The 72,089-nt window shown below is 42.2% G+C and overlaps 1 protein-coding gene, 2 non-coding genes and 1 pseudogene across 3 annotated transcripts; 1 reads left to right on the top strand and 3 right to left on the bottom strand.

The window, feature by feature from the left end:
* Positions 1-299: 299 nt before the first annotated feature.
* On the bottom strand, positions 300-418 carry LOC134617705 (5S ribosomal RNA). Its single transcript, XR_010091594.1, has one exon. It is a non-coding gene; the product is annotated as a 5S ribosomal RNA (ribosomal RNA).
* A 3,948-nt stretch (positions 419-4,366) lies between these two features.
* On the bottom strand, positions 4,367-4,485 carry LOC134617878 (5S ribosomal RNA). The gene has a single exon (XR_010091748.1). It is a non-coding gene; the product is annotated as a 5S ribosomal RNA (ribosomal RNA).
* A 2,288-nt stretch (positions 4,486-6,773) lies between these two features.
* Positions 6,774-6,892, bottom strand: LOC134617752 (5S ribosomal RNA; annotated as a pseudogene).
* An 8,459-nt stretch (positions 6,893-15,351) lies between these two features.
* gad3 (glutamate decarboxylase 3) lies at positions 15,352-47,374 on the top strand. The gene is made up of 15 exons (XM_063462375.1): positions 15,352-15,430; positions 21,079-21,185; positions 23,277-23,412; positions 25,871-25,961; positions 27,330-27,442; positions 28,149-28,264; positions 28,664-28,743; positions 29,098-29,152; positions 29,228-29,344; positions 35,015-35,079; positions 35,673-35,751; positions 43,878-44,027; positions 44,350-44,457; positions 46,774-46,863; positions 47,201-47,374. The coding sequence occupies exons 1-15, from the start codon at positions 15,352-15,354 to the stop codon at positions 47,372-47,374; spliced, it is 1,560 nt and encodes a 519-aa protein (XP_063318445.1).
* The last annotated feature ends 24,715 nt before the right edge of the window (positions 47,375-72,089 follow it).

Below are 72,089 nucleotides of genomic sequence, written 5' to 3' on the forward strand. Positions count from 1 at the left end.
AGGTGTGGTGTAGTTTGCCAAAGCCAGGAGCACAGGACCTGGTGGGGTGTTGATGGCCTAAGCCAGAAACAGAGGAGCTGGTGGGGTGGAGGTGGCCTCATTCAGAAGCGCAAGCCCTGGTGTGTTGCAGTCAGCCTCAGCCAGCAGCACAGGACCTGGTGTGGTGTAGCTGGCCTCAGCCAGAAGCACAGGTCCTCAGCCAGAAGCACATGCCCTGGTGTAATTTAGATGACCTATGTTAGCAGCACAGGCACCCTCCATCTCTGGATCAAAAGCAATTCAATGACAATAAAAGGAAAAGCTTACAGCACCTGGTATTCCCAGGAAGTCTCCCATCCAAGTACTAACCAAGCCCAACCCTGCTTAGCTTCCGAGATCAGACGAGCTTGGGCGTGCTCAGGGTGGTATGGCCGTAAGCTGCAAGCCCCAGCACAAAGTGTCAATTTATGGAATCAAGTGGTGAGGTGGGCAGTACTTGAAGTTACGAACACAACCCTCCAATTTAACTACAGTGTTAATGGTAACTGCATGCTTGCCTAATACCCTACACCAAGGATTCAATTTAGCATTTAAACAGCAGCACAGGCCCTGGTATTGGTGTAGATGGCCGCAGCTAGCAGCACAGGCCCTGGTGAGGTGGAGGTGGCCTCATCCTGCAACTCAGGCCCTGGTGTGTTGGAGATGGCCTCAGCCGGAAGCACAGGTCCTCAGCCAGAAGCACAGGCCCTGGTGTGATTAACATGGCCTCAAACAGCAACACAGGCCCTGGTGTGGTGTAGATGGCCTCAACCAGAAACACAGGCCCTGGTGTGGTGTAGCTGGCCTCAGCCAGTAGCACAAAACGTGGTGAGGTGTAGTTGGCCTCAGCCAGAGCCACAGGCCCTGGTGTGGTGTAGTTGGCCTCAGCCAGCAGCACAGGACCTGGTGTGATTCACATGGCCTCAACCAGCAACACAGGCCCTGGTGTGGTGTAGATGGCCTCAGCCAGAGCCACAGGACCTGGTGGAGTGTAAATGGCCTCAGCCAGAGCCACAGACCCTGGTGGGGTGTAGATAACCCTGGTGTGGTGTAGTTGGCCTCAGCCAGAGCCACAGGCCCTGGTGTGGTGTAGTTGGCCAAAGCCAGGAGCACAAGCCCTGGTGTGGTGTAGCTGGTCTCAGCCAGAAGCACAAAACGTGGTGAGGTGTAGTTGGCCTCAGCCAGAGCCACAGGCCCTGGTGTGGTGTAGTTGGCCTCAGCCAGAGCCACAGCCCATGGTGTGATCAACATGGCCTCAACCAGCAATACAGGCCCTGGTGAGGTGTAGATGGCGTCAGCCAGCAGCACAAGCCCTGATGTGTTGTAGGTGGTGTCAGCCAGCAGCACAGGCCCTGATGGGTTGAATATAGCCTAAGCCAGAGCCACAGGCCCTGGTGTGGTGTAGTTTGCCAAAGCCAGGAGCACAGGCCCTGGTGGGGTGTAGATGGCCTCAGCCAGAGCCACAGACCCCGTTGTGGTGCAATTGGCGTCAGCCAGAGCCACAGGACCTGGTGTGGTGTAACTGGCCTCAGCTTGAAGCACAGGTCCTCATCCAGCAGCACAGGCCCAGGTGTGGTGTAGTTGGCCTCAGCCAGAAGCACATGCCCTGGTGTGTTGAAGGTGGTCTCAACCAGCAACAGAGGCCATGGTGTGGTGTATATGGCCCTGGTGTGGTGTAGATGGCCTCAGCCAAAGCCAAAGGCCCTGGTGTGGTGTAGTTGGCCTCAGCCAGCAGCACAGGCCCTGGTGTTATTAACATGGCCTCAACAAGCAACACAGGCCCTCGTGTGGTGTAGATGGCCCTGGTGTGGTGTAGATGGCCTCAGCCTGCAGCACAGGCCCTGATGCGTTGTAGGTGGTCTCAGCCAGCAGCACAGGCCCTGGTGGGGTGTAGTTTGCCTCAGCCAGAGCCACAGGTCCTGGTGTGGTGTATTTGGCCTCCGCCAGCAGCACAGGCCCTGGTGTGATTAACATGGCCTCAACCAGCAACACAGGCCCTGGTGGGTTGAATATAGCCTAAGCCAGAGCCACAGGCCCTGGTGTGGTGTAGTTTGCCAAAGCCAGGAGCACAGGCCCTGGTGGGGTGTAGATGGCCTCAGCCAGAGCCACAGACCCTGTTGTGGTGCAGTTGGCGTCAGCCAGAGCCACAGGACCTGGTGTGGTGTAGCTGGCCTCAGCTTGAAGCAAAGGTCCTCATCCAGCAGCACAGGCCCAGGTGTGGTGTAGATGGCCTCATCCAGAAGCACATGCCCTGGTGTGTTGAAGGTTGCCTCAACCAGCAGCACAGGCCCTGGTGGGGTGTAGATGGCCCTGGTGTGGTGTAGTTGGCCTCAGCAAAAGCCACAGGCCCTGGTGTGGTGTAGTTGGCCTCAGCCAGCAGCACAGGCCCTGGTGTGATTCACATGGCCTCAACCAGCAACACAGGCCCTGGTGTGGTGTAGATGGCCTCAGCCAGAGCCACAGGACCTGGTGGAGTGTAAATGGCCTCAGCCAGAGCCACAGACCCTGGTGGGGTGTAGATAGCCTTGGTGTGGTGTAGTTGGCCTCAGCCAGAGCCACAGGCCCTGGTGTGGTGTAGTTGGCCAAAGCCAGGAGCACAAGCCCTGGTGTGGTGTAGCTGGTCTCAGCCAGAAGCACAAAACGTGGTGAGGTGTAGTTGGCCTCAGCCAGAGCCACAGGCCCTGGTGTGGTGTAGTTGGCCTCAGCCAGAGCCACAGCCCATGGTGTGATCAACATGGCCTCAACCAGCAATACAGGCCCTGGTGTGGTGTAGATGGCCTCAGCCAGCAGCACAGGCCCTGATGTGTTGTAGGTGGTCTCAGCCAGCAGCACAGGCCCTGGTGGGGTGTAGTGGGCCTCAGCCAGAGCCACTGGTCCCGGTGTGGTGTAGTTGGCCTCAGCCAGCAGCACAGGCCCTGGTGTGATTAACATGGCCTAAACCAGCAATACAGGCCCTGGTGGGTTGAACGTAGCCTAAGCCAGAGCCACAGGCCCTGGTGTGGTGTAGTTTGCCAAAGCCAGGAGCACAGGCCCTGGTGGGGTATAGATGGCCTCAGCCAGAGCCACAGACCCCGTTGTGGTGCAGTTGGCGTCAGCCAGAGCCACAGGACCTGGTGTGGTGTAGCTGGCCTCAGCTAGAAGCACAGGTCCTCATCCAGCAGCACAGGCCCAGGTGTGGTGTTGTTGGCCTCAGCCAGAAGCACATGCCCTGGTGTGTTGAAGGTGGCCTCACCCAGCAGCAAAGGCCCTGGTGGGGTGTAGATGGCCCTGGTGTGGTATAATTGGCCTCAGCAAAAGCCACAGGGCCTGGTGTGGTGTAGTTGGCCTCAGCCAGTAGCACAGGCCCTGGTGTGATCAACATGGCCTCAACCAGCAACACAGGCCTTGGTGTGGTGTATATGGCCCTGGTGTGGTGCAGATGGCCTCAGCCAGAGCCACAGGACCTGGTGGAGTGTAAATGGCCTCAGCCAGAGCCACAGACCCTGGTGTGGTGTAGATAGCCCTCGTGTGGTGTAGTTGGCCTCAGCCAGAGCTACAGGCCCTGGTGTGGTGTAGTTGGCCAAAGCCAGGAGTACAAGACCTGGTGTGGTGTAGTTGGTTTCAGCCAGAAGCACAAAACGTGGTGAGGTGTAGTTGGCCTCAGCCAGAGCCACAGGCCCTGGTGTGGTGTAGTTGGCCCTTGTGTGGTGTAGATGGCCTCAGCCAGAGCAAAGGCCCTGGTGTGTTGCAGTCAGCGTCAACCAGCAACACAGGCCCTGGTGTGGTGTAGATGGCCCTGGTGTTGTGTAGGTGGTCTCAACCATACACACATGCCCTGGTGTGTTGTCGGTGACCAAAGCCAGGAGCACAGGCCCTGATGGGGTGTAGTTGGCCTCAGCCAGAGCCACAGGCCCTGGTGTGGTGTAGTTGGTGTCAGTCAGCAGCACAAGCCCTGGTGTGATTAACATGGCCTCAACCAGCAACACAGGCCCTGGTGTGGTGTAGATGGCCTCAGCCAGAGCCACAGGCCCTGGTGTGGTGTAGTTTGCCAAAGCCAGGAGCACAGGCCCTGGTGTGTTGCAGTCAGCCTCAGCCAGCAGCACAGGACCTGGTGGGGTGTAGATGGCCTCAGCCAGAGACAGAGGAGCTGGTGGGGTGGAGGTGGCCTCAGTCAGAAGCGCAAGCCCTGGTGTGTTGCAGTCAGCCTCAGCCAGCAGCACAGGACCTGGTGTGGTGTAGCTGGCCTCAGCCGGAAGCACAGGTCCTCAGCCAGAAGCACATGCCCTGGTGTAATTTAGATGACCTATGTTAGCAGCACAGGCACCCTCCATCTCTGGATCAAAAGCAATTCAATGACATGAAAAGGAAAAGCTTACAGCACCTGGTATTCCCAGGTAGTCACCCATCCAAGTACTAACCAAGCCCAACCCTGCTTAGCTTCCGAGATCAGACGAGCTTGGGCGTGCTCAGGGTGGTATGGCCGTAAGCTGCAAGCCCCAGCACAAAGTGTCAATTTATGGAATCAGGTGGTGAGGTGGGCAGTACTTGAAGTTACGAACACAACCCTCCAATTTAACTACAGTGTTAATGGTAACTGCATGCTTGCCTAATACCCTACACCAAGGATTCAATTTAGCATTTAAACAGCAGCACAGGCCCTGGTATTGGTGTAGATGGCCTCAGCTAGCAGCACAGGCCCTGGTGAGGTGGAGGTGGCCTCATCCTGCAACTCAGGCCCTGGTGTGTTGGAGATGGCCTCAGCCGGAAGCACAGGTCCTCAGCCAGAAGCACAGGCCCTGGTGTGATTAACATGGCCTCAACCAGCAACACAGGCCCTGGTGTGGTGTAGATGGCCTCAACCAGAAACACAGGCCCTGGTGTGGTGTAGCTGGCCTCAGCCAAAAGCACAGGCCCTGGTGGGGTGTAGATGGCATCAGCCAGATCCACAGGCCGTGGTTAGGTGGAGGTGGCCTCAGACAGAAGCGCAAGCCCTGGTGTGTTGCCGTCAGCCTCATCCAGCAGCACAGGACCTGGTGTGGTGTGGCTGGCCTCAGCCAGAAGCACAGGTCCTCATCCAGCAGCACAGGCCCTGGTGTGATTAACATGGCCTCAACCAGAAACACAGGCCCTGGTGTGGTGTAGCTGGCCTCAGCCAGTAGCACAAAACGTGGTGAGGTGTAGTTGGCCTCAGCCAGAGCCACAGGCCCTGGTGTGGTGTAGTTGGCCTCAGCCAGCAGCACAGGCCCTGGTGTGATTCACATGGCCTCAACCAGCAACACAGGCCCTGGTGTGGTGTAGATGGCCTCAGCCAGAGCCACAGGACCTGGTGGAGTGTAAATGGCCTCAACCAGAGCCACAGACCCTGGTGGGGTGTAGATAGCCCTGGTGTGGTGTAGTTGGCCTCAGCCAGAGCCACAGGCCCTGGTGTGGTGTAGTTGGCCAAAGCCAGGAGCACAAGCCCTGGTGTGGTGTAGCTGGTCTCAGCCAGAAGCACAAAACGTGGTGAGGTGTAGTTGGCCTCAGCCAGAGCCACAGGCCCTGGTGTGGTGTAGTTGGCCTCAGCCAGAGCCACAGCCCATGGTGTGATCAACATGGCCTCAACCAGCAATACAGGCCCTGGTGTGGTGTAGATGGCCTCAGGCAGCAGCACAGGCCCTGATGTGTTGTAGGTGGTCTCAGCCAGCAGCACAGGCCCTGATGGGGTGTAGTTGGCGTCAGCCAGAGCGACAGGTCCTGGTGTGGTGTAGTTGGCCTCAGCTAGAAGCACAGGTCCTCATCCAGCAGCATAGGCCCAGGTGTGGTGTAGTTGGCCTCAGTCAGAAGCACATGCCCTGGTGTGTTGAAGGTGGCCTCAACCAGCAACACAGGCCCTGGTGGGTTGAATATAGCCTAAGCCAGAGCCACAGGCCCTGGTGTGGTGTAGTTTGCCAAAGCCAGGAGCACAGGCCCTGGTGGGGTGTAGATGGCCTCAGCCAGAGCCACAGACCCTGTTGTGGTGCAATTGGCGTCAGCCAGAGCCACAGGACCTGGTGTGGTGTAACTGGCCTCAGCTTGAAGCACAGGTCCTCGTCCAGCAGCACAGGCCCAGGTGTGGTGTAGTTGGCCTCAGCCAGAAGCACATGCCCTGGTGTGTTTAAGGTGGCCTCAACCAGCAACAGAGGCCATGGTGTGGTGTATATGGCCCTGGTGTGGTGTAGATGGCCTCAGCCAGAGCCAAAGGCCCTGGTGTGGTGTAGTTGGCCTCAGCCAGCAGCACAGGCCCTGGTGTGATTCACATGGCCTCAACCAGCAACACAGGCCCTGGTGTGGTGTAGATGGCCTCAGCCAGAGCCACAGGACCTGGTGGAGTGTAAATGGCCTCAACCAGAGCCACAGACCCTGGTGGGGTGTAGATAGCCCTGGTGTGGTGTAGTTGGCCTCAGCCAGAGCCACAGTCCCTGGTGTGGTGTAGTTTGCCAAAGCCAGGAGCACAGGCCCTGGTGTGTTGCAGTCAGCCTCAGCCAGCAGCACAGGACCTGGTGGGGTGTAGATGGCCTAAGACAGAGACAGAGGAGCTGGTGGGGTGGAGGTGGCCTCAGTCAGAAGCGCAAGCCCTGGTGTGTTGCAGTCAGCCTCAGCCAGCAGCACAGGACCTGGTGTGGTGTAGCTGGCCTCAGCCGGAAGCACAGGTCCTCAGCCAGAAGCACAGGCCCTGGTGTAATTTAGATGCCCTATGTTAGCAGCACAGGCACGCTCCATCTCTGGATCAACAGCAATTCAATGACATGAAAAGGAAGAGCTTACAGCACCTGGTACTCCCAGGAAGTCTCCCATCCAAGTACTAACCAAGCCCAACCCTGCTTAGCGTCCGAGATCAGACGAGCTTGGGCGTGCTCAGGGTGGTATGGCCGTAAGCTGCAAGCCCCAGCACAAAGTGTCAATTTATGGAATCAAGTGGTGAGGTGGGCAGTACTTGAAGTTACGAACACAACCCTCCAATTTAACTACAGTGTTAATGGTAACTGCATGCTTGCCTAATACCCTACACCAAGGATTCAATTTAGCATTTAAACAGCAGCACAGGCCCTGGTATTGGTGTAGATGGCCTCAGCTAGCAGCACAGGCCCTGGTGAGGTGGAGGTGGCCTCATCCTGCAACTCAGGCCCTGGTGTGTTGGAGATGGCCTCAGCCGGAAGCACAGGTCCTCAGCCAGAAGCACAGGTCCTGGTGTGATTAACATGGCCTCAACCAGCAACACAGGCCCTGGTGTGGTGTAGATGGCCTCAACCAGAAACACAGGCCCTGGTGTGGTGTAGCTGGCCTCAGCCAGTAGCATAAAACGTGGTGAGGTGTAGTTGGCCTCAGCCAGAGCCACAGGCCCTGGTGTGGTGTAGTTGGCCTCAGCCAGCAACACAGGCCCTGGTGTGGTGTAGATGGCCTCAGCCAGAGCCACAGGAACTGGTGGAGTGTAAATGGCCTCAGCCAGAGCCACAGGCCCTGGTGTGGTGTAGTTGGCCTCAGCTAGAAGCACAGGTCCTCATCCAGCAGCATAGGCCCAGGTGTGGTGTAGTTGGCCTCAGTCAGAAGCACATACCCTGGTGTGTTGAAGGTGGCCTCAACCAGCAACACAGGCCCTGGTGGGTTGAATATAGCCTAAGCCAGAGCCACAGGCCCTGGTGTGGTGTAGTTTGCCAAAGCCAGGAGCACAGGCCCTGGTGGGGTGTAGATGGCCTCAGACAGAGCCACAGACCCCGTTGTGGTGCAATTGGCGTCAGCCAGAGCCACAGGACCTGGTGTGGTGTAACTGGCCTCAGCTTGAAGCACAGGTCCTCATCCAGCAACACTGGCCCAGGTGTGGTGTAGTTGGCCTCAGCCAGAAGCACATGCCCTGGTGTGTTGAAGGTGGCCTCAACCAGCAACAGAGGCCATGGTGTGGTGTATATGGCCCTGGTGTGGTGTAGATGGCCTCAGCCAGAGCCAAAGGCCCTGGTGTGGTGTAGTTGGCCTCAGCCAGCAACACAGGCCCTGGTGTTATTAACATGGCCTCAACAAGCAACACAGGCCCTGGTGTGGTGTAGATGGCCCTGGTGTGGTGTAGATGGCCTCAGCCTGTAGCACAGGCCCTGATGCGTTGTAGGTGGTCTCAGCCAGCAGCACAGGCCCTGGTGGGGTGTAGTTTGCCTCAGCCAGAGCCACAGGTCCTGGTGTGGTGTAGTTGGCCTCAGCCAGCAGCACAGGCCCTGGTGTGATTAACATGGCCTCAACCAGCAACACAGGCCCTGGTGGGTTGAATATAGCCTAAGCCAGAACCACAGGCCCTGGTGTGGTGTAGTTTGCCAAAGCCAGGAGCACAGGCCCTGGTGGGGTGTAGATGGCCTCAGCCAGAGCCACAGACCCTGTTGTGGTGCAGTTGGCATCAGCCAGAGCCACAGGACCTGGTGTGGTGTAGCTGGCCTCAGCTAGAAGCACAGGTCCTCATCCAGCAGCACAGGCCCAGGTGTGGTGTAGGTGGCCTCATCCAGAAGCACATGCCCTGGTGTGTTGAAGGTTGGCTCAACCAGCAGCACAGGCCCTGGTGGGGTGTAGATGGCCCTGGTGTGGTGTAGTTGGCCTCAGCAAAAGCCACAGGCCCTGGTGTGATTCACATGGCCTCAACCAGCAACACAGGCCCTGGTGTGGTGTAGATGGCCTCAGCCAGAGCCAAAGGACCTGGTGGAGTGTAAATGGCCTCAGCCAGAGCCACAGACCCTGGTGGGGTGTAGATAGCCTTGGTGTGGTTTAGTTGGTCTCAGCCAGAGCCACAGGCCCTGGTGTGGTGTAGTTGGCCAAAGCCAGGAGCACAAGCCCTGGTGTGGTGTAGCTGGTCTCAGCCAGAAGCACAAAACGTGGTGAGGTGTAGTTGGCCTCAGCCAGAGCCACAGGCCCTGGTGTGGTGTAGTTGGCCTCAGCCAGAGCCACAGCCCATGGTGTGATCAACATGGCCTCAACCAGCAATACAGGCCCTGGTGTGGTGTAGATGGCCTCAGGCAGCAGCACAGGCCCTGGTGGGGTGTAGTTGGCCTCAGCCAGAGCCACAGGTCCTGGTGTGGTGTAGTTGGCCTCAGCGAGCAGCACAGGCCCTGGTGTGATTAACATGGCCTCAACCAGCAACACAGGCCCTGGTGGGTTGAAAATAGCCTAAGCCAGAGCCACAGGCCCTGGTGTGGTGTAGTTTGCGAAAGCCAGGAGCACAGGCCCTGGTGGGGTGTAGATGGCCTCAGCCAGAGCCACAGACCCTGTTGTGGTGCAGTTGGCGTCAGCCAGAGCCACAGGACCTGGTGTGGTGTAGCTGGCCTCAGCTAGAAGCACAGGTCCTCATCCAGCAGCACAGGCCCTGGTGTGATTAACATGGCCTCAACCAGCAACACAGGCCCTGGTGTGGTGTAGATGGCCTCAGCCGGAAGCACAGGTCCTCAGCCAGAAGCACAGGCCCTGGTGTGATTAACATGGCCTCAACCAGCAACACAGGCCCTGGTGTGGTGTAGATGGCCTCAGGCAGAGTCACAGGACCTGGTGGGGTGGAGGTGGCCTCAGCTAGCAGCACAGGCCCTGGTGGGGTGTAGATGGCATCAGCCAGATCCACAGGCCGTGGTTAGGTGGAGGTGGCCTCAGACAGAAGCGCAAGCCCTGGTGTGTTGCAGTCAGCCTCATCCAGCAGCACAGGACCTGGTGTGGTGTGGCTGGCCTCAGCCAGAAGCATAGGTCCTCATCCAGCAGCACAGGCCCTGGTGTGATTAACATGGCCTCAACCAGAAACACAGGCCCTGGTGAGGTGTAGTTGGCCTCAGCCAGAGCCACAGGCCCTGGTGTGGTGTAGTTGGCCTCAGCCAGCAGCACAGGCCCTGGTGTGATTCACATGGCCTCAACCAGCAACACAGGCCCTGGTGTGGTGTAGATGGCCTCAGCCAGAGCCACAGGACCTGGTGGAGTCTAAATGGCCTCAGCCAGAGCCACAGACCCTGGTGGGGTGTAGATAGCCCTGGTGTGGCGTAGTTGGCCTCAGCCAGAGCCACAGGCCCTGGTGTGGTGTAGTTGGCCAAAGCCAGGAGCACAAGCCCTGGTGTAGTGTAGCTGGTCTCAGCCAGAAGCACAAAACGTGGTGAGGTGTAGTTGGCCTCAGCCAGAGCCACAGCCCATGGTGTGATCAACATGGCCTCAACCAGCAATACAGGCCCTGGTGTGGTGTAGATGGCCTCAGCCAGCAGCACAGGCCCTGATGTGTTGTAGGTGGTCTCAGCCAGCAGCACAGGCCCTGGTGGGGTGTAGTTGGCCTCAGCCAGAGCCACAGGTCCTGGTGTGGTGTAGTTGGCCTCAGCCAGCAGCACAGGCCCTGGTGTGGTGTAGCTGGCCTCAGCTAGAAGCACAGGTTCTCATCCAGCAGCACAGGCCCAGGTGTGGTGTAGTTGGCCTCAGCCAGAAGCACATGCCCTGTTGTGTTGAAGGTGGCCTCAACCAGCAACACAGGACGTGGTGTGGTGTATATGGCCCTGGTGTGGTGTAGGTGGTCTCAACCATACACACATGCCCTGGTGTGTTGTCGGTGACCAAAGCCAGGAGCACAGGCCCTGATGGGGTGTAGTTGGCCTCAGCCAGAGCCACAGGCCCTGGTGTGGTGTAGTTGGTGTCAGTCAGCAGCACAAGCCCTGGTGTGATTAACATGGCCTCAACCAGCAACACAGGCCCTGGTGTGGTGTAGATGGCCTCAGCCAGAAGCACAGGCCCTGGTGTGTTGTAGGTAGGGTTGCAAAGGGGCGGAAAACTTCCGGTAAATTTCCGAAAAGTTTCCGGTAAATTTCCATGGTAAGTTAAGCTTGGGAATTTTGGAAATACTCCATATTGGAAACTTTCCATGGAAATAATGAGAATTATGGAAATTAATGGGAATTTAGGAGAACTAACTGGCAATATATTATTTCCAAGCATTAATATAAACAGAAATCATAAGAAAACCTCCATGCAAAATGTTTTCAACAGATATTTCAACAGATTTATTTGTAAGTACAGTAGAATAGAACACGTTTCAATAACTTGTTTCATGGATGAATAAAAACAGAAATGTTGAGTTCAATATTACCATCCCCTAACCCCGCTCATTCAAAAATGCCCCCTGTCCAAAAATCTCCACAAAGTCCCATTCAAAAGGTTAAATGAAAATGCCACTTATCCTCCAAAACGTCCCATTAAACATGCAAATCTTCCTTCAAGCAATCCTCTTTTCTCATTTTTGCTCAGTCAATAGACTCTTCCTGGACCTCATCATCATCCAACAACATGTCCACTTCCTCAGCATCCAACTCTGAGTCTTCCTCTTCAGTGTCACTTTCCAGCCTTGTTGAGGATGGCTCTGTGTCAGGCTCAAAGAGCCGTAGGTTTGCCCAAATGCCGACCAGCTTTTCCACTCTCACATTTGTGAGCCTGTTGCGAACCTTTGTGTGGGTGTTCCCAAACAGTGACCAGTTGCGCTCGGAGGCGGCTGATGATGGTGGGATTTGGAGGAGGATGGAGGCTACAGGTGCAAGGGCCTCAGATTCACATAGTCCCTTCCACCAGGTGGCTGCAGATATGTGTTGGCATGACTGCCATATTCCATCCCCTTTCCAAAGGCCTTGCTTTGTTCGATACTTTGCCAAACTGCCTAGAACTTTGCCTTTATCGAGACCCAGGTGGTCAGACATGGCTGTAATGACCGCATAGGCACCGTTGATCTCTTCCCCAGAAAGTATGCCCTTGTCATATTTGGGGTCCAGCATGTATGCTGCTGCATGCACTGGCTTCATGCAGAACTCCCTCCGCTGTTCCAATGACTTGTATTTAGTGTATGGGCAGCACAGCCAATAGTAGTTATATGAGGGTAGGTCTCCTCCACATGTGCCCAGGCAACCTTCATGTTGGCTGCGTTGTCAGTGACCAGTGCAAAAACCTTATCTGGTCCAAGGTCATTGATGATCACTTTTAGCTCATCTGCAATGTATTGGCCTGTGTGTCTGTTTTCCTTTGTGTCTACACTCTTGTAGAACACAGGCTGAGGTGTGGTGATTATGTAGTTAATAATTCCTTGTCCCCTGATATTGGACCATCCATCAGAGATGACTGAAATACAGTCAGCTTGGTCAATGGTCTGTTTCACCTTTGCTTGAACTCGACTGAACTCTTCATCCAGTAGATGAGTAGACAATGCATGTCTGGTTGGGGGAATGTATGCTGGTCGGAGAACATTCAAAAATCTCTTCCAGTACACATTGGATGTCAGCATCAGGGGTGAGCCAGTTGCATAGATTGCACGAGCGAAACACTCATCTGCGTTTTTCTGGCTAGTGTCATCCATAAAATCAAAGAATCCTCTGATGCCAGAGGGACCGGGAGCTGATGAGTGGGTATCTGACTCTGATACAGCTGAAACAGATTCATTTTACCCCTTGAGTGGAACTCCTGGCTGCTGCATGTGTTGGGCCTTGAGGAATTTTTTTTGCACTTTGCAATGTGCTGCTGCATTTTTGTGGCATTCTTCACGTACGTCTTATCACAATACTTACACATATATACAGATTTCCCTTGTACATTAGCTGGTGTAAAATGTCTCCACACATCAGATAGCGCACGTGGCATTTTTCTGTAAAATAAAACGAGAGCTTGTAAAAATGCTAATGCAATGCAAGAGATCGTAATAATACAATTGCAATATGATAATAAACAGATATAAATAGTAAGGCTAGCTAAACAACTGGAATGATCTTCAAAACAAAACAGCCAAATGAGGAAGCTAGCATCTTCTTTATGTTATACTAGCTATGGCTTATTTAGCATCTAACAGATGCTAGCGTTTTATTTAGCATCTTATCAGATTGCTATCTACCAGATTAATACATTTTATGTGATATTCACAATTTAAACATTTAATGAATATATTTTCCCATAATATCATCAAAACTTACCTCACTTGTTAAGTCCACAGGCTCAAATGTGTGCCTTCAATACTCTTTGTCCTTCAGGCTCAAAAGTGTGGTCCATGTGTACATGTGATGGAGGCATGCACAGTGCCAGTAGGTGATCTCAATAGCCATGCAGAAAGCATGTGCTCTGTACATGTGATTAAGGAATGGCATGGATATTCAAGTGTATTTGAATTGCATTTGTTTGTTTTTGTCAATATTATGCTAAAAATATACTTTGATCAACTATATTTAAGTTCCCTAAGAAGAGCCAACCTTCAATTTCGAAAATTCCCAGTTTATTCCCATAAATTCCCGTTTATTCCCATGGAAAGTTTCCATCTTTGAAAATTCCAGGAATTTTGCAACCCTATTTATGCACAATAAACAAAGGAGCATAGCACGACCATTTCTGTTCAGCGCCAGACTTGCTTGTAACCTATATCACCAATTATGTTATGAAAAATGACGTATTAACTACTACAAAACACTGACCTTTGTGGGAATGCTTGGAGCAGACTAACATGTGAGCTGGAGTGTTCTGGGACGTTGTATTTGGTATATCCAGGCCATCCGTCGGCTCTTTGTTACTTCAGAAACATGGCTTAAACAATTCCTCTTCCACGACGTAATCCGATAACAACCGATCTCTTTACCCGTCGGCTTCCCGTGGCTGTCATGCGACCGGCTATTGCAGTTAATAATACAACAGCTTCTTGCCATTTTTTGTGTTTCTTTTTATCGCTGTGTAACTGATTTCAATTGAAAGCCTGCGTGCGCTAGTACCGCTTTCCACGAGTTCCCAGAATCCTTTGCGGTTTTACCCCTGAATGACCTCACATTTTCAATCTCTATTCAATTCAGTTTAATTCAGTTCAGTTCAGTTCAGTTCAATTTTATTTCTATTTCGCCATATCACTACCACAGTTGCCTCAAGAGTCTTTATTTTGTAAGGTAAAGACCCTACAATAATCTGCAAGCTCCTCTTTACTTCACATTCCACCTCTATAGGACTATGAACATGTGTAAATGTTGGATAGATAGCACTTACTTAGAAAAAACATTTTTAAAAAGTGCTTGGGCAGATTGTATAAAGTGCTTTGTGAAGAGAAAAGCGTTTTTAAGAGCCAGTACATTAATCACCTGATTGCACAGTGAATCTACCTCCGGTGCTCCTGGCCTTACCTCCCTTCAACCTGGTTTCATCCACATACATTATATCTACCTTCCTTCTCTCCTTCATATCAACCAGCTCTCATAGTCTCCACTTTTAAAATCCCTAGTCTCACCTCCAAAGTCCATGTCTCACTGCTTCTGAACCACCTTTCCCTTCTTTGTTTTATTTTGGCCAGCAGTAGCACAGTTTCCCCCAGGACATTTTTGGCCAGCAGCACTGGAGGGCAGCCATTGTTAACCCATGCCCCGAACTATCTGCTATGGACATGTCATTCTAGATAATTCATGTTTAATATAGCAAAGATTTTATCCCAGATACTCTTCCTGATGCAACACCCGTGGCTTGGTTAAATGTGAATCAGAAATTGCATACACCTAATGATAATCAAATGTGCATCACAAAATACTAAAAATCTGCTCATTCAAGTTTCAAGCAAATATTTATCCAAGCCTTTTTATGTTTTATAATCAAAACCACACGCAGGTGTGCTTGTTTGAAACTATTTACTCACACTCATAGTAGCATTGTGTGGGCCACACCTTATTTTGCCTGCAGCCCTTTAAATGCAGTACACTGACTAGCACAGTGTTTGTATGTCTTAGGTTGTATGAACTTAGAACTAAGTAACCATATTGTTTGTTTATCCAGTTTATATTCTCGCTAAGAAAAAGTGAAGCTGGAAATATGTTTAGAGGATGTCTCATCTGACTACTTTTTAAGTTATAGTGGGACGCAACCAAGTTACTTTGAAACATATTTCAGGAGTTGACTCTGATTTGTACGGATATGAATTTCCTAAAGCTGTCAGGTAAGAGAAATTGCTTTCCAAATACATGTTTATTAGATATGTTTGACTTTAAGTTTTTTGTTTTTGAAATATGCAGTTTCACTTGAAGAGTTTGTCATTTTAGCTGCAGAGATATACACTGTGTTCAGAAAGTATTTTTAGTGAAAATACCATGTGTAGCTGTCATATACATACATATGCATATGTCTCTCTCTCTCTCTCTCTCTCTCTCTCTCTCCATATATATATATACATATATATATATATATATATATGTATATATATATATATATATGTACAGTTTCAGTCAGTTATATGTACAATCTTTAATTGTTTTAAAGTTTAAAGTTGAAGCTTTGTGGAGGGAATGGAGAAAGGAAAGCCCTCCAGGGATCATCTTCCATATTGTGATTTCAGACAGGGACTTTGGTGAAACAGCTAGCATGGACAAACCAAAGCGGAGCTCAGAATTTAGTGAAAGAAAACTGGCATCAGCTGACTTCAGTGGCATCTACAGCAATGGTGAGAACACAGATTCGTACAGGTCTGGTCTTTACCATCACAGGAAGAGCAAGTGAAGACTCCAGTTAGCAACATTTTAATAAATAGATGATGGGTGGTGCTGTCACTTGGTGTCGGCTCTCTCTGCTGTACAGTCTCACTTACTCTTTCTGTTACATCTCACAGTGGTGTATTGTGTAGCCCATTTAATAAAAAATGTTTAGATAATGTCCTATTACACAAATCTGGCCAAATTTATTAAATCCCCTGCAAAATAATTGTCCATGGTTGAGACCAGAAGGCAGAGTTGCAGTCTTACACGCCTCTTCTCTCCTCCTGTTATACTCCCAAAACCCCATTCCTATAAAGACTGTGTTCGACCACTTAAAAACAAACCAAATATCATCAAACGTTTATTTCAACATTAAAGAAATAACAAAGAAAGTAGAATATGATTCAATAATTCATCAATATATTGATTTATTCTGCCTTACAGAAACCTGGTTACAGCAGAATGATTATATTATTTGACATGAATCAACACCCCAAGTCATACTAATTGTTAGAATCCTCGAAGCGCAGGCAGAAGAGGAAAAGTGTAAACAACTTTATTAATCAATCATAAAGACCCAGACATATGGAGAGAAATTTACCTCAAAAGTGTTATGAATTCATACAATATGACCATAAACAAAGATTTATCAATCTGTACTGTGATTTGTATGTAATTTCTGAGGACTCGCATATGCATGCTCAAATCCACGCACAAATACACAGATATGTGACAACATGTTTGACCACAACTATAATAAATAGTGATCATTTATACACAAATGATTAAGTTCTGCTTTACTTCAGGAGGCCCAGATACCCCAGGTTTACACTGGGACAGGAACACGGCTTACATTTGTGGATCTGTGTGAAGTTGATAGTGTGATATTTCTCTCAAAACCCCACATGGACATTCGATGTGATCTGTGTGTTCTGTGAAGTTTTTATTTATCATTCACCTGGTCCTTATACAGAGTTTCTGTCTAATTTCTCAAACTTATATTGAACTGATGTAGTGCATTCAGTGATTTAGTACATCTATGTAGATACTGAAAATTACATCCTCAACATGGCATTTAATCTATTACTACTCAACTGGCTCTCTTAAAATGTTAAAGAACCCACTTACTACTTTAATCATACTCTGGATCTTATTCTCACATATGGCATAGAAAGTGAACATTTCCAAGTATTTACTGAAACCCCGTTTTGTCTGATGATTTCTTTGGTTTTCATCTACTAGTTGGAAGGTTGGTGGTTTGATCTTTGGCTGGTGCAGTCATCATGCCAAATATCCTTGGGCAAGATACTAACCCAAGTTGCATCCACCAAAGTGTGAATGTGTGTTAATGTTAGATAGAAAGCACTTAAAAGCATAGAAAAAAGTGTTTGAATGAATAGGTGAATGAGGCCAGTTATGTAAAGCGAATTGTGTAAAGTAGGTAAAATACTCCATTTAACACAGTGCAGAGCAGCTACCGGAACACTGCTCGGACAGAGGCCAATTATCTTTTTTAACAGTATTACATCTTCACATCATACAACTCTAGATACTGTGGCTCCTCTGATAAAGAAAGCATCAAATCAGATGCTTTCTTCCCTGGTAAAACTCTCAAATGCACACACAGTCTGTTAGTAAGATGGCACCAGTGGGGATGGCTGCCATCAATCGGTGTTCTCCTCAGTTTTGCATTTTTTTCGTGTAGCGCTATTTTTTTAGCATGCAATGCACTGGTCACCTATGACAGATACTCTTTTAGACGTCCTCAAATATTCACAATCACGAACCACACCAACTGACTGTACGTAGGTATGGAAAAACCGCCGGAGGAAAGGGTTGAAAAAAACCTCAAGTCCTGGTCAAACTGAGGAACAGACAACACCGTTCCCCACTTCCCAGCCTTCTTCTAGCTAACGCCAAGCTAGACGAACTACGTCCTGTTAAGGACTGTAATGTCTTTAATTTTACAGAGACATGGGTGGATCCCACAGTCTCTGACTTGACCATTGTTCCAATGGACCTTTCTGTTCTTTCAATAACCGTTAGGACTGTACAAAGAAGTTGGGTAAGTGCAGGGGAATTGATGTGTGCATAAAACAGTGGTGTGTGGATGTACAAGCAGTTTCATAAGGGTTCTCTCCTGATCGTGAACACCTCGCCTCGCCATTTTATCTACCCAGAGAGTTTACAGCGGTGTTCTGCACCACTGCTTGCATTACCCCTCCACACCATGATACCATGCTGCTGACGTACTGGCAGATGTCTTCACAGACATCTTTAACCTCTCCCTGCTGTTGTCTGTAGTCCCCTCATGCTTTAAGGATAACACTATCATCCCTGTTCTGAAGAAACCCAGTGTGAGCTCCCTCAATGATGATTGCCCAGTAGCACTCACCTCCATGGTTATAAGCATACAGTCAAAGCTCATATCACATATTCACTGCCTGCTACACTTGACCCTTTTTAGGTTGCCTACAGGCCAGATAGATCCACAGATTATAGAGCCTGTGCTGGCTCTGCACACCATTTCCTACTTGGACCATAAGAACAGTGGACTCATCTCTGTGCTTGTCCTGCTAGACCTCAGTGCAGCGTTCTATATTGTCGACCATAATATCCTATTAGAGCGATTAGAGCATGCTGTAGGTATTACAGGTACTGCACTGCAGTTGTTTGTATCATATCTATCTAATAGACTCCAATTTGTTAATGTAAATGGAGAGTCCTCTCCACACACTAAGATTAATGGTTGGACCAGTTCTGTTTAATGCTCGTTTTGCACTAGAGGTGTCAAACTAATTTTACATCACAGGCCACATACTGCCCACTTTGATTTTTAGTGGCCCGAACCAGTGAAACTCCTCTTTCTGTCAGTGTAAAGAAGTTACATTTGAACTGTTTTTCTGCATATTAAAAAAAATGTTGCTGTGACAAAGAAGAAATCTGTCAGCAAGACTTTGAACTTCAATAAATAAATCTGTAAAATTACAGAAATGGTTCTGGTAGCTCATTGCCCAGACTGCCCTTTTCTTAACTGTAGTCATAAAAAAAGGAAATTTCTATAATAGAAAGTGAAACATTTCTGCCATTTCGTTGTTTATGGCTTAGTTATTTAGTGTTTTATGAGCGGCCATAAGGGAGGTTTTTATCATTAGGAAAAGCTGTAAAACTTGTAAAAAAACAGTCAAAAGTCCAAAGTTTCTGTTGGTGCTTATTTGTGGTGAGCAGCAGATCAAGCAAGTTAACAATTATAAATGGCTTCAAACACACATTCAGGCCTGTGAGACTCATTTAGACACTCAAACAATGAGCCATGGCTCAGTCTGAAACCTGAAACCTTTTGTCCTCCACGGTGGAAAATGGCTGAAGATAAAAATGGGTATCACTTTAGCCAGCTCCTAATTTTATAAATTCTGCACTTAGGTTTGCAGTCTCCAATGTCATTGACATTCAGCCAGATGCTGCTCATTTTACATTTTTGCTCGTTTCTTTACTTTTTCCCAACACGCTTGCATTTAAATCTGACTCCCACGTCTCTCTGGCCGTTTATCAATGCCCAAGTACGCGAGTACGTACTCGCGTTCTCGGTGAGTACGTACCCGCCGAGAACGCACGGGAGTACGTACCCGCCGAGAACGCGAGCACGGACTCGTGGGCCGTTTCTCAATTCTCAAGTACGCGAGCACGGACTCGTGATTTGTACAGTCGGAACACCAGCATACGTGATGATGTCACAGGTCCGGAGTTTTTACTGCCGTCCCCTCTTAATTTAACTGTGAGTAACATGTTATGTTAACTTTAATCACAGCCAAACCGGTTTACTCAGGAACAAATAAAACACTGAAATAAACCAAACATTAACATTTAGAAGTGATCTAAGTGACTTATATATCATTTTAACCTCAGTAGTGAAACCTCTATTAATAAAAATAGTGTACATGTACATACGTGTACATACCTTAATAAAAACAAGCAGGTGAGATGTTGGAACGCTTTTATTTCTATTCTAGTGGACACTCAATACTATAGACAGCTGCTGGAGTTTCTTTAACCTGAGTAGTGAGAAGTCCGCGAGCGGTTTGGGGGGGGGGGGGGGGGGGGGGGGTTGGAAACGATGTGCCGGGAGTCCGCTGTTGAGTTTTGGACGAAATGCATTCTGGGATATTTAGCTGTCCCAAGTCTACACCGATGCATGCTCGATAAAACGGGCGGATCGAGAACACATCCGGGACTTTTTCGCGTTCTCGGCGTGATGCGTACTTCGAATTGGAACAGTACTTGGTCTCCGACTGATGACGTATCACGAGTACACGAGAACGCAAGTACGCACAAGTACGCATATTGATAAACGCCCTCTGTGTAGCTGTCTTCAAAATGTCTGCCCCCCTTTCTTTTACATAATGGTATGATCCCATCTATATTTGTATTGGCCACATGGTGTGCCCATCAAAATAAAGTCCGGCTCCTGTCTGCATGAATATGGCTCCCAAATACCAATAAAAATCATATTTTGCATGGTTGGATCTTAACAAAGTTACAAGTATAGAGCTTCAACATGCAACAAGAAGAAATGGGAGTGAGACAAAATATTTTCTGAGCATGCAATTTATTGAAAACAACATTTATACTTAAACTACAGCTTTTTGTTTATGATTTGTTGTTCAGTTATTAACTCATGTACTGTAACAGTCTACGCTACCTTCGACTGCACCGGCTACAGGGCCTGTCTAGCTACAGATATTTCAAGGGCACGAAGCTGGGTCTCCAATTCAGTGATCCTGGCCTCCAGAGCTGCCATCTTGTCTCAGAGTGATGCTAAAAAATATTTTGTGCATTTATTATGTCTAAGCTGGAAGATTGTAATTCATTATCAGCATGTCCTAGTAACTCCCTGAAAAAAGCCTTCAATTTAACCAAACTGCTTCAGCGAGAGTACTGACAGGGACTAGAAGGAGAAAGCATATATTATTTCCATATTAACTTTACAAGGTATTGAATAATCAAACCCCTTCTTATCTTAAAGGCCTCACAGTACCATATCGCCCTAATAGAGCACTTGCTTTTTAGACTGCTGGTTTACTTGTTGTTCCTAGGATATTTAAAAGTGTAATGGGAGGCAGATCCTTCGGCTTTCAAGCCCCACTTCTGTGGAATCAGTTCCTAATTTGGATTCGTGAGACAGACACCCTCTCTACTTTAAGATTAGGATTAAAAACTTTCCTTTTTCAGGCGGCCCTGAGCCAGCGCTTAGTTATGCTGGGATAGGCCTAATTTCCTGGGGGCTTCCCACAACTTGTCCACAAAGATGGACTGTTGTTGTGATTAGGAGTTAAATAAAACTGAATTAAACTGAATTATTTACTATTTTCTATAGAATATTTAATCAATTTCTTTTTCTAATGACCCCCATTCCATTAACCAATACTTTTCATACCTATAGTGGTGCTTTTAAGGCATCAAATTGTTTGATTGGAAACACTGGCTTTGGTGCATGCTTCATCTTACAAGTAACAAATAGTATTTAGGCACCTGACATTTATGAAAGGATTGTGTGTGTGTGTGTGTGTGTGTGTGTGTGTGTGTGTGTGTGTGTGTGTGTGTGTGTGTGCGCGCGCAGACCTGCTCCCAGCTTCAGGCGGTGAGGAGATGACCAGAGGATTTCTGGAGGAACTGGTCGGCATCTTGTTGGGTTTTATCTGCAAGTCTAATCAGAGGAGCTCTAAGGTACTGTTTCTATTATTACTTTAAACAGTTGTACTTTGATCAAAGTAGCTTTCTCTGTACATGATTCAGAATACAGCAGTACCCCTATTCACAAGTGCCAAACTTTTTTTTTGTTTCTTTTGTCAAATACTCTTCCTGGTGCAACCCTAAAGGGATTGTGTCTTCTCCTGGGATACAAATAGTGATCTTTCACTTGATAGACTAATATGTAAACTAGGGCCGAACAGTTTTAGAAATGATCTAATTATGATTTCAATTCAATTCACGATATGCTTCAGCACAAAATTCACAATGTACAGTAAGATTTACAAACATCACAGAAGATGACATCATACCATCAGAGCATTAAAAGCTATTAATATGATGTAAGGATGAAAACTAAAGGTAAGAAGTGCTTTCAAATGTATTTATTAACAAGAAACATGCATGTGCATTATTACTCTACATTTTTCAGCTCTGTTACCACTTTTTCTTTACACTCTGCATATAGCTGTGGGATGGCAACCCGGCTGAAGTAGATGCGGGAGGGTATCACATATCTTCTGTCCAGCATGCAAAGGAGGTTTTTTTTAAATCTGTATTTAGTGACCGTGTTAACAAACACCATGTCCCTGGCAATGTAATATGTTATGGCATTTGTTATCGCCTGATATCTTTTGCTGCTCTCATCAAACAGAGTTCAGCTATCAAAAGATGCAGCGTTTTTCTTATTGCTGGTGTTTTCTTAAGTTGCAGTCCGTTTGGCCTCTCAGAGCCACCGTAGAAATCTCCTAACTGCGCTTCTGGTTCGGCTGAAGCCATCATGACATGTTCAGATTTCAAAGCGTAAGGGGCTGGCTAGTTTTGATTGGTTAGCGTGACCTGTCCAGTAGCATGCCACTTCTGATTGGTGAGCTTGGCAGGATGGTAGAGAGATGACATGTGTGTGTTAAAAAAAAAAAAAAAAACATCAAAAAACTACAGATCCTGGGTCTGTTAGGAGTGCTACAAAAAACGCAACTTTGTCTGAAATCGCAATTTTGATCAGAAAACGATAAATCGTTCAGCCTTAGTGTAACCATTAGTGTCCTAATATTCTTCTTAGTAGTGTAATGCCAGTCTGGAGTCCACTGTGACAACTTTCCAGCAGTGTGTTTGACTGTAAAACATGGACTTTCTGTTTTGCACACTCCTGTTGTCACCAAGTCTGTGAGGAGGTGGAGTCAGGAAGCCAGCAAGGCTCTGCATAACTCCTGACTGGGACACGCTCTGTGATCCAAATGGTGAATATGTCAACAGCATCACAGACTGCATAATTAACCTATATGCATTTCTGTGGGGATCTTCCCAACTAGAACTGTACACTGTTTTCCCAGTAACAAGCACTGGATCAACATTACTTAATTGCCTTTTTCTCACCATTTTTGTACAACACACTACTTTCTGCAGTACAATACTGTTCAACTGATGAGGGTATGGCACCAGTGTGCTCCAACACTGCTTTTATACAGAGGGGGTTGTAAATAATCCAGAAAAGTTGAAAAACCTGTAGGAATTAGTAGAACCAGCTTTAAATTGTTGACTCATGTTGTGTTCACTGAAAAAGGCTTTTTTGTATAATTCTGAAATGTACATTCTTTTTCGGTTTTGGGTAACCTTACCTTTTTTTTTAAACCTCTGGCAGTTCATCGCTTACCTTTGTACCATTTCAAGCTATTCATTGGACTTGAACGACTTGAATTGCAATAAATAACTCGAAAAATTGGGGTGTTCTAAAAGCCTTTGGCCAGTAGTGTATATACAGTAGTTTTACAGGTTATTCTGTGTTTATAGAATTACTTTAATATCTAAAAAACTAAAATAATAGTCATTTATTTCAAATCACTTTGTCTATTTGTAATATATGTAAAGCACATGTATGCTGTTAATCCAGTTTTTCACTTTTCACTTCTACCTACTGGCAAAAAATGTAATTCTTAATAAAATGATAGAGGAATGAGTCCCCATATTAAAATCCCAGCAAAACTGACATGATTGAAAATGTTTTTATGTATGTGTATGATTTAAAATGTGTATGATTTTAAAATGTAAAAAATAGTATCTACCATATAGGTGCTGGACTTCCATCATCCTCATCAGCTAAAGGAGGGACTGGAGGGCTTCAGTCTTGACCTGCCAGACCAACCAGAAACTCTGGAGCAGTTACTAGTGGACTGTAGAGACACCCTCAAATATGGTGTTAGTACAGGTATGGGAAGTACGAAAATATGTTTATCGTGTCAGGTCTGAGTTCTTACGTACAGATGTGTGTTTCTTTTGCAACTTAAAAAACTAAGAAGTTCTGTTCCACTCAACAATGGAGGATTCGTCTCTATGCAAATCACGTTACCTGGATCACTTGAGATTCGGATGTGCTCAGTGTGCCATGCAATCTGCTGATGTGCTTTTGCAGGTCCTTGTTATTAATACTTACTTATTTATGTATTTATTTTGAAAAATATCATTGGTTTTTAGAACACTACACAGCAATGAATAAGCCTAGTTTTGTCCTAGTGCTCCTGAACTTTAGTTTAGTATTAGAACTCATATACAGTAGATTTACTGAAAGAGAAAAATAGTATTTCCACCCCCAAGGCACCAACCACCCTGTTTGGAACAAGCAGGGAGGTCTCCCATGGCTCAGAAGTCAAGAAACACCTAATTGACATCACTGTCAGATTCTCTCCATATTATATAGGATGCAAATATATGCTTTGTTTCTATACAGTTGGATTCCACTCTATGTTGAAGTCATGGTTCTACATTGTGACTCAAAACCTAACTTCTTTATGCAGTCTACATTTTCCTAATGAGCTGCAAATATTTACTTTCCCCACTTATTAGTACAAAGTACCTTTTCTAAAACATTTGATGGCAGGAAGTGTGTTTTGGAAAATATATTACTTGTATTTTCTGACCTTGTTCTCTGTCATTTGTGGAAAATGCAAGAAACAATTTGTTTTTCAGTGTCTTATGGAGTAGTTGGGGCATAGCAGCATTATTAACCACAAGCTTTAAAAAAAAGAATCATTTATAAAAAAAACTTTCATGTTTTCCAACACTGCCCTTACCTTTAATATCTCAGCTGCCATTACTTTATCAGTGTAAACAGAAGGAGTAATAAAATAATTGGAAAATGATATTCACCACTGACGCTGCTTCTATGGCTAAGGAAAATTTGACCATGAGATTTCCTCTTCCAATCAGCACCGTTATCGTCAGTCCTGTGTGTGATAGTGACATTGAGTTTTTCAAGATCTCACCAGACTAGACTGAAAATGTTTTTGCTTGATTGAAACTCTCTTTATTAGCGAAGCTTTCCTGTCCAAGTTCTCCCGTGTTTTTCGTATACAGCAGATAAAGTAATTATTGAGCATGTCACAAGTTGTCTAAGAAAATATATTCCTACTGACCTGAAATTCTGACCAGATGTGGGTAACGAGCCTGGGGGGCACGGCACTTGTGCCATATTGTTGACACCACACCAGGTGGTTGGCATCCCGCCACTCTTTATCGACATGACTGAATGAGAGGGCCCTCCATCTCATAACCGAAAAATTTCATGTTTTCAAATGTTACATAAATGCTATAATCAAAGTCATCAATCCTAAATTTGAAATCCAGGTTCAATTTTTCTTCTAATGGAGATGATATGTTTTAACTGAGGAGACTTGCAAGGAGACATGAGTGGAGAAGGCCCGGTAAAAGAAAATTGTGTCTTTAATCACTACACCACTCTAATCAACCTTATGCACTTTATCTGTGCTGTCTAAAACATTGCCACTGCATTATTCATCGGGAAACTGAATATACTTTACCCAACCCACTCATCAAGAGCCAAACATTTAAAAGTCAGAGGCAGCTTCGTGGCATGCTGGCAAGTCAGCCACTCCAAACCAACTCTTGCAGTCTTGTGCCACTGCCATGCTTGTAGCACTTATTCAAAGAAAATTTTAGGCCCCCCAATGCACTCAAGTACACACACACACATGCACGCACACACCCAAGCACAGCTGCCGAAATACTGTAAGATGCACCATGCACCAAAGTTAGTCTTTTTATGCCAGTGTTTCCAAACAAACAATCTGATGCCTTAAGAGCACCACTATATGTATGAAAAGTATTGGTTAACGGAATGTGGGTTGTTAGAAAGAAATTGATTAAATATTCTTTAGACAATAGTCAGACATCAAATAAATTCAGTTTCATTCAGTTTTATTTATATAGCCCCAAATCACAACAACACTTGCCTCAATGTGCTTTATACTGTAAGGTAAAAAGCCTAAAAGAATACAGGGAAAACCTCAACAATCATGTGACCCCTCTGAGCAGGTCCTTTGGTGACAGTGGGAAGGAAAAAAAAACGTTTTAACTGGAACTGCTGGTAGAACAAGTCTTCCCTGTTACAGGGAAGGACATTTCTGTTACTGTACATCTTTAATCACATTCTTTGTTGTCTTTATTTTATTGGAGATGTATAAATGCACACAAGAAATGTCAAACCTTAGTAGTAAAGTATTATGTATTATTTTATAACACACACAAACACACAAACACACACACACACATGCACTCATAAGCATAAAAACACATATATAAACCCCAAACAGAAAAAAAACCCCATAAAACTATATATACACTAATTCTTCTTTTCTTATGTTTTTCAGGTCATCCACGTTTTTTCAATCAGCTCTCTTCAGGTTTGGATGTGATTGGTGTGGCCGGCGAGTGGTTGACCTCAACAGCCAACACGAACATGTAAGATCTCAAAAAAAGTCACATTACACAAAAGTTATACATTGATTTGCATGTCATTGAGTAAAAATATTGAGGGAAACAAGTATTTGATCTCCAATCAAAACATGACTTAGTACTTGGTGGAGAAACCCTTGTTGGGAAGCACAGTAGAATACATCTCAGGAGGGATTTTTGGCCTCTTCACAGAAAATCCTTTAGGATTCTTGGCTGCCTAATGGACAGATTTTCTATAGAACTAAGGTGTGTTGTGCGAGTGTTTTAGTGTGAGTGGGTTTATCTATTGCTTTGTTCTTGTACAACGCTTTGGGAAAACTTTTTAAAGTTTTTAAATGTGCTATATAAATAAATTGGATTTGGATTTGGAACTTGTTAAATGTAGAAAGCTGTCTATAAAATCAGGTTGTTCCATTCCAACCTGGGCAATTCTAAAAAATTGTGAAGGAACATCAGTGACAAGCTTATAAACCTGCACAAGGCTGGAATTTGTTATAAGACCATCAGTGAAAAGCTTGGTGAGAAGGTGGAAATGGAGGAAATATAAAATTACCTTTGACCTCTGCTTGTTAATGATCTGAAGGCAGCTGGAACCACACTCACCAAGAACACTATTGGTGACACACTAAGCTGTAATGGATTGAAATCTTGCTGCAACTGCAAGGTCCTCCTGCTCTTGAATAATCAAGACCCTTCTTATCTTAAAGACCTCATAGTACCATATCACCCTAATAGAGCACTTGTACAATAGGAGCCAGAGCCTCCAGCTTTCAGGCCCCTCCTCTGTGATTTGAATTTTTAATTCATTAAATAAATATGGACAATCATTTCAACCTGGAAAAAGAACTGTTTAAATAAATAATTGAAATTACATTACACTGATGCCGATGAGTGTGTGTAAACTTACATACTAATGTATGTATATCCAAAAAAAAATGGAGGAACACTTTGAAAATGCATACTCTTGCCACAGAAGGCATATGAGGCATTGTTGTGCACCATGAGGAACCCAGGATCCACTGCACCAGCGTAGGCTCTGACAATCCAAGGATTTCTTTCTGATACCTAATGGCAGTCAGGGTGCTGTTGTATTCGTGTATCCACCTTGAGGAATCACCAGTAGAACACTTCTTTCTTCAATTATTATTTATTAAAGCAGACATTGAATGATTAAATATTATCATGTGCATGAATCTCTTTTATTCAGAAAACCACAGGCTGTAAACCAGTTAGTGGAGTTCACAGAGTTTTATATGAGAATGTGCAGCTATCTAACTGGTTAAAACTGGCTGGGAGAAGCTGCTTGTTTTACAGGCTTTATTTGTAATAGAATTACATTTCTATGTAATTCTAGAATGTACATTTCTTTACCAGGTTCACATATGAAGTTTCGCCTGTTTTCCTCCTCATTGAGGAGGTTCTGCTGAAAAAAATGCGAAGCATTGTGGGGTGGGCTGATGATGAGGGTGACGGACTCTTCTGTCCAGGTAAAAAAAAAAGATATCGCAAAAATCTGCTTCAAGAAGTTAAAAGTAAACACCTTTAGATATGGATAACTGACTAATTAAAGAAAAAAAACCTGAACCTTTGACCTCTATGAATGATAAAGCTATTTTTGTATATATTATGGTCATTTTATGCACTAAGGGGAATTTTTACTGCCATGGATTTTGTCAAAATGCATGCACACCATGATTTGCACTCTTCACAAATCAATACAAAATTGATTTGACTGATTACTGTTATTGTATGATGAGACATTTCTGTTCTAATAAAGGGATGGAAATCCACAAACAGCAAAGGAAAAGTCATGGTTTGGGTTAAAATCTGGTTGAGATTATAGGACATATTTATTAAGATTGCTAATTAGCACTAACCCTAAATTTGATTTAAACCTTAATAAAATGAAATTAGATTTTCTGTTATTAGAATAGTAATACACATACTTTGAAGGCTATAGAATGTTAATTCAAATTAACATTTTGATTAAAAGGAAGAAATAAATGACAGGCTGTCAAAGTCCAGTGGTTTTATGTTGTTTTTGTTTGTTTGTTTTTACCACCCATCCATGTATTTGAGCCTTCTTTCTGTGCTGACTTTGTGACTCCAAAACTACATTGCCACAATGGTGGTACAGTTTATACCTTAAAGAAAGGTATACAATGGACTAACTGTGCATTCTATTTTCTATAGGAGGCACGATATCCAATCTGTACAGCATCCTCTTGGCCAGATATCACTTCTACCCAGAGGTGAAGACCAGAGGGATGGGAGCTCTGCCTCGGCTGGCCATGTTCACGTCAGAACATGTAATCATAACTCGCACACTCTTTCAATCTATGGGCGTAAGCCCTGCAGGTTCACATGAAAGTGGCATTATTTAGACTTCTTGCATTGTTTCTGGTCTAACATGTCTGATGTTCATACATAACTAAGCCAATGAAAAAAAATGAAGGGTGGCACTGGCTCAAAACCTTTGCACTGTGCTGTTTATGGTTGGCTGTTTTTGTCAGTGCACTATCCTAAAATGGCTTGTGTGCAGCACGAGTGAAACACAATTACAGAATAATAAATATAAACGAGCACCTGCAAATGCCTTAATGGAATCACTATGAGCACTTCTTTCAGTTGAATCAAAGGGTGAAGTCTTTTTCTTGATATTGAAGTGAGACAAATACAGATGAAAGGCTGTCTCTCCTTCTATTTAGAGTCATTATTCAGTAAAGAAATCTGCAGCTGTGCTGGGCATAGGCACTGAGAATGTGGTTGTGGTGAAATGTGATGAAAGGTGAGTAAGCTGCATGCTAACCACACCTGACATTAACCCGGCCTAATCAAACATGTTTGCTCACCTGTCCCAGTTTTTCTGTATTCATTTAAATGTTTTGCTAAAATTGTTCCAATAGGAGAAGATATTTGATATTATGTTTCATAGATATTAAAAAACAAAAGACAATAATAATATTTTTATAGTGATGTGTGTCTTACATTATATTACATAATTTCCTCTGATTCTGATACACTATATTACAATATATTGCATATATTTGGCATAAATAGATTTGATTTTCATGTGTTATAGATTAATTAAAGGGAATAGCACATTTCTATTTACTGAACATTTATACACTTTTTGTTTAAGAGGGAAAATTATTCCTGCAGCACTTGAGACTTCCATTGCCACAGCTAAAGAAAAGGTATGAATGAAAGGTTTTTTAAAAATACATCAGTAAAAACAGTCCTTGTCAGTACAAATCCCTGCCTCTCTCTAGGGTTTGGTTCCTTTCTATGTGAACGCCACAGCAGGAACTACCGTGTATGGAGCCTTTGATCCCCTTAATGCCATTGCAGACATCTGCCACACACACACACTCTGGATGCACGTTGACGTAAGTGCTCTCTACACCTCTCCCTGCTTTCACACAGAGGACATTATTTACAGTGTAACCTTTGACCTACACCAAAATGTTTCCCTAAAATCAAATGCATTACAGTGTGCATACTTGCTTTTTGTCTTCAGTATGATTTAGACTCCATGGTTGGACTATGTAAATAGATTTATGCACCTACTTCAGGAGTAATACAATATACACTCAAACCAGTCTCTCTTTGTGCATAATTGTATATTTTATATAAATGTATTACACATTTGAGTTGAGCCTTTCATGCACCAGTTTTATTTGCCGTTTTGTGTGTTTGAGAAAAGAGAATCTGAAATCTAAAATCAGGAAGTACAGATTGCCGAGTGTTGTGTGCACACCACTAGCATCATGCAAATAAATTTGATGTTGTGTAAGTTTTCAAATTACTGCTACTTATAACATTTAAAGTACTTTTTGAGACAGTTTAATTAAAGTTTATTTACATAGCGCCAATTCACAACAACATTTATCTGATAAAGCATTCAAATGTGACTTAGAGTCATATTTGACTCATATTCATCTTGCCATAACCAATTTTGTAAGGAAGACTGAATCAATATGTTGATGTAAAAGAACCCACCCACCACTTTAATCACACTCTAGATCTTGTTTTAACATATGGCATAGAAACTGAACATTTAACAGTGTTTCCTGAAAACCCTCTGCTGTCTGATCATTTCCTGATAACATTTACATTTACAATAAGTAAGTAAGTAAAGTAAAACTTTATTTATATAGCACCTTTCAAGATAAAAATCACAAAGTGCTTCACAGAAGCTAAAACCTAAAAATAAAAATCAACCAAAAGCAAGTTTAAAAAGATGAGTTTTTAGCTGTTTTTTAAAAGCGACCACTGAGTCCACAGATCTCAGGCTCAAAGGGAGAGAGTTCCACAATCTGGGGGCCACAGTTACAAAAGCTTTGTCGCCTTTTGTTTTCAGCCTCGTGTGTTGGACAGCCAGCAAGCCCTGGTCACATGACCTCAGGGACCTGCTGGGAATGTATGGATGTAAAAGTTCACTTATATATGTCGGTGCTTGTCCATGCAGAGCCCTGAAAGTCAAGGTCAAAACCTTAAACTGGATTCTGAATTTAACGGGGAGCCAGTGCAGCTGAATCAGCAGGGGTGTGACATGGGAGTACTTGGAGGACTTGGTCAGAAGCTTTGCAGCAGCGTTCTGAACAACTTGCAGATGCTCCAAAGAGGCTTTACATAAACAAGTTAACAAAGAATTACAATAATCCAGACGAGATGAAACAAATGCATGAATGACAATTTCTAATTCAGAGCGCAATACAATGGGACTCAGCTTAGCAATGTTTCTCAAGTGATAAAAACAGGAGCGAACCAGAGATTTTACATGGGCATCCAAAGTCAGAGCTGAGTCAATACTAACACCAAGGCTCCTGATAGACGGTTTTGCAAATGTAGCAAGTGGACCCAAGTTTTCCATAACACTAGGTACAAAATTTTTAGGAGCACAAACAAGAACTTCAGTCTTCTCCTCATTTAGTTGAAGAAAGTTTCCAGCCATCCAACATCTAATGGGGTCTATGCACTTATGCAAAATCTGTAGCTTGGAAACATCATGGGGCTTAAAGGAGATATATAACTGAATATCATCTGCATAGCAGTGATACGAAATGTCCTTAAAAATGCTCAATAAGTGTTGAAGAGGAAGTAAATACAGCAAGAACAATAAAGGCCCCAAAACTGAACCTTGTGGCACACCATAGGCAAGAAAAGTAGAAGAGGAACTGTACTTAGAGGTAGCCACAGAAAAGGATCGTTCATGCAAATAGGATTCAAACCAGTCCAAAGCAGCCCCTGATATACCCACCCAGTGTCTCAGCCTATCTAGCAGAATATGATGGTCCACAGTATCAAAGGCGGAGGTCAGGTCCAACATCAACAGAACGGAGCATTCTCCTGCATCACATCTCATCAAAATGTCGTTGGAGACTCTAAGAAGTGTAGTTTCAGTAGAGTGAGCTCTACGAAAGCCAGATTGGAATTTATCCAGAATGCTGTATTCATCTAGAACAGCTACAAGCTGCTTAGCCACCACCTTTTCTAAAATCTTAGCAATGAGTGGTAATTTTGAAATCGGTCTGTAGCTACTGAGAAGAGAAGCATCAAGCTTAGGTTTTTTTTAACAGTGGGTGAATAACAGCATTCTTACAATAAACAGGGACCTGACCAGAAACCAGTGAGGTATTGATAATTGTGAGCACACAGGGACCAATAGACTGAAAGACATTTTTAAACAAAGATCCAGGTAAAATATCAAGAGAGCAGGAGGATGCTTTCATTGAATTAACTAACTTGACCAGCTCAGGTAAGGACACAGGTAAAAATCTTTCTAAAATTACAGGCCTAGCTTGAGTTGGAGCAGACAAGAGAGACCCAGAAGGAGAGATATTGTTCCTCACGTTACTGATTTTTTCAACGAAGAAAGAAAGAAATTTTTCACAATCTTCATTTGATGAAATTGGGACAGCATGTGGAGCAGGAGCAACAATATCACTAATGGTGTTGAATAGTACCTTGGGGTTACCTCTGCTCTTAGACACTAAGTCTGAGAAATAGGCAGCCCTCGCATCTCGAACTGAAGTGTTAAAAGAGACTAAAAGGTCCTTTAAATGAAGGAGATGGACCTGCAAACGCGTTTTCCTCCATAAACGCTCAACCTTACGGCAGCAACGCTTTAAGAAGCGAATGCTGTCATTTATCCAGGGAGACGACTTTGAAACCGGAGCTAGTCTAGTTTTGACAGGACAAACATTGTCTAAAATAGAAAGACAATGATTATTAAAAGGATTTGTTAAAAAAATGAACATCCTTATAAGGAGATAAAACTAAATTAAAGGCATCGGAAAATTTAACAGCAGTAGAGGAAGTTAAGATGCGAGAGCTAACCACATGTCGAATAGGAGAGAGGGACAAATGAAAAGACAGATTAAAAAGAACACAATGATGATCCGAAATAAAAATGTCCTCAGTACAAATAAAATCAATGTTTAAACTTAAAGTAAAAACAAGGTCCAGTGTGTGTCCTTTGGTGTGTGTGGGACCAGACACATGCTGAGTAAAATGAAAAGAATCCATGACGCTAAGGAAACCTTTGGCAAAGAGGTCAGAGTCAGTCTGGACAGCTTCAAAGTCGAGGATAAAAAGTCACTGAACTCCTTTAAAAACACACTGTTTAGGCCAGGTGGACGATACACTACAGCGCAGTAAAATGGATCTTTATTTCCAGTTCTAACCAGCTGTAGATCAAAGGATGAAAAATGTCCGACCAACACTGCGCGACAGTAAAACCGGCTTCCAAACACCACAGCGACACCTTCTCCTCGACCCGACGTCCGAGGCTGGCTGATGACGAGTACCCACTCGGGCAGAGTTCGATGAAGGATGAAAAGTCACCATCGCGCTGCCAGGTTTCGGTTAGAAATAAGAAGTCCAGTTTCTTGGAAAGAATAAAATCGTTCAGCAAGAACGTTTTATTAGTCATTGATCGAGCATTAAAAAGCGCCACGCTCAGCGAAGTAGAAGACATATTATTAACAGAAGCGGCCTGATTTAGGGGACGAAGAAACAGAGTTTGATCCGCGACGTTCATAAATTCCACTCACCGCGGGGATGGAAGGCCAAACAACAGGAGAGTCTGGATGAACACTCCTGAGGTAGCGCCGTCTCATAGATCCAGGCACAGTTAGTCCCCGCTTCCAGAACAGTCTGAGTTTTACCTGGACACCTGCTCTTTTTCCTCTCCTCCTCCGTGACTTGCGCGGACACAGAAAGGCGCCACTGATGACACCTAACGAAGATCCAGACACCGGTGTCGGCAGCGGAGGATGGAAAATACCGCAGGAGGATGAGGCATCTTGACTTATCATAAAGAATCGGATGGATAATAGCGTCAGGCAATCATAGACAAGGGCAGCCAACACATTAGTGACAAAAAGCGAAAGCAAAAAGGCCGAAAAAAACAGCACAGAGAAACCACGGCCAGCAGCGGCAAAGCCAAACACAGGCGCCATCATACCATCATACCGGAAGTAACTTTGTCTTGCAATAATTGATTACACAGCAGTGGAGAGTAGACTTTATCACAGTAGATGTCTTTCTGAAAGCGCTGTAACTAAGTTTAAGAATATACTCCACCCACTGTTATCATCTTCAATGCCCTGTACCAACATAGAGCAGAGCAGCTACCTGAACGCTACTCCAACAGAGGTCGATTATCTTGTTAATAATTTTACCTCCTCACTACGTACGACTCTGGATACTGTAGCTCCTGTGAAAACTAAGGCCTCAAATCAGAAGTACCTGACTCCGTGGTATAATTCTCAAACACGTAGCCTAAAGCAGATAACTCGTAAGCTGGAGAGGAAATGGCGTGTCACAAATTTAGAGGATCATCATTTAGCCTGGAGAAATAGTTTGTTGCTTTATAAGAAAGCCCTCCACAAAGCCAGAACATCTTACTATTCGTCACTGATTGAAGAAAATAAGAACAACCCCAGGTTTCTCTTCAGCACTGTAGCCAGGCTGACAAACAGTCAGAGCTCTGTTGAGCCAACCATCCCTTTAACGTTAACTAGTAATGACTTCATGAACTTCTTCACAAATAAAATTTTAATCATTAGAGAAAAAATGACCAATAGTCATCCCACAGATGTAATATTATCTACAGCTACTTTCAGTACCATTGATGTTAAGTTAGACTCTTTTTCTCCAATCGATCTTTCTGAGTTAACTTCAATAATTACTTCCTCCAAACAGTTTTGTAGGAATGGGGTCTTTTAGACCCCATTCCTACAAAACTGCTCAAACTGCTCAAAGAGGTCCTACAAAACTGCTCAAACTGCTCAAAGAGGTCCTACAAAACTGCTCAAACTGCTCAAAGAGGTCCTACAAAACTGGTCAAAGAAGTCCTGCCATTAATTAATGCTTCAATCTTAAATATGATCAACCTATCTCTAATAATCAGCTATGTACCACAGGCATTCAAGGTGGCTGTAGTTAAACCTTTACTCAAAAAGCATCTCTAGACCCAGCAGTCTTAGCTAATTATAGGCCAATCTCCAACCTTCCTTTCATATCAAAAATCCTTGAAAGAGTAGTTGTCAAACAGCTAACAGATCACCTGCAGAGGAATGGCTTATTTGAAGAGTTTCAGTCTGTCTCTGTCTCTCTTCCACAGCATGTCTTTATCCTGTCTTCCTTCTCTCACCCCAACCAATCACAGCAGATGGCCCCGCCCCTCCCTGAGCCTGGTTCTGCTGGAGGTTTCTTCCTGTTAAAAGGGAGTTTTTCCTTCCCACTGTCGCCAAAGTGCTTGCTCACAGGGGGTCATATGATTGTTGGGTTTTTCTCTGTACCTATGAAGCGCCTTGAGGCGACTTTTGTTGTGATTTGGCGCTATATAAATAAAATTGAATTGAATTGAATTGATCATTTACTAACAGGGACCTAATATTTGGTAGTCCACAGTCCAGTAATTTACTCTTCCTGCTCCCAAATCTAAATAGTCAAGTTTTAAGGGGTGTGTAATAAATTCTAGAAACACATTTGTAGAAACATAGATGGTCTATCTAAAGTGCCTGTGTTCTTTGATTCTGTCCCCCCAGGCAGCTTGGGGTGGAGGCCTGCTGATGTCAGACAGACACAGAATGAAACTGCAGGGCATTGAACGGTAACTATCCAAATATTCCCAGTCAGTTCACACAGCATATTTCCACTGGAACAGCACTATTAAGAGCCAACAAGCAATTTGAGAGCCAGCTCAACAATAAAGCAAAGCAAGGTTTCAAATGACACTGAACATAATGATTAGTTGAACTGAAAAGAAAATAACATACCCACCATCCAGCTTGACCACAGGAAGCATTTATGTTTCTGTATGATTGAATATTGCATCGTGTTAGTACAGAGCGGTTGAAGTGCGTCATTTTTTTTTATTATCTAGCACACAATGAAACCCCTCCTTTATTAAATGTCCTGCCAGATGGAAAAGCCATCTGTGTTTATCACTGAGCCTCTCTTTGAGGCCCTCCCAAAATTTCATTGAAGGTAAACTCAGTGTGTGTGCATTGCACAAACTGAGAAAAGACTTTACTGGTAAAGGTAATGTTGTGTATCTAATGTCAAACTTCAAAATGAAAAAAAAAAAAATATTAGCAAATTCAACAAGCTTGTGACAATTTACATCATATTGCAAGATCTTCTTGTAACTATGTGCCACATATTTTTGTTTTCTTTTGTGTTTGTGTTTTGTTTCATTTTCAGAGCATGTTCAGTGACATGGAATCCACACAAGATGATGGGTGTCCCTCTGCAGTGCTCTGCCATACTGGTCAAGAAAAGAGTAAGAGATTTGCTTTAATCTGGAGTCAAGACTGCTATTGTCAGTCTGTATTTTCCTCTGTTTACCATTTTAATGAAGCAGATGTGTGGGCTTCAGTTTTTCCGAGACGGTTTGGTTAATTGCTATAAAATGTTGTTAGAACATTAAGAAATAAGTATGTTTATGGTGTTTTATACGATTTTTAGTTTTTTTGTTAACTACTGTAGTAAGTAGCATATTGTAAGTAATTTCTGAAACTATTTGAAAACTGTTTCAAAATAAATTATGCATCAGATTAAGTACTTTGTCTTTTACTGTACTGATTTAGGAAGAAATTTAGTACACACACATGATTTGTGTGTATGGTTATGTAATATTAGTTATAGTTATAGTTTATAGTTTATTTATTTATATAGCACATTTAATTACAACAGATGACCAAAGTGCTGTACAAGAATACAACATACCTAATAAAATAACTTAGAGTATTGATAGCAAAACACCAAATATGAATTAACAAATAACTCTTATGCTGTATTAAAAGCCAGTAAATAAAAATGTGTTTTAAGATAAGATTTAAAAAGATTGTCAGTAGGAGCTTGTCTGATTTGTAGGGGTAAATTATTCCACAGCTTAGGCGCTACGACTGCAAATGCTCAATCGCCTCTACACTGTAAAAATAAATTGTAATATAAAAGTATTTTACTGTGTATTTTACAGTTTTGTACTGTTCTTCTAGAATATCATTAAATTCACATAAATAGACTGTGATTTTACATTTCAAATGTAAATTATCGTAAAATCACTGTAGATGTAATAAAACATAATTTTCTTGTTTTTTAAATGTATCTGTCTGTACATATGCATACTTAGATTGTTAAAATACATTCACAAATGTATCATAATTTCACAAATATTTGTCCGTTATTTGAAAGATAGAACTGTTAAATTCAAATGTAATGCTATGGAAAAATATATAAAATGATTCTTATAAACTTTTTTTTACATCAAATAATTATTATTATTGTTGCTATTTAGGGCGATCGTGGCTCAAGAGTTGGCAGTTCGCCTTGTAATCAGAAGGTTGCCGGTTCGAGCTCTGGCTCGGACACTCTCGGTCGTTGTGTCCTTGGGCAAGACACTTCACCTACTGCCTACTGGTGATGGCCAGAGGGGAATTGTAAAGAGCTTTGAGGGTCTCATAAAGCGCTATGTGAATGCAATCCATTATTATTTAAACCAACTGTTAACCGTATATTTCTGTACATTTAAGTATTATTATTCATATTGCCGCATTCATTGACCTTGTTTATAGGTAATTTCATTGTTTCATCAAATTAAATTGTTCCTAATTTAATGTTTAAAAGCACTTGAAAAAGGCAAAATCCCATGTAAAATTAGGGCAACAAACTGTATTGTCATTACTGAAAATAACCGTATTTTCATGGGAAAGTTATTTTCTGTTATTTCCTGGTATTATTTTGGCACCCCAGCTGCCGGAATATTACTGTTTTTTTAGGATTTTTTTTTTTTTCCAATGGTCTTTCTTTTGTGGGGCGGTCCTCATGTGAGCCTGTTTCGTCAGAATGAACAGAATGATTCTGTTCATTCTGCAGATGAACAGAATCAACCTTTTGGGGTTCTTTATACTTCCCCATAAACACCCTCAAAGCAAATAGCACATATGTAGTGCTCTTTCTAGGCATAAGATCATGCTACTGGTCAATGATCGTCACCTCTCTTCTTAATCTACGCTACCCGTCAAAAGGTTGGACACACCTTCTCATTCAATAGTTTTTCTTTATTTTTAGTACTTTCTACATTGTAGATATATACTTAAGACATCAAATATATGAAGCAAGATATATGGAGTTGTATGTAGCAAAGTAAGAATTGATAAATAACTCTAAATATGTCTTGTATTTTAGATTACTTGAAAGTAGTGTTACGGGTCCGAAATTGGTGGAGAGTACAAAACCAAGACAGTCCAGAAAGTCTGAGTCAAAGCAATCTTTATTGAAGTTCACGCGCGGGAAGACAGTCACTGCATACATCAGCAAGGGTCTTCGCCAAAATTATACTTCAAATTGCTTTTATATCATCAGAGTATTATGACGCCCCCTCTTGCGTTTACAATCACATAATTTGCATGTACAGAACATTTATGTATTTTAAGAATTAACTGCAGACACAGGAGTTCCCCTTTTGGCATCTTCTTCCAAAGAAGGCAATAAACTCAGGCCTCTGTGGTCTCCAGGGGCCGGTCCTCTCCACTCGTCACCTGTTGTCAAGACAGACGCTCCAGTGCAGCATGTTAACTGAGTGCCTTCAGGCCTCCACTCAAACCTGTTTCTAGATTATATGTAATATATATATGTGTTTTGTAAGCATGTGTGCACTCTTTCTTAAGCTCCCAATTTCCTTACCAATGTATCACCCAGACATAGCGCTGAATGAAGCTTGTGACCTTTATTTACCTGGGAAAGCTTCAACTCTTTAAGACCATAGAGCTGCAATGTGTGTAAAGATATAACAATATAAAATGGTTATGACTGCACCTGTGAGAGATTAATATGGTGTCAGTATGTTTAAATGTTTCAAGGCCATCTTAAAGCTATAAGCTGTGTGATTAATGCTATTGGCAAAGCTATGAAATATATTGTGATAATGAAGCAATTTTCTTTTATTCTCACAGTAGCCACCCTTTGCTTTGTTGACAGTGGCTTGGCCTTTTCTCAGTGAGCTTCATAATTTAGTCACCTAAAATGGTTTCACTTCACAGGTGTGCCTTTTCAGGGTTCATTGGTGGAATTTCTTGGCTTCTTAATGGAGTTGGGACCATCAGTTGTGTTGTGCAGAAGTCAGGTTGGTACACAGCTAACGGCCCTATTTGGTAACTGTTAGAATTCACATTATGGCAAGAACCAATCAGCTAAGTAAAGAGAAACCACAGTCCATCATTACTTTAAGAACTAAAGGTCAGTCAGTTAGGAAAGCGCTCTGACGCTTTTCTTCTATTAAAATTCCCAGCCTGTCCGAAGACCAAAGAACTGTATTAGAAGGTAAGATCACACTAATTGAAGTTAAGCAGGCAATTGGCAGTCTTAGATTGGGCAAATCTCCAGGCAACGATGGATTTCCATCAGACTTTTATAAGGTGTTCGTGGGCGAATTAGCTCCAAGACTATTGTCGGTATATCAAGACGCGTTTCAAAGAGGGAGACTACCATTTAGTATGCGATCGGCAGTGATCACGTTATTACATAAAAAAGGGAAAGACCCACAGCATTGTGGGAATTACCGCCCAATTTCATTAATTAATGTGGACGAAAAGATTATTTCCAAGATATTAGCTTTTAGGCTTGAGAAGGTTCTTCCTTGTTTGGTGCATAGGGATCAGGTCGGTTTTGTGAAAAACAGAAGTTCTGCAGATAATTTACGTAGGTTATTGCACATATTCTGGAAGAGCAGGAATAATTTAGATCCTGTCGTCGCGTTCTCCTTAGATGCAGAGAAGGCCTTCAATAAAGTTGAGTATCCATTTCTGTTTTATACGTTGAAGAGATTCGGTTTTGGTCCCATTTTTAGGCAGTGGATTCAGGTGGTATATACAGATCCAATGGCTACAGTTACTACCAATGGGATAATGTCACCCTCCTTTTCGTTAAGTCGGGGTACTAGACAAGGTTCACCCTTATCACCTCTCATTTTCGCCCTGTTTTTGGAGCCTTTGGCTATTGCATTACGTGAATGTAAGCAAATTAGAGGGGTGGATATGGGTCGAGAAGAACATAAAACTTTTTTGTATGCAGATGACATTTTACTGATTTCAAGTAACCCAGTACAGGCCGTTCCTGCAATTTCCTCAATTATTGATTCCTTCTCTGTAATCTCTGGCTACACTATAAATTGGTCTAAGTCGGAAGTTATGCCCATTTCTAAATTGTGTCCTCCAGTTATGAGGAGCTCATGGCAGTTCAAGTGGATGCCCGAGGGTTTGACTTACTTGGGGATTAAACTGACCCCTGGTTTAGACAATATAATGCAAGTAAGTATCTCCCCAGTGATTCAATACATTCGTCCGCTGTTGCAGAATTGGGTTAAAATAAATCTGTCCCTTTTGGGCAGAATTAACTTGGTGAAGATGATTATTGCCCCTAAACTTCAGTACTTTCTTCACATGTTACCGATAGCAGTCCCACATAATTTGCTAAAGCTTTATAATACATGTGTGGAGGGTTTTGTGTGGGCAGGCAAAAAGCCATCTTTTAATCGGTCCAAACTATATGCGGCTAAAGATAGTGGCGGGTTGGCATTGTCCAAGATGGTCTGGTATCACTATGCTTTCTCCCTCTCTCAGTTAGTTAAGATACATAATTCCCTTACGGAGAAGCCATCATGGGTTGTGATTGAGGAAAGTCTTGTGGCTCCCTCGTCTTTAGAGGCCTTCCTCACTCAGAGGGGAAGACCAGTACCGTTTAAAGATCCAGTATTGGCTTTCATGCAAGAGACCTGGTTTAGAGCTCACCAATATATTAACATTAGCCCCTATCTTACCTCTAGAGCCTCTATCTGGTATAATAAGAAAATATTAATTGGTAAGAAACCGGTCAGGTGGGAGGCTTGGGCTAGGACAGGTATCAATCAGGTGGGGGATTTATTTGGGCAGACTGGCATGAAATCGTTTGCAGAAATCAGACGAGAATTTAATCTGGATCCAAGGGAAATTTGGAGGTTTTTTCAAATTAGACATTGTATTAAAACCATTTTGAATAATAACCCAGACCCTCCATCTAGTATTCAGGAGATGTTTGCAGCTCCTGGCATTAATAGAATCAGGGCATCCAAATTCTACGGGATCTTCCGAGAGGCGCACTCTCCCAATTTGGGGGGGCTGAGGCAGTGTTGGGAGAAGGATCTGGGTATCCAGATTTTAGAGGACAGTTGGAAGAAGCTGGTTTCATCATGGTATGCTTGCTCACCTGAAACACAGTCTCAACTTATCCAGTACAAGTTGCTTCACAGAAATTACTGGACTCCCAGTAAATTAGTCAGGCTGAAGCTTGTGGATAATGACACCTGTTGGAAATGTCAGGAGGAAGCCGGGACTCTAGTTCATATGTTGTACACATGTCGGAAAAATGATTTTTTGTGGGACGGGATCATTAACTTGGTGAATGATATTTTTAAACTTAATCTTTCTAAGTCTCGAGCTGTGTGTGCCCTGGGCCTGTTACCTGACAACAGTATCCTTTCAAAAAAACAGAGACTGTGGACGCGTCTGGCTTTCATAACAGGATGCAGGATAATACTGAGGCACTGGAAGTCATCCAGCCCCTGTTCTCTCGGGGAATGGACTGAACAAATGTCTAAGATGGCATTATATGAACGGGTTATGTACAGAATTAAGGGGAGAGAAGATATTTTTGAGCAGGTCTGGGGTCCTTTTTTGTTGTACATCGACAATGTCTCTTAGATATTGTGATAAGTGTTCTTTTTTTTTGGGGGGGGGGGGGGGGGGGGGTTGTTTTTTTATGTGTCGTTGGTATTTTTGTTGTTGCTCTTTTACTTTGAAAGTCAGTAGAGGGAAGAAATTGTCTAATGTTATCAGTGGTCAAGGTTATGTTTTGTTTTTAGGCACCCGGGTGTTTTGCCCCCTTTGCTTTTGTTTTTGCTGATGTTTTCCAGGAGGCGGTTTCTCATTTTGTCTCTCCTGGTGTGTTTTTTGTTTGTTTGTTTGTTTGGTTCTCTTTAGTTATTGTTAGCCCTTATTTGTTGGTTGTTGTTAAGAAGCGGACAGAGAACTGACAGTATGATTATTCCTGTTGTATATTTGTTAATGTTTCTGTCCATCCAAAATATGAATTAAAAAAAAAAAAAAAAAAAAAGGTTGGACACACCTTCTCATTCAATAGTTTTTCTTTATTTTTAGTACTTTCTACATTGTAGATATATACTTAAGACATCAAATATATGAAGCAAGATATATGGAGTTGTATGTAGCAAAGTAAGAATTGATAAATAACTCTAAATATGTCTTGTATTTTAGATTACTTGAAAGTAGCCACCCTTTGCTTTGTTGACAGTGGCTTGGCCTTTTCTCAGTGAGCTTCATAATTTAGTCACCTAAAATGGTTTCACTTCACAGGTGTGCCTTTTCAGGGTTCATTGGTGGAATTTCTTGGCTTCTTAATGGAGTTGGGACCATCAGTTGTGTTGTGCAGAAGTCAGGTTGGTACACAGCTAACGGCCCTATTTGGTAACTGTTAGAATTCATATTATGGCAAGAACCAATCAGCTAAGTAAAGAGAAACCACAGTCCATCATTACTTTAAGAACTGAAGGTCAGTCAGTTAGGAAAGCGCTCTGACGAAACAGGCTCACATGAGGACCGCCCCACAAAAGAAAGACCAAGTGTCACCTCTGCTGCTGAGGATAAATTCATCCAAGTCACCAGCCTCAGAAATCACAAGTTAACAACACCTCAGATTAGAGCCCAGATAGATGCCACATAGAGTTCCAGTAGCAGAAACATCTCTACATCAACTGTTCAGAGGAGACTGTGTGAATCAGCGCAAGAAACCACGACTAAGGAAAAGCAACAAACAGAAGAGATTTGTTTGGGCCAAGAAACACAAGGAATGGACATGAGAGCAGTGGAAATCTGTGCTTTGGTCTGATGAGTCCAGATTTGACTTCTTTGGTTCCACTCGCCGTGTCTTTGTGAATAGATGCATGGTTCCCACCTTGAAGCATGGATGAGGTGGTGTGATGGTGTGTGATGGAGATTTATTCAAAATTGAGGGCACGCTGAACCAGCATGGCTACCACAGCATCCTGCAGCCACTTGCCATCCCCATCCAGTTTGTATTTAGTTGGACCATCATTTATTTTTCAACAGGACAATGACCCCAAACACATCTCCATGCTGTGTAAGGGCTATTTGACCAAGAACGAGAGTGATGGAGTGCTGTGGCAGATGGCCTGTCCTCCACAGTCACCTTACCTAAACCCAGTGGAGATGGTTTGGGATGAGATGGAGCATAGAGTGAAGGCAAACGGGCCAACAAGTGCTCAGCATCTCTGGGAACTCCTTCAACACTGTTGGAAAACCATTTCAGGTGATCACCTCATGAAGCTCATCGAGAGAATGCCAAGAGTGAGCAAAACAGTAATCAAAGCAAAGAGTGGCTATTTTGATGAATCTAAAATATAAAATTTATCATTCATAGTTTTGATATCTTCAGTGAGAATCTAGAATGTAAATAGTAATGAAAATATTGAAAAACCATTAAATGAGTAGAATGTGAATGTGTGCCCAAACGTTTGACTAGTAGTGTAGCTTCAACAACTCTTTCTATATCTTCGTGGAATGGGTCATCAACTTTACCCTACAGTTTGTAACTCACCCTTCTTATTGAAAATGTTTCCATTCTTCAAGCATCCTCTTACTCTCCAGGATTCTGTAAAACAATCTGTTTAGAAGGTCCACTTTCCATCTCCATATCTCCATATATGATATTTTAGCCAGCTAGCTAATAATGGTCAGCTCCCAAAATTACAGTTTATTTATTAATTAAACTATGTTTACAAACATACCCTTAAACTCTAAACAGAAAATGCAAACAAAAGCTATCACAAACTGTACTTTTTTTATTTACACAAATACAATAACCTTAAATATTTAACAGTAATAACAATAATTTTATATCACACCTCAAATTGGTAGTCAGGATTCTAAATCACCAAGCAAAGGCCAGGAAATGTACCGATATATTTTGATTTCATGGCCATCTAAAGAAATTAATAAGTAAATTCAAGCAAGCAATAACACCTCTGCAAAACAGGTAGCCAGTGATAACTAGTGTTACTAGCCTCCTGGACAAATGACTAGTGTCCAAGACAAAGCTGGCACTAGTGCTAAACCAGACAAAGGCCTAGTGCAGGCTAATGCCAGTTGCCTATGCAAACAAAAAATGTGATGAATGCAGTCTAACTGTATGCAAATGCAATTTATAGGAAACATAGCTCAGAGCTGAGACCTTAGCAAGCTTCTAGTAGGCAGGCAGGTAGTCAGGATGTAGTGGCCCATCTGTGTAGTTTCCGCTTTACTTTGTATGAATGATTTCTGCCTCTTTCATCTTCAGGGTCTCTTACAGGAGTGTAATAAGTTGGGGGCCCAGTACCTTTTTCAGACGGACAAACCATACGATGTGAGCTATGACACTGGAGATAAAAGCATCCAGTGTGGCCGACACGTTGATGTGTTTAAACTCTGGCTGATGTGGAAGGCAAAGGTATTTTTTAAAGTACAACTAAAACCGCAATGTTGGTGTGGATGTGTGTGCGATAGTGTCAGTAACATAACCTCTCTGTATAAATGACGTTCTAACCTTTACCTAAGCCTAACCTTTAAGTATAAGCATATCAAACATTTAGTAAACAAGAGTAAAATTATTTAAATATAATGGAATATCATGAATTCTTTTTTGTAGTAATTTGTTTTTTACAAATGGTTTCACTTTCCTCCCTAAACAAAACAAGGTTATAAGATGTCTTTATGTCATTTTAACAATAACTATTTGTCTCTCTCACTATGTCCACTATTCAATATGTGAGGGCTCAGACGGCTTTGGATCTCAAGTCAACAAATGTCTGGAGAATGCCGAGTATCTCTATGATCAGCTGCAGAAAAGGACAGAATTTGAACTAGTCTTCAAAAACAAAGTGAGTGTGCTCTTTACAGATATTCTTCCAGAAATATTGATTCTTTGATAGTACTATATGCCAAATCAATTTTTTGTTCAGTTTGCACTGCAACATGACCTTATGTTGGAGACTGGGTGTACATGGTACACGGCCATTTAAAATGCTGAATTTTTCTCCTATGTAAGTTGAGTTCAGATATTATATTAGAGGTGACACAGAAAGTTGGACTAAACCTCCATTTTATAAAAGTATCTACTGTTACTTTAGTAAAATACCAATACTTTTCCTGTCCAGAACACATCATTCCAAATGAATGATCGCATATTCAACATCAAATTTAGAATAATCCTAATGTTGTGTTTGCACAGTGCCACGGTCGCCAAACCACTCCATGTCTACAGGTGTAAAGATTAATTTCACATCACTCAGAGATCAGAGATACCACACACCAGGTACCAGATGGTCCTGGAAAAGTTTGTGGAGGGGCTCCCCAGGGGGACAGCATGGTGGCTTTGCTGCCACCAGCCAGCGAGCTTGAAGGCAGCCATTACACTGATGGAGGACAACCTGGCTGGGCGGCCAGAGAAGGCGGAGGGTCACGACCAGCTGGTCCCAGCTCTGAGGACGATGCCACACCTCCTTGTGTCGTGGTTCTTGTGTCGCGGTTCCTCACCCCACGGACAAAAGGAGTGAGGAACCTGCCCTGTCATTTCATTAAGGGAAATTTAGTACACCTGGAGGCCTTAATCCACACCGTTCCCTGTGTGGTCGGTACCATGACAACAGCAGAGGTTTTTTTATTAATTCACTGTGACACAATTAACAGTGGCAAGAGTTACCCACAGATCTTAAAATAAAATGAATAATGTCATTTAAGAGACATCTTTGCCTCAAAAGGTCTTGTCCTGGGTTATTTGGAAAGTCCTGGGTGGACTGGTTATCAGAAGTGTACAGAATTTGGACATTATTTTTCAGACAGTGAGATTGTTTAATTTAGGTCATTCCTAGAGGTTTTTAAAATTCACAAGTGTAATTTCCTTTCTAGATTCACAGGCATCCAAAGTCTTTATTGTAAAGAATTTCAATATATGTAAGTGTAATTTCTAGCATTTGCCATGTAGACTGGGGTTGGTTGTCAAACTTTTTCTCTTGCATGATTAGAGAATCATGCAGGAATTTTGCATGCTTTGTTCATGTTTTAATTTGGGTTTTTTTTGTTGTTGTTTTTTTTACACTGCATCGTGTTCTGCGTCCTGATTGGCTATAGACCATTGTCAATCAATCTCGTGCCGTGTCTCCTGTACAGTACAGAATGCGTTCAGCTTGTCAAATTTACATAAATCTTCGATGGCTAGCAGTGTGACTCTGAAGTGCTATATGTTTGTAAGTTTTCTCCACAACAAACAAAGCAATGTCGACGAAACGTTTTGCACCGTCAAAGGCAACCGCGGGTGCCTTTGGCTTCATTCTATAATACTGGACTTATTTTTCTACGAAGGTTTGAACTTTTAGAGTGTTTAAACAAGATAGAAAAGTGTGAAAACGTTCATGCCTGTCTCAGAAAAGTGTAAAAAGTTTGTAGTGAGGACTTTTACAGCCTTAAAACATCTATAATAATTGTAAAAAAAAACCCACAAAAAAACCCATAAAGTTGATTTCACCTCTTGCGGGTTATTTTTAGAACGTAACTCCTGCAATAAACGAGGGACCACTGTATTACTTTATGTTTAAGATGTGTTAAAAACAAACAAACAAACAAAAAAGACTCATAACAATGAGTGTGAGTGCATTGGGATTCTAGCAATTATAACAAAATACAGACATTTAAACCTGTCAACAAAATGTTGCTCACTGTGCCATAAACATGTAACTGCAAATATTACCACCGGATGGGTGGATGGATAATTGACCAACCAGAAACAGCTCTTTAATATTGCTTTTGCTAATCACCTTATGAACACTAGTGCAGTGTGCTTTAAATTTGTAAATAAAGAAATGTATCAAACTAAAATTAAAAAGAATTTAAAGAAAATTGTGCAAGAAATATTTCAACAGTGACAAATTGTTGGCTGGTTAGCTGAACAGTGATAACAACAAAACATAAAAATTAACCTGAACCTGAACCAGGTCTAACTTACATGTAACCAGGAACTGTTGTAGGACATACATGTTTTGGTTTGTTTGTTTTACCTTTAACTAGTTTAACTAGTATCTAACTAGTTAGATATTATTTGTTTTTTTCCTTCTCTTTTTCTCTTTACCTTATTTAGCTCTTTGGTTTCTCATCTATTGAAATGAACAAACATGGTTTGTCCCTTTTCCTCCCTCAAACAGCCAGAGCACAGTAATGTGTGTTTCTGGTACATCCCTCCCAGTCTGAGAAGCTTGCCACCTGGACCTGACAGAGATAGAAGACTCCATCAGGTCAGTGCACATCATTACAGTGGTTATGTTCTGGTTAAGCTTTGTGTTATTGTTGTAGTAGATATTTCTTGGTTTATTTCTTTGATTATTTTCTTATTTTTATCCTTAGGTTTCTTAGTTAGCTTTGGTACCTTTTAGAAGTAAGGCTATTATTATTAGTGACTGTTATGATTAGGCGGTTGTATTGTAGTCTTTGTGTTAGATATTTGTGTCATGTTACTTCCTGTGTTATTTTGATAACGATTTGTCTTTCTAGTCTGCATCTGGGACCTCTTCTGTCTCAGTTTCTTGACGTGTTCATACTAACGATGATGATCTTTAATATATTTCTCTGCAGGTTGCTCCTCGGATCAAAGGCAGGATGATGGAAAAGGGCTCTGTTCTGATTGGCTATCAGCCGTTGGGAACCAAAGTCAATTTCTTCAGGTGTGTGTTTTCCAATCCTGCCACTCAACAAGAGGACATCGACTTTCTGCTGGATGAGATTTGCCAGCTGGGTACTGACCTTTAAAATGTTTAAGTTAACAGGTTTTTGATATTTATACAAGCATAAAGTAATTTTAGTTTTCCATTAGCCTACATAATATGCATTGAAGTAAAGCCTGACAATAGTGTAGACGCTTAAGGAAACTTTCTTGATTTATATTCCAACTTTCCACAGATTTAATAATTCAGTATTGACTGTTATTGTCATTTTCTACTCTGGATTTTTTTTGTCTAATCAACAGGCCCTTTAACTTTCAGAAACCATCTGAAATAACCAAATGATCAAATGATCTTCATTATTCTCATAATATTTTATGTATTGTTATGATGTGTAAGAAATAATTGTGGAAGATGTGTTCTGTCGAGAGAGGAAGTCCCCTGGCTTACCTCTCATTACATCTGAGACAGCGTAAAAGGACTTAACATTCAGGACTTGACATTTATATTAAAAATTATACAGAGTGCATGAGAATAGTCTATCTACATGTGGTTTTGTTATCTTAAATAAATCATCTTTATTCTTAATCAAAGACATGAATTAAAGTATAAGTCTGATAATTCTGGGGTGGCTGTAACTCAGGTGGCAGAGCAGGTCAACCACTGACCAGAAGGTCGGTGGTTCGATCCCAGGTTCCAGTTTGTATGCCAAATATCCTTGGGCAAGATATTAACCCCATGTTGTTTTCTGATGCGTCCACTGGAGTGTGAATGCGTATGAATGTTAGATAGAGCACTTAAGAGCTTAGAAGAAGTGATTGGGTGAATGAATTAGTTGTATGAAGCGCTTTGAGTAGAAAAGCGCTATATAAGAACCAGTCCATTTACCATTAATGAGAAATGAGTTGAGTAATGAAAATGTTTCTAATTTGTGGATTTTGTATGCATAGATGTGATCCGGTTTCGACATACAGATTAGTCTCTGTGTGTGTGTCTGTGTCGCCAACCCATCATTATACATAATTCTGAAAAAGAGAAAGGGTATTAAGTGTTGTAACTGTGTATGTGTGTGTGTAGACAAGAAGGATGGGAGGAGTGAGTGAGTGAAAAGCACTGAGCAGCAAAAAAATGTCTGGCTATGAACGGCACGATTTAATAAAAGAAATTGCATTATTTTGTGATTGACAAACACAGCGTTTGAAGAGAAACGTTTTCTTATACATGTGAATTAAAAAGCAGTTATGTTTAAATGAATGTTCATGTGAGAATGAGTTAACGATAAATTAAGTAAGATTGCATAATTAATGTAACATGAAGTGTATTCATATGTGACTGAATGTTCATATGTAGTGCAGCTTTCTATGTTAAGAATAACACAGAAAAGAAGAAAATGTAATGAATTGATTTTAAAGTTAAAGATTTCAAACTTTAACTGTGTTAAATCAAGTATGTGTAAACGTTAGAGAGAGGATGATAAGGTGTGGCTGGACATCGGGTGATTAAATGTTAACAACGTTGATTGGATGTCACCGTGAGTGAGACCAGATGTCATCTCAGAAGATGTAACATACAGTAAGAAAGGGAGGAGAAAGGATGACCGGGTATAAAAGTGTTGTGCAGAAGGGATAAGTTGTTCTTCCCTTTGTCTTCTGTGAGATGAGCAGTACAGAAGATTGGATCTCAGAAATTCACAGTTGGATAACCCAACAGAGATACAAGAGGGATATACCACTGCCCAAACTTTTCAATTGGTTTTGTATTGCTCCGCTTTTTCTATGCTTATTTTTGTTTTGTAAGATTATAAAATCAAGAGGATTTGAATTTCCACTAAGCATGGAACACTAGATAAGCACATCCTCAGGCTTGGTGTTCTCTCTCCAACCTTTCTCCTCACAAAGATCAGAACAAAGTGAGCATTAGCTCAGAGTAGGTTAATTGAATAAACATAAGTGATTTGATTTTCTTTTTACCATTATTTGATTCTGTTTTCCTTTGCTCCTGCTAAATTAATTTAATAAAACATCCTGCAATTAAAAAGTTTCAATTGTGGACATTCCCTTTTTCGCCCTTTGTGAAAAAGGAAAGGTAGAAATCTGAGTATTAATCTACATTAATACAAACATTAATGTAGATACCTGCCTAACATCTCCCATGAACTTACAAAGGCCCCGCTGTGTATGTGTATGTGAGTGATAAGACCAATTTGTGGTGCTATCCTACATGCATACAACTGGTGACAATATGATTCTATAATTACTAAAGTGATATGGTTAAAATATTTGATCAATATATCAGAAAAGAAATCTTCCACCACATGCTCAACAGTAGAAGAGAAGACCACAATGTCATCCAGATATAGGAGCAGTGACTGACACAGACAAATGTCTGCTGCATCAGGAGCATCACTAAGGCCAAAAGGCATGCGTTTCCATTCAAAGAGACAAAACAGTGCACAAAAAACAGTTTTTGGATGATCTACCTCAGCAACTGGAACCTGGTTGTAACCACTAGCCAAATCCAATGTGGAAAACCAACATGTGCCTGTAAGAGTATCGAAAGACTCCTCAATACTGGGACCAGGAAAGGCATCTTTTCTGGTCTTACTATTATGTGGCCTATAGGCAACACACATCCTGGGACTACCATCTTTCTTCCTTACCAGCATGGGGGATGCATATGGACTGCTACTCTCCCTGATTACCTGTGTCTCAAGAAGTTGATTAATATGCTCTTTCACCAGCTGAATCACCATCATGAGCTGAAAAAACAGGGCTGTACCATGTGAGAAGAAACAGCACCTTCTTCTGGTCATCTACTGTCAGCATTGACAGATCCACAGCCTTTAGCGGGTCTGACACTGACTCAGAAACTGACTGGGACGCCACTGTAGCAGCACAAGGGAACACCACCAGCCAGCAAAATTACCACTATGACTTTAACCAGTGTACCAACACTGGTCCAGGGGTAGAGAAGCAACTCACAACTCACAATGATAACCAAAATGTTTGCTATGGCATTCTTCATCCGCACTAGAGCAGTAGAAGCAAGCAATCCAGCAGGAAGCCAGACTCCAAGTGCTCAAACAGCACGTTTGTGCATTTAGGTGTTTAGCAATATAGAGGTAAGCTAGGTTTCTTGTGGTCATCCAGACAATAAATGGATGCTCAGTTCTTTCCATCTTTCTCTGTCCTCTGTCTCTTGGGGGGGTTATTGTGGCTTCCCACCCTCACTATCAAGTACATTTTGTGACAAAGACACATAGACTGTCTCTCTGTCTCTCTCACACATCACAAGAAAAAGAAGAGATTGAATGTTTAAATGTGATCCATCCATCTTCTTGTGCTTATCTGGGGCAGGATTGCGGGGGCAGCAACCTAAGCAGAGAAGCCTTAAATGTGATGTGAATGTGAATACTTTATGTTAAGGATAACAAAGAAAATGGAATGAAGTGATTTTAAAGTTTAAAGTCTGATAGAGAGAGATATATAAAATGTTGGTGGACATCGGATGATTGAATATCAACAACCTTACTGGATGGCCAAAAACTTGAAGATTTGGTGTCCAGTGGGAGAGGAGGGAGAAAGGGTGAGCAGGTATAAAAATGAGATAAAGAAGAGATTCGAGGTTTTTCCCTTTTGTCTCCTGTGAGATGAGCAGTTCAGAAGATTCTGGATCTAAGAGGTTCACAGTTGAAAATTCCTAGCAGAGACTCTAGAGGGGGAACCAAAGTCCAACCTGCGAACCTGTGAATTGATGTTGGAATCTTTGGCTTTTCATCTGCTTTTTTTGTCGGGTTAGATGCTTAATTCAGAAGGATTTTGATTTCCATAATACTTCCATTGAATACTCAGCTACTTTCCTGTTGGGTGATTAACATCAAATCAGAACTCGAGGATAAGTGCATCTTTGGATCCATTTGTGTTCATCCTCTCTCCAACCTCTTTCAACCAAAGATGAGAACAAAAGTAGCATAAGCTCGGAGTAGATTAGTTAGATAAATATCCTTTGTGATTTGATTGTTTTGTGATTTTTATTATTTGAGTTTGCATTTGTTTTGCTCCTGCTAAATTGCTTTAATAAATTTTCCTGCAATTGTGTAAATTGTGGACATTCATTTTTTAACCTTTTGTGAAACAGGAAAGGCAGAATAATAAAAATAATCTTTCCTTGAAGCTTGCTGTCTAGGCTACTAAATCATCCCAGAAATAACAAGTGCCACGATCAATAAGGGAGCTACCGTTGACAGGTAGACTGATAGGATTCGATCTGCAAGATTACTCAGGTTACTTCTTATTAGGGAAGATGCTTGGATGAATTTAAGGCAGATAGTTAGCTCGTGCTGAACTCTGCATTATCTACTAGGTAAGACTAATAGGATCAGGGCTAAGTTTTTTAATCAGAGAGCTGAAATGAACTTACTGTATAGGGGTCTTTTGGGCCTACTTGTCGACACCTTTTATTATATTTTCCCCTATTTTCTCCCCTTTTCCTTTTTTTCTTTCTCTTGCCTGTCCTGCCTTAGAGATGTTTCCAAAACCAAGGAGGTTATTTTTTGTTGGATGGAGCGGATCAGGTTTTAACTGTCCTATTCCCAATGAAGCTGAGAAAAGAAACTGACTCCACATGAAACTCACATCTCACACCATAGAGCTTGTTCTCAAGAAGGTGTAGGAGTTGCCTGACATGGGACTCATTTTCATGGATAGACTTGGAGAAAATCAGGATGTCGTCTAAATAAACAAAGACAAAATTATTAAGAAAGGCCCAGAGGAAGATCTAAAGACATGGAGGGAGAGTCCAAGTTAACAGAAGGGGAGGCTGATTTCAAACAGTGGTGATGACACCAGATAATCCAGCCAAAGGATACTGTTTTTGCTCAAGTCTGTGTTTGGGTTATGGAGGCTTAACCAGGGGTGACCAAGAACCAGAGGAGTGCAAGGTGTCTTTAAAGAGTATCAAAAAATCTACTTAAAAGTCTGCTACACTCCTGTTACCTTGTTTCTACGTAAAATGTCTATGAATAGCCAGATCAGGGTTCATTCCCTTATCAAACACACTTTTGAATTTGGTGATCAAAATTATCAAAAGAAAGATTTGGGTCAGTCTTTAACCCTGACACCATATCAGCTCCAGAGCAACTCCACAGAGAGCAGTGTTGGGACTAACGCGTTATTAAGTAACGCGTTACAGTAACTACGTTATTATTGTGGTAACGAGCACGGTAACTAGTTATTATGCCAAAACCAGGAACGCGTTACTCGTTACTGGGATTTGGATAGGCTCGTTATTCGTTACTTCGTGTGGTGGATATCGCGGAGCTTCCACAGATTCAGTAACATTAGCAAGTGGTGGAAGCAGCAGGTGGATGAAGGAAAAGGGAGGCGAGAGGAGAGACCCGAAGCGGCCGCCGGTCTGCGTGTCAGGTGAACTGAACTTCAGGTAAGAAGTTATGACCTGCAGTCTATCGGAGTCAGATATAAACCAAGTTTAGGTGGAGTTTATTTTCGGTATGCTGACATTTTCGTACTGCGTGCTAGCTAGCATGACAGAGTTTCTATACAGCTGGGTGGGTGCTATGTTACTGATGTTGAACTTTATTTTGTTCATACGATTAATTATTAGAGTTGCCAACCGTCCCCTAAAAAACAGAATCGTCTGGTATTCAGAGAAAATATTACGCGTTTCGTACTGAGGTGAAAAGGAACACAGTTTGTCCCGGACTTCAGCTACAATGAAAAAGACACAAAGCTGGAGCTGCACAGCTGCCTCTTCTTCTCTCATTCTCTCATTTTCTACTTCAATCACGAAACTGATCAATGATCAGCTGATCGGCTTTTCTCTCTTGTTTGTTTATCGCCCACTTTGCTCCAGAAAGAGGAAACCAGCAGATGTCGCGCTAAACAACAGCAGCACGTTTAAGCTTGATCACCTGTTGTTAGCATTTATTTAATATTAATTTCTAGTATCAGCTGATGTTTGCTGGAGCCACAGCTGTAAAGCTGCTGGTCATGATATCGGTTTGGTTATCTGGTGAGAGGGAAACATGAAGATGAAACCAGGAGATGTCCTTACTGAATCATCAGAGCTGAACAGGTGATGGAGAAACAGGTTTACCTTTTAGGTGACATGAATGAGTTGAAGGGAAGTTATGAACTGTTTCTGAGAGACAAATAACACCAGGATCCTTTTCTAAGTAGCTGACAGCTGGTAACTGTGCAGGGGCGGGTCTAGCAAAGTTTTGCCAGGGGGCCAGGTAGGGCATTAACAGGGAAAGGGGGGGGACAAGGAAATACTTTTCTTTATTATTCTCATTTAAAATGTCTCGCTTTTAAAAACATAATTATCTGAGTCTTACAACAAACAATTGATAGATTGATACATATATACCATCAGAACAGTGTACATCACTGTCACAACAGTGTTTGTTTTCATTCAAAGGCTTTATGATTTTTCCTATAATGGTGGGCCGGTCTCTAGTCAAAATGCCCGGGACGATTTTTTTTGTCTCAGTCCAGCTCTGTATGCAGCTCATCTGCAGTCTGGTTTTACCTACATCTTCCTATTCAGAATGCAGAATTTCCAAGTTCTGAGTACAATCAAAAGCACCACGACTGCAGTTTTTGTGTTGGATGTAAAAAGCAGGCTAGAATCATGGCGGCAGTCAACGACGGTCCAGGCGTGGGATTTCTCTCGTGGAAATGTGCACATTATTTTTTCCTTTCTATTGTTAGGTGGCACAGTGCACTTGTGGCAAGTAAGCAAGCTAGAAGACTGGCAATCTTGCTGGGTATCCAGTTACGGAAGCAACACATTAACAAGAGAATTCTGAGTAAAACCAAAGTTACTTTCCCTAGTAACTAGTTACTTTGAAAGTAACGAGTAACTTGAAGTAACTGAGTTACTTTTTTAGAGAAGTAACTAGTAATGTAACTAAGTTACTAATTTAAAGTAACTTATCCAACACTGACAGAGAGAGTAATTTTTGGACTGTCTGATTCATAGATTTTAGTTTACTGCCAGAACACTTGGAAACTGTGTAAGATAAAAACTGCATTTCTTTCTCAAATCCCCTATGAAGACTTGTGATGTTGTCAAAGGCTTCTCTAGAGGCCTTGATGGTTGTGGCTTAAAACGCTGCAGTGGTTATAGTTAGAGGAGGAGAGTTACCTTTTGGTTCTGATCCAGATGACTTTATCATATCATACCTTTTAATTCCACAAGCTAATGAATGATTGTGCCCCGTTTTCTGGATATATGGTGTAAAATCTTGTCTGCCAAGCTGAGCAGCCTGGATACACAGTGTGCAACGAACTGGGTTTGAGTTCACTCAGTCTGCATCGTTCTGTCATGGCCATTTGCTATTGGTGCAGGAGGGCTGGTCCCACTGCTAAGTTTTGTAGGGTAAAACGTCAGGTTGCAAAGAATGGTGCTGGGTCTACTACTGATGTTGAAGTACACGCCCATATGGCTAGCTCTGATTCTGCTTTGAAATTCCAGTGGTTTACGTGGGGAAGGAGGATGTTTAGTTACTGCCCTGTACACAGCTAACTGAGCTGTATGTGGTTGATCCACCACATACAGTTGGTTGACTGTCCTCATTGAGGATTTTGATGACCCCAATATGTTGATAATGCCTCAAGAAGTGACTGTGCAGGGGCACCCTCCCCTTGATTTTTCTGCTTTGTTGTTGGCTAACCTGTCAGATGAACAATCAGAGCTGAGACTAGCACTTTTGGAGAAGCATAGCACAATTTAGGATGTACAACTTTAGTGGAACATGAGAATGCTTTAGTGGATGATGCTCCAGTACGACAGCAGTATTGTAGGCTCCCAGTGTCTTAACTGGATTAAGATTTAATAAGTGTATTAAACACAACTATAGGATATTATGGATCTTGAATAAAACACTGTATAAAGGAGATCTTTATATAAAGGTCTCTATAGTTTTGTTTTCTGTAGTGACTGCTTAAATACTTTTGATCTTTTTATCTTACTGTCACTAGTGGCTCCATGAAGAAGAAAAAAAAAAAAAAGCAAAAAAAAAAAAAAGCAAAAAAGCAAAGAGGAGGACATCCTTGCTTGGCCCCACTGAGAAGTGGGAAAATTTGTGAAATCAAATAAGGGTAACTAGGTTTTGGTTAAGTTTAAAGTGCCAATTAATAAATTAGTGTTAAAAGTAATTTCCAATTAACCCTAACATTTAATGATTGCATCAAGTGTGAATTCAAATTCTGGAAAACAAGTTCTCACCTTTCTAAGCACCCAATTTCACCGCTGTGAAATTATCACTGACTTAGGGTGAATGTTGTTAAGTAACCATTGTCATTTACCTGAAGAACTGGTTTGCTATACTAGTCAGAAACCTGTGCATCCAAAGTAATGTCTGACAAGCAAGATGACATAAAACAAAAAACAAAACACTTAAATCATGTTTAATACAATGCTTTTATTGAAAAGTAAGAAACTTTTTAATAACTCAATTAAAAACACAAAAACAAAAACCAAGTGTTGACTTGTGTTGAAGTGTGGTCAGCGTCAGTACCGTGGGTTCCTTCCACTCCCACCTGAAGGAGGAATAACCAATGCAAACTTCAGTAAGATGTGAAATTGTGGTAAACTGACACAAAACACTTTTCTACTTTGCACTCAGGGCAGGTTCTTATGCAAAGATGCTTCGTTTTCATTCAAGCACTCCTTTTTCTAAACACTTAACCTTCACAATTTCATACAGTACTTTTATCTATGCCTAAATACTTTCCAACATTCACAACCACGCCAAGGATACTTGGACATGCAGACCAGAGGATCTGGGGATCAAACCATCGACTTCCTGACCTGGTCTACTAACCAGGTCTAACCTTTGTTAGCTTCCAAGATCAGATGCCATCAGCCTACCATTAAGGATATCAAGTTAATGATGTTGTGATATAGAACTGTAGTGAAACGTTATTTTATACACAATATTTACCTCAGTTTGAGTTGTGAAGTTACTGCATAATTGTTGATAATGTTACATGATCAGCTACACAAACCAAAATGACCAATTGGTACTCAATTTTAAAATCAGATCTGCCCCATGTGAGCACAATTTTCCATCCGAAGACAAGCCAGGATCATTTAGTGACTCACCTTTCAACTTCCCAGGTCTGCTTCCGTATCCATTGCAGTCTTCCTGCTGGCCGTTATGCCTTTCTGTCGACAAAGAAGTAGTGTTGTCTCTAACTTAATACAAATGACTGGTCCTACATGGCCACTCTTTCATTAGATGGCCCAGATGCATTCCACTGCAATTTTTCATCAGGTTATTAAAGTACAGTGCGTCAGTTCTATGTACAGTATACAACAGTGCATTCCCAAATTAAGGAGTATGTCATCTGGCACGCCAAGATTTCTTTGGTCAGACTGTCAAATATATAAAACAAAGACTTGAAGCTAAGGCCATCTGAGAATAAAGTTTGCCTTGCACGTGTCTTTGTAATAGCAAACTTGCTTACCATGGGCATGAAGCTACTTAAGTCACACTGTAGGACTGAACAAGTTTGCACTAGAAAAATGTGACAGCAAAGATACAGTGAGTCTTTTTTGGGCAGGCCTTCAGATGACCCATGATTATTTTAATGTAACGCTTGTATCTCATTACCTGGACCTCTGTTTCGCCACTGACCATTCCTCTTTGAATTTTTCTGATTGCAGAATGCTTCAGCTTTTCCATCATTTGCCTTTTTAAAGTCTATGGAGATAAATTACAATTAGAGCACTATACCCCCATGAAAGGAAAAAACAATTTAAAAAACTAAATAAATCAGACCACCTGGATATTTATGAGGTTTTCTGTTTGATCCCACACCTTCCTTTAACTCCTCACATAAACACTTTAGACCCTGTAATTCAGTACACTGGATTGCACAGTCTACTAAATTTCCCTTTGATGGTGTCACTTGAGCCATCTTCTGGCCAGTTGTTGGCACACCCAGTTCCACATTTCTCATTTGACCGTCCACTTTTTGTGCACTAGTCGCCACCTCCATTCGTGTGTCATTTTGGAAAGTCATTTGGGAAGTGGATGAGACTTTGTCCTCTGCTGCAGAGTTAATGAGGCAGGTTTCCTTTCTCTCAACTGAGCTTTTCTCCTCTTGCTCATATATAAGAGTTCCCTGGTTTGGGCTTTGGTTAGCCTCAGGATTTGAAGACCCATGGTCATTTATCTCTTCATCAGTGGAGGCAGTTAAAATTATACCCTGCAGGGTAGTAAGTGAAGTTAAAGGATACTTTTCTAAAGGAACTGTGCTTTGGCTTTCTTCAGTTCCTTTTGTTTCAGAGACTTCAGTTTCACACACCATGTCTGGGTTCTTTGGAGGACTTTGCTTCTTAGCTGGGGTACTAAAAGTAAGAACACTTTCTGACACCAGAACAGAGTCAGAAGAAGAAAATCTTGAAGATGGCCTTCTTTCTTTAGCAAATGTACCAATTAGGTCATCTTTTTTGGTTGACCATTTACCATTGTCAGCCCTCTCCATCTCTACAATGACTTCAGGTTCAAATACGCTGTTCTGCTGTAGCCACTCCTTAGTAGGAATGAAAGGAGCTAGAGACTCCACAGACCAAACTGACTCATTAATATTTCTATTCGTCTGACATCTACTTAAAAATGTGTGCTTTGGAGTGGTCTCTGTAGGCTCTTCATGCGTCTCACTACCATTTTCTGTCCCATTGCGGAGTGCATTTAGTGCCTGCAGAATTTCATCTCCATTAGATAGGCAAGGTTTAACAAGCAGTTCCACAGAATCTGCATCTCTTGTTGACAGTGAAAAGGGTTCTAAAAGAGAAGGAAGTCTGAGGATCTTAAAGATCATTTCACTGTCCTTAGAACTTGAAATAACTTCGGTATCTACATTATCACCACTGCTAACCACCACTGGATGATTCTTTGGCTTACTTGGACTTTGATAAACAGACTTTTCATGCTCCACTTCATTTTCATAACATGGAATCTCATGATTATTTTGAAGGAGTGCCTCAGCTGCCATTGTCATCATTTTCTGTGATGTATCACCTCCCCAGCTTAGAATGTCAGGAACAGAGATGCGCCTCTCTTTGACTTCATCCTCTTTTTGAGAAGAGCTATATACTGGCCCCATGCTATCCTGAGAACTCACTGACCACATGTTGCAATGCGCATTTCTGCAAGGAGGGATAAGAGAGGACTCCTGAACAGCACCATCCTTACATCCCTGCATTTCTTGAGTTGCCCTTCTAGATGACTGAACAGTCATCCCTGTAGGATGCACCATGTTACAGTCATGTTTGACTCTGTTTGTGCCAGCCCCTTTGACCTGTTCTTTCGCCCCAGTACTGGCCAACATATAGGTCTCAACCTCAGCTGAGCCTTGTTTTTGGGAACCAGAGCTTAAGGATGAAGGAGAATTGGAGGCAGTTGCACGTCCGGAGTCTGAGCTGAGAATTGGGCATCCCTCATCATAGCCACCTCCACCTCTGTGTATGGGTTCTGTCTGGACCTCAGAATTCACCGTTTCTCTAACAGGGGTAGTATGAGGCAGGCGAATTCTGCGAGTCTGGTTTAAATTTTGAAACGATCCACAAGGAGCATGACTGTGGACTTGGGGATGAAGCAGGCGTCTATAGTCGACTGGTTGTACCTGAGGGTGTGGTACAATGTAAGCTGGAGACTCCAGGTAAGGGGGAGGGGGAAGTGGGGGCATGACCATACCATATCCTTAAAGAGAAAAGAAAAAAAAAAGAAAAAAAAAAATGAGTGAAGGTGATCATTTTGGTATAATATACAGACAGTGCCACCTTACAGTTTAATTACTTTACAAGATATAAACATGTTACTGCTCTGTATGTGATGATAGGAGTTGCAGAGCCATTTCACACATTTTAGAAAGACTGAATCTTGCATGCATACATGTAGAGAGCGCACAAGGGGTACAGTATGGGCTCAAATTGTGGTCATAAATAATTTGTACTTGTAAATCAAATGCGCATTTGTGAACTGAGTTTTGTAACCTTGTAAATCAAAATATCAGAAAATTTTATGTTTGTGCATCTGTAGATGAGAATATTTGTGTGTGTAAAAAATATTTACATAAGTTACAAATTTTTTCGTTAAGGTCTGGTTGCACACACAAAGCAAAAAAAAAAAATACGTGTAAAACTCTGCGCTCAGATTCCCTGGCTGTTTGTTACTCAACTTACACATACAAAACTTGACCAGATTTTTCTTCCTTTCAGCTGATTGTAATTGACATGACATTGACCAAATTTAACAACCCAATCAGAGAACAGATGGTTTGGCTGTTGGAGAGGTGCTTTACTGAGCTTCAGGTCCTGGAAGAATAAATGCCCTTTTACTACTAATGTGCAATACCACTGATTTCCTTTACGATCCCAAGTAAAATTCAGGGTGTTATCAACGATACTGATCCGATACACTGTACAAAAACTTAATGTTTCATGATACAATATGTAATTGTATTATGAAATTGTAATAATAGCTTCATAATGATTACAGGATATCAGACTACTTATTCTTATTACTTAATAATGCAGAATTATCATATAGAAATAAAAAACCTGAAGTTGTGCGCTATTTGAGCATGTTGCCTGCCTGCAGCACTAAAGGACTCCGCGAGAGATGTCTGTCTCGCCCTAGCAGCACCTGTCCCGCTGCTCTTCAGTTCGCCTCAACATCATCATATTCTGTGATATGTGAGTTGTGAAGTGTTTGACGAGGTTAGTGGTGTTGTCACAACACATCACTGTCTTGCCACATGTATCGCAAACCTTGTCTTGGCTGTTTGTGGAGGTAAAATACGTCCACATATGACTCCGTTTATGCTCAGCCATTGTTGTGAGTGCGCACCCAGGTAGTGATGTGTGAATCATGAACCAATCGTTCAATACTCGAGAATCACTTTACTGGCTCGTGAATCATGATTCACAAGCCCAACTAACTCATTCACTGACTCATCCCTGTTGCTGTTAGCAAACTATTTTCATTAGTAGAAATATAACTAGCTTATAATTAAAATTGTAGGGGGAAAAAAAAAAAAAACAAACAAAAAACCCACAACAACCAACAACTGCCAGTTTCTTAACAAACATTTCTGCTCTGAACTGGAAGAGAAAACCCTGAGTAGAAAGCTCACATCAAGACAATAGCTCCTCGGTTCACAGTAGCATCGCTCTGCTAACATGCTAACAGCACATTTGAGTTACTCACCCCCTCCCTTCCTGTGCTGAATCGTAGGCCCTTTCTCAATTCTCAAGTACGCGAGTCCATACTCGCGTTCTCCGCGAGTCCGGACTTGCCAAGAACGCACGGGAGCACGGACTCGCGATTTGTACAATTGGAACACCAGGGTACTTGATGATGTCACAGGCCCATATTTAAGTGTGAGTAATATGTTATGAAGCTTAACTTTAATCACAGCCCAACCGATTTACTCAGGAACAAATAAAACACTGAAATAACCTAAACATTAACATTTAGAAGTGAACCAAGTGAGTTATATATCATGTTTAACCTCAGTAGCGATATCTCTATGAATAAAAATAGTGTAAGTAAGATGCTAGAACGCTTTTATTTTTATTTTAGTAGACACTCAATACAATAGACAGCTGCTGGGGTTTGGGGGTTTGTTTAACCCGAGTAGCGAAAAGACCGCGGGGGGGTTGAAAACGATGTGCCGGGAGTCCGCTGTTCTCACCGGCTCTAGTGATCCTCGACCTCGCGGTCTACTATGGAGCTGGCGGGCCACAGACGTCTGAAAACGTCGGAGCACGTTTGGAAATATATGATATCTTGATAAATCGAGCAGATATTTGAAGTTTACATAGCCCGTAGCATACACGAATCACTCACTCAACCCCTCCCTCCTGGCTCACAGCTTCTTCTTCTTGGTTGGCAACCAATGTTAAGGCGCATTACTGCCCCCTGGCTCACAGCTCAGTGGACATTTAGATGAGAAAATATATATTTGACACATTTGAGGAAAATACTAATAAAATAAAATAAAAATAAATAAAATAAATGTTCCCTTTAGAAATCTTAATTTTTTTTGCTCTTTTTTGCTCTATAAAAATAGTCGTTTTTCTTTTTCAATCACTCATCTTAGCAGTAGGACATACATGAAAAGAAACAAATTAAGTTTGAGTGAAAATGTGCATTTTTTGCACTCTCTGGGCAACTGTATCAGTGACTCAAAAAAACCCCCGATTCATTTTGGTGCGTGACTCAAACTCGTTTCAGTAAAAAGAATCGAATTTACCATCAGTGTTGGGGATATGACAGTCTTAACTAGTGGGGATAGTTACAAAGCTTTCTTCGTTATGAATTAGCGATAAACAAATTCTGGATACTTGGTGCTTAGTTATCAGTTAGCATTAGCAGGACACGCTGTGAAAGGACCTTTATGCTGCGCACTGTGACTCACAGAAATGGTCCCGGGTCAGCCCTGACTTTGTATTAGAAATACCCTTATTACTTTAGGATTAGTCTAACCATTGATATACCAAAACTTTACCCTTTCAACAGCTACCGAAAGGCTTGTATGACCCCTATGGGATATTTATATAGACATCCTCCAGGTTCAAACTGTATTACCCTTCCAGCACCTGAAGCTCAGTAAAGCACCTCTCCAACAGCCAAACCCATCTGTTCTCTGATTGGATTGTTAAATTTGTGAATGACATGACATTGACGAATTAGCTGAAAGGAAGAAAAAAAAAAAAAAAAAAAATATCGGGTCAAGATTTGCTCTTGTTACTTTAAACTTGCACGCAAGTGAAGGGACTTGAGCGCAGAGTTTTACACGTAGTTTTTTTGCTTTGCATGTGCAACCAGACCCCACACACAAATTCTCATCTACAGATACACAAACATAAAAATTCAGATATTTTAGTTTACAAGGTTACAAAACCTGGTTCACAAATTGATTTACAAGTACAATTTATGACCACAATTTGAGCCCATAGGCACAGCACCAATTTAAAATATTTATAAACTAATGAAAATTCTCAACTTACCCATGCCTAGGAAGCCTGGAAAGGGATTATAAGGTAAGGGCATGGGCCACTGGTATTGGACGAACGGGGGTAGAGGTGGAGCATGAACATAAAAGAGAGGTCTAGCAAAGACAGGGTGTTGAGGATGAGATGAAGGTCCAGGATCTTGGCTGGTGCTGTGTAGTCCTGGATCCTGCTGTGCAGAGTTTGCCACATCAGCGTTAACTCGAACGTGTGGGTTCGCTCCACTTGGCCCTTCAGGAGCCAGAGGCCTATTAACCGCCGCTGCCATGTTCAGTCAACCTACATGGAAGGGGTGTCAGTTATGAATCTATATTGTATTAATAGGAACACAAAGAAAAAAAAAAGCGAAGACATTTACTACCTGTAGGACAAATCTTAGAGACATTACACACCGTGAATGAAGGTCATTATTATTCATTTGGCATTAGCCATACAGAAACATGACCACATGCGAGGAGAGAGTAAATGACCTGGTTTGGAAAGAGAGAAACCTGTGCTGTGGTCTTTAGCCATCATCTCTCAACCCAGTGGGATCTATGGCAGATTTGATATGGCCAAATCCTTACCATGGCACCAAATTTTCATTTAGTTTGAAGTCAAAGGAGTTTGCAAGGAAAGCGCCTGGACTTCTTTAAATTTAGTTTGAAGCTGTGTGTTTGTAACTCAAAAAACTTGTACACCATTGGCAATTTAACATTTCTGCAAGGAGCAGCATCAGGTTTAAGTGTTCAGAAGGTTAACAGTTCAAGAAATACATTAAGTTGGCTTGACAGTAGTGTTCATACATCAGCTGATTTCTTAAAAAGAAAAAAAAGTGGGCTATAGTGTAAGATGTAGGACCCACAATGGGATGATCAAAGAAAATGGAATACATTTGCAAAGATAAACAGCATTTTCTATTCAAGCCTAATTAAGAGAATAAATGAGTCAAAAACAGAAACCCAATAGGACTGAACCTTGAAACTAGCAGATGGAAAAAGCTCATCAGTCACTGTGATACTAGCATCATTCAAAATTCCTGCTTTGATACATTTAAAAAAAATAAAAATAAATATATATATATATATATATATATATATATATATATATATATCAATTTACCTTGTCAAGGACCTGAATGGTTAACTGACAGAGCAAACACAAATGAAATAAAAGTGGGGATCCACACCTGATCTTAAGTAGCTCCTGATTAGACACATGTGTCTACTGTGTGCTGATTTGGAGTTTGCAGCAGGTCTTTAACACTAAGATGTCTTGTTGGGCTGACATCTAAACACTAGATGGAGCCAAACTTCAGACAAATGATGGATCTAATGAGGCTGTTCTGGCAGATATATAGATTTCAGTCTTCTGTAAAACATTTGCTACAGTTACATCTGCATACTTTTTTTGCACTGAAGTATCAGAAAACTAACCTGTGCTCATATAAGCCATTTCATCATACACTAACTTGGTGGCAAAAGCCCAAAGTATGATACTGGGACATCGGGTCCACACAGTCCAAAAAGAGCCACCAAAGTGATATTCTACCCCTTAAATGATAAAGAAATTATAAATAAATATTGACATGACAGTAAATCTATTTAAACACTCTTCTGCCATGTTAAGGATCCTATATGTGTTGGATTATGTAATTTTAGATTTTAACCCTTCTTTGTCTTTAACACAGGATTACCACTGCCCCAGAAAGTATCCTCTAATGCTGTCCACAGAAGATAAACTCTGAAAAGGAATGGTCCATATCTGATCTCAGCAGATTTACAGAACAATCAACCTAACCTGTGAGGTTTCTTTTGCTGTTTTATCAGTGTCAATATTAGTACTTCAAACACAAGGAGAAGGAAAAAGCTTGTACTGTCAATTTGACCTTTGAGAAGGTGAATAAGCCAAGACCCCAAGCACATGGAATAGGGCAAAAAAGATGTGTTTAATACTAAATATCTATGATATCTAATTTAGAGATCTTCACTTTCAAAATAGATTCCTATAAGTGATGCATGAATCATTGGTGGTTTAATGTAACATTTCAAACAGAATGTACATCACGTCAGACAACTGCAAACACAATGACCATCTTTTATACATATATATATACAACACATCATAACCTCTTTGCTTTTCTTCAGTGTTATCCCAAGAAACACAAATGACCAGCACAACAATAATATTATTTAGTAATATTATTTATTATTTTAATACGGAGCAGGATTACTGGCTGTGTAGATATAAACACAAAAAAATCAAATGTGCCTGAGTTCATAAGAATTTCTTGCAGGGTGCCACTGTTCTCACTTTATAAATCTGCCTAGAGTAGTATGTTGATAAAACTCTCATCTCATCTCACACCTAGCAGATAAGCAGAGAAGCAGATTATGGATCAGCCTAACTTACCTCCTGACACCTGATAGCAATGTCTTTCATAATAGCAAATGGAACTACAAATGCCCTTAAAGACTATTTTCACAAAAAGCTGCAGAGCTGCAGAGAGGAGGATACAGCTTGTATTAATACAGATTCCAGTAACACTTTATAACATGACCTGCAAATAAGGCACAAGTTCTTATGCACATTTTGCAGACAGCGAGTCAGGTTTTTGCAGGAGACAATGAAACAATCACACTGTAAGACCCACCATTAAGGCTCAACAAGTACAGCGTACTTTCTGGAATGCGAGGCGTATTATGGAGTCACCTGCAAGACCTGTGAAACAATGAAACAACTACACTGTTGGACCCACAACTAAGGCAAAAGTAGCCTGTAATTCCATGTAATTTTGTGTAACAAGTGAGGTTTTTGAAGGAAGCAATAAAATAATTACACTGTAAGACCACAAGTACCCTGTAATTATGGGTAGTCGCTTTTGTACACCAAACAATAAAATAATTGCACTGTAAGTAAAATTAAGTACAGCAACAGTAGTTTTATGTACTGGGTTATTTCATGGTAAATTTCCAGAAAATCAAACAATATTTTCCATCTTACATCTTAAGTACCCTGTACTTTCCGGGGCGCAGGCCATATTATGGAGTGACTTATCCCTGCCTAACATCCAGGTATTTTATATCAAAGGACACTAAGAAAGGATTGCCTGTACCAAATCCAGCCAACACTGCAGCCTGCATTGCAATTAGGCATGAAATCTAAGCAACTGGCTAAAAAGACAGCTGGAAAGGATTTACAGGTTACTATTATGACAACATGCGACATGTGATGTCATGTCATGGCTTCATGACAAGAAAGAACATTTCAGATGTGATGTATAGAGAAGTATAGAGAAGGTCAGATTCATTTTAAAAAACTGTATTTATGAAGTTACAGTTCTATCTTATTGTCTTTTAAAATATTATGTGCAAATGGCATGTCTACACTTTTTCATTTTTAATGGGGACACAGTTACCATAGATCATTAAAGCTATGGCATTAAGGAAACAAAGCTGTAAAAGACTTACAGTGTTAGATTTAAGTCTAGTTTTTACATTAATTTTGGAATGCTGCTTCTAAAATTATTGCAGTTTCATATCACTTGCATGTGTATCCCTTGTAAGAAAGAACATTTAAATGACTCTGATCAGGGCATGGTTGTGCTGATATGCTTGGATTTTACCACAGTCTCCTTTAGGGTTACTGAGAATGGTCCAAAAAAGAGAAGCTATCCAGTGAGCAGCAGTTCTCTGTGTGAAAATACCTTGTTGGTGTTGATGTTTCTAGCAGGAAAAGGAATTGCCAAATCTAGAATCTTAAATACAGTGGAACCCCGACCGAATACCCCGTTTAACGAAAAATTCAAGTTACGAAGGCACTTAACGGCAATATTTCTGCCCGTGTTATGGCAAAATGCCCACATAACGAAATCCGCTGGCTCTGATTTGCTGAGCCCAGAATGCCTACAATGCCCACAATGCCTTCCGAATCATGTGACAACCCCCTTGGCTTTCGTACTTGCGCTTCGTTGTTCCACTTGACGTATTGTTGTTGCAGTTAGCAATTAGCCTATAGCCTATCGTTCACTCAAAAAGCGATGGGTGCTTCGACTTACGAAAGACCCTCGGGAGCGAATTAATTTCGTAAGTTGGGGTTCCACTGTAATCGTAAACTGATTCTTAAAACATGAAAATAAGTTCACTGTATTCAAATGGCATCCAAGTCTTGATCCAATAGAGCACCCTTTGAATGTGGTGGAATTAGATATTTGCATCATGGGTGTGGAGGTGACAAGTCTGCAGCAACTATGTAATACTATTATGTCAATATGGTGAAATTCTCTGAGGAATGTTTTCTTGTTAAAACTATAATGCAAAGAATTAAGGCACTTGATGGAAAAAGGGGGTCCTAATGAAGTGGCCAGTAAGTGTAGTAATAACGGCTTGTTTGTAAAAGCCATTACATTTGTATTTTGTAAAAAAAAAGAAAAAAAAAAGATTTTAGCATTGTACATTGTACTTTTGGGTCTCCAAATGGCCCACTGCAGGGAGAGGCGTGGTACAGCAGGGTCGAGGGGCAGTACCAGGGAGGCTGATGGGCAGCTGCAGCTTATTTGTGGTAATCAGGTCTCTCCCTTTTCAGTGATGCCAGGAGCTGGTGACAGGAGAGTGGAGTCAGGTGGAAAACTGAACAGTCCAAAGGAACATTGGTGCCAAACCGAAAACATTGTGCAAGCGCAATAAAAGAAAAAGAAACCCATAACAAGAACACTGTGTGGTCTCAGTCGTGTGTAGTGTCACAATTTCTGGTTGTGCAAACAGCATACAGTCTTTGTAGGTATGACTGTGTCTCTACAGAAGTTCATGTACTCAGTAAAACAATCTGACAGGTCAACCTGTCTGTCAGTGTCCATACTGTTCTCCCCTGTTTCTAGCAGCACATTCCAGTCATCTCATTCAAATCAGGCTCTTAGAGCCTCAGTAGCATCAGGTGTCCATTTCCTGACTGTAACTTTAGTATCAGAATGTCTCAGCAGACAGGATTTGTAACATTTCTGCAGAAATAACAAGTGAGGTAGGATAAGAGGGAAACATAATTGAAGTCTGCTGATATTGTGAATATGGATGTTTAGTCTATATCCAGTTTCATGGAGAACCTCACACTGAACTTCAGCTGTTGCCTTGGGTGGAACAGAGTTTTGTTATGATATGATTTGACACACAGTTTATAATCAGTCATTTACAGATATTCCTGATCTCAACTTGTTTAAAGCACAGACAGAGAATCAATTTCTTCCATTCTAACCTTTTCACCACAGTGGGCAAGGCCAAAAAGCTGTCAAAAGATGTCAGGGACAATACTGTAGATCAGTACAAGGCTGGAATGGGCTACAAGAACAATGGTTATAGTGATTATTCAGAAATGGAAGAAATGTAAAATGATCACCATTATTTTTTATACATAAGCCATTTGTGAGAGCAAAGCATTTCATTTCACGGGTTTGAATTAAATTCAATAACTGCAGCGGGCAGAACTCAGCAGCCACAAGTGCAAACAAGCCATCACACATGAGACAATGTCTGCTTTGCACACACTGCTACAGTTTCAGTTTCGTGGGTAGCTCTTTGCACTCAGAGAGGAATCCTGCTTGGATGAATCAACTGACATTTCACTGTTTGGAGGTCAGGCACAGCATGAAGAAAGGAAACCGTCCTGTGTGCCCAGCACCTGCAGAAGGTGCTGTAAGAGTTGGGTGCATTGTGTGTCAAGTGACAGCCAAGTGTAGAAACCCAGGCAGACTGATCCCCTGTTACCAAGGCTGGTGATGGAGACATTGAATGTCACCTCTCTGGTTGGGAAGGAGCCTGAGCTAGTGCATGGGGTTGACAGGTACCAGCTAAATATGGATATACCTTTATGCAAGGTTTGTGCCCTGGAACCAGTCTCCTGTAGAGAGGCGGGGCTCTGTGCCTTTGGGTCAGGGAAGGGGCCCTGACTGTTGTCTGTGCTTATGCACCAAATGAAAGTTTGTCCATAACAAACACCCTGTGTGACAATGGGTGTCTGTTGGAGTCAAATTGTTAAATGTTGTCATTGTGTTACTTAAATTTGTAAGTCTTAGTTCAAACTGTAGGATCAAAGACATTCCTTAGTTTCTGACTCCCTCCCCAGCCAGTTTGTTGGTGGCTTTATGACCCTTTATGACCCTTTTGTGGGCAGGAGGTCACACAAACACACCCCCAAACACAAACACACATACACACACACACACACACGCACACGCACGCAGTGTTTTAACCTTTTGTGACCATAGGGGGGTTTTACAATGGGTGGTGCTTGTGTGTACTGTAACTGATTTCAATAAAAGGCGGCAAGAAAGGCTGTTTATTTGATGCTGGCTAGGAGACCGGTGAGGAGCGTTCAGCTCCAAGAGCCTGGTTCCAACCAGCCTCCCTTGCTAGCAAGTAAAAACCGGTTAAAGCTGTTCGTCTTGCTTCCTTGTCGTTAACGGGAATAAGTTTCTAAACCAGCGGGGCCTGTGGAAGCGCAGACCCAACAGTGTCCAAGAGTGCACGTGGCACTAGGACACTCTAGACAGCAGGTGGATGATTAATTTCATGATCATATTATCAGATCTGCAAACCATATGTTCTGGAAACTCAGGTGAAGAGACACCTGGTGATCACTGCACTGGACACATACTGGATTACCACTGTCATCAATAACACCGTCATCCTTACAATCACTGACTGTTTTTTCAAAGCTGTTCACTTTGTAGCCCTGCCTAAAGTGCGCTCAGTGGTTGAAACTGCAGAAGTACTTACGCAGCATGTCTTTCAGCTAAGGCATCCTATCTGACTGTCTCCAGCCAAGGACCTCATTTCACTTTCCTTGAATGTAAAACGTGGAAATTGTGCACTGCTACCACAGAGGATTGTTGATCAGTAGAATCTAGAGCTGTAACCACTTCAAAATATTAACCTCAAGTCATACTTCATAGATCAGGAAATAGATGTACACTACAAGTGAAAGGTTTGGACGCACCTTCTCATTTAATGTTTTTTCTTTATTTTTATTGCTTTCTACATTGTAGAAACATACTGAAGACATCAAATATATGAAGCAAGATATATGGAATTATGTAGCAAAGAGAAAAACAAAAGAAATTCCTTCACAGGCAACCTACATTCAGGTGACCACAGGTCTGCCTTGTCAGGGTTCATTTGTGGAATTTCTTGCCCTGTAAATGGGGTTGTATGGGCTCAAATTGTGATCATAAATATTTTGTACTTGTAAATCAGTTTTGTACTTGTAAATCAGTTTTGTACTTGTAAATCTGGATTTGTATGTATAAAAAGAATTTGTGTGTGTGTACAAAAGATTTGTATGCGTAAAAAGAATTTGTGTGTGCGTAAAAAAGATTTGTGTGTGGACTTAGCCAAAAAATACATGTGAAACTCTGCACTCAAGTTTCAAGTTACAAGTACAAATTTTGACCCTATTTTTCTTCCTTTCATCTGATGTGATCTCATGTCAATCACAAATTTAACAATCCAATCAGAGAACAGATGGGTTTGGCTATTGTGTCCACACAAAAATCTTTTTTACGCCCACACAAATTCTTTTTACACATACAAATGTTTTTTTACACACACAAAAATTCTTTTTACACCTAGAAATCCTGATTTACAAGTACAAAACTGATTTACAAGTACAAAATATTTATGACCACAATTTGAGCCCATAGGGTTGGGACCATCAGTAAGTACTGTACCTGAGATCTTTTTTATGCCTCACAGTGGAGGTATAATGGTCTGGGGTGCTTTTTCCTTCAGTGGAACAGTGGAGGTGCAGGGGCGTCAAACGGCCGCTGGCTATGTCCAGATGGTGCAGAGAGCATCCCTCATGACTGACGGCCCTCAACTGTGTGTTAATGACTGGGTTTTTCAACAGTAGATGCCCTTCGTGCAGCCGTCTTCACCACTTGGGAGAAATTTTCCCACTAACCTCATGGAAACGCTTGCAAGTGATCAACTATAACAGTGGAGCTACTCATTACAGAGTTCATGTTTGGAACTTTGATTTCTGTTTTGGGGAGGTTTATGGGTTTTTTTGAAGGTGTGGTCCCTTGAAGGTGTGGTCAACTGTAAAACAGCCTGTTTCAGTTTAAGCATTGTTTAAGCATGCTCAAAACAATGTTTTGTCTCGCTCCCATTTCTTCTGGTTGCACGTTGAAGCTCTACTTGGAACTTCAAGTGGTCTTAAACTTTTAATCAAGACTGTACATGGATGACATCAAGCTGTATGCCAAGAGTGAACGAGACATCGATTCACTGATCCACACCACCAGGCTATACAGCAATGTCAGGACTGAGGGGATGGAACTACCAGAAGGCAACATTGCAGACATTAAGGACAGCTACAAGTACCTGGGAATCCCACAGGCAAATGGGAACCCCGAAGAGGCTGCTAGGAAAGCTGCAACCACCAAGTACCTACAGAGAGTCAGGTAAGTCCTGAGGAGTCAGCTGAACAGTAAGAACAAGATCCGGGCTATCAACACGCCCTGCCTGTGATCAGGTACCCTGCTGGGATAATAAGCTGGAAAAGGAGGTGATAGAAGCCACTGACATCAAGACTCCTGACCATGCATGGACGGTTTCACCCCAAGTCCAGCACCCTGAGGCTGTACGCTGAGTGGAAGGAAGGAGGCCGGGGACTGGTGAGTGTCAGCACCACAGTCCAGGATGAGACAACAAACATTCACGAATACATCAGTAAGATGGCCCCAACTGACCGCGTGCTCAGTGAATACCTCAGGCAGCAGAATCCCAAGAGAGAGGAGGAACCATCATGGAAGGACAGGCCCCTGCACGGCATTTACCACCCACAGATAGAGGAGGTGGCTGACATTCAGAGGTCCTACCAATGGCTGGACAAAGCTGGACTGAAAGACGGCACAGAGGCACTAATCATGGCAGCACAGGAACAAGCTCTGAGCACAAGATCCATAGAGGCTGGAGTCTATCACACCAGGTAAGACCCCAGGTGCAGGCTGTGTAAAGATGCCCCTGAAACAATCCAGCACATAACAGCAGGGTGTAAGATGCTAGCAGGTAGGGCATACGTGGAACGCCATAACCAAGTGGCCAGCATAGTGTACAGGAACATCTTTGCCGAATATGGCCTGGAAGACCCGAGGTCAAAATGGGAGACGCCCCCAAGGGTGGTGGAGAATGACCGAGCTAAGATCCTGTGGGACTTCCAGATACAGACGGACAAAATGCTGATGGCTAATCAACCGGACATAGTGGTGGTAGGCAAACAGAGGAAGACGACCGTAGTGATCGATGTAGTGATTCCCAATGACAGCAACAAGATCCCGGGAACAACATCGGATATATATATATATATATGTATATATATATATATATATATATATATATATATATACATATACATATATATATATATATATATATATATATATATACATATATATATATATATATATATATATATATAAACAGAGAGAGAGAGAGAATGAGCACGAGAGAGAGAGAGAGAAAGAATTATACAGAGATAAGTAGAAAATAATGTGTTTAATTATGTTACGGCCCTAGCTGGGCCTCCTGAAACTGTCCTTGTGTGGGTGTAGTGTTTTCTCTCCGCCTCTTCCTCTCTTGCTCCACCCCTCTGTCTCTCTCTTGCTCTTCTCTCTCCCCAGGACACAGCTGCTGCTTATTGACCTCATTTACCACCTGGGCCCAGTCAGCAATCACCTCTCTGAGGTCATATAAGCTGGGGATGAACTGGATGTAGGAGGGTGG

The sequence above is a fragment of the Pelmatolapia mariae genome, linkage group LG18, assembly GCF_036321145.2.
Source record: "Pelmatolapia mariae isolate MD_Pm_ZW linkage group LG18, Pm_UMD_F_2, whole genome shotgun sequence".
NCBI lineage: Eukaryota > Metazoa > Chordata > Actinopteri > Cichliformes > Cichlidae > Pelmatolapia > Pelmatolapia mariae.

Bases quoted from the DNA above. Each gene is read 5' to 3' on its own strand.
- gad3 (XM_063462375.1), top strand. From the start codon at position 15,352: ATGGACAAACCAAAGCGGAGCTCAGAATTTAGTGAAAGAAAACTGGCA. The intron at 21,186-23,276 runs GTACTGTTTCTA...TCTACCATATAG, and splicing joins CTAATCAGAGGAGCTCTAAG to GTGCTGGACTTCCATCATCC. The intron at 46,864-47,200 runs GTCAGTGCACAT...ATTTCTCTGCAG, and splicing joins GAGATAGAAGACTCCATCAG to GTTGCTCCTCGGATCAAAGG.